This window comes from Hibiscus syriacus, unplaced genomic scaffold (genome assembly GCF_006381635.1).
Source record: "Hibiscus syriacus cultivar Baekdansim isolate YM2019G1 unplaced genomic scaffold, ASM638163v2 tig00117048_pilon, whole genome shotgun sequence".
In the NCBI taxonomy this organism is placed as follows: domain Eukaryota; kingdom Viridiplantae; phylum Streptophyta; class Magnoliopsida; order Malvales; family Malvaceae; genus Hibiscus; species Hibiscus syriacus.
Genome location: NW_024063538.1, coordinates 3,034,885 through 3,106,973, shown reverse-complemented (window position 1 = coordinate 3,106,973; position 72,089 = coordinate 3,034,885). Strand labels below are relative to the sequence as shown.

General features: G+C 34.9%; 1 protein-coding gene and 2 pseudogenes across 1 annotated transcript; 2 read left to right on the top strand and 1 right to left on the bottom strand.

Annotated features, from left to right (window-relative positions):
- Window positions 1-34,503: 34,503 nt before the first annotated feature.
- On the top strand, window positions 34,504-46,089 carry LOC120197257 (annotated as a pseudogene).
- Window positions 46,090-48,910: 2,821 nt separating this feature from the next.
- On the top strand, window positions 48,911-55,864 carry LOC120197710 (annotated as a pseudogene).
- LOC120197709 (protein PHOX1-like) lies at window positions 55,523-59,846 on the bottom strand. Its single transcript, XM_039199132.1, has 4 exons — window positions 58,571-59,846; window positions 57,054-58,439; window positions 56,710-56,970; window positions 55,523-56,202 (listed from the first exon to the last, which is right to left on the bottom strand). The coding sequence occupies exons 1-3, from the start codon at window positions 59,235-59,237 to the stop codon at window positions 56,822-56,824; spliced, it is 2,202 nt and encodes a 733-aa protein (XP_039055063.1). The 5' UTR covers window positions 59,238-59,846; the 3' UTR covers window positions 55,523-56,202; window positions 56,710-56,821.
- Between the last annotated feature and the right edge of the window lie 12,243 nt (window positions 59,847-72,089).

Sequence of the window (72,089 nt, the reverse complement as noted above, 5' to 3'; positions counted from 1 at the left end):
ATAGAACCTCTTTTCTCAAAAGCTTTGTCAATGGAGAATCAATCATCGAAAAGTTCTTTATGAACCTTCGATAGTAACCAGAAAGGCCCAAAAAACTTCGGACCTCTATAACGTTCTTTGGGGCTTTCCACTCTACTATAGCCTTAATTTTCTTGTGATCAACCATTATGCCTTCTACCAAAACCACATGGCCAAGGAAAGTAACTTTTGATAGCCAAAATACACACTTTGACAGTTTGGCATATAATTTTTTTATCTTTAAGGATCTAAAGGATAACCCGAATATAGGCATCGTGCTCCTCCTTTTTCTTTGAGTATACCAGAATATCATCAATAAACACCACAAAATATTGGTCCATGTAGGGATGAAATACTTGGTTTATCAAATCCATGAATGACACAAGAGCATTGGTCAAACCAAAGAACATCACCACGAACTCATAGTGTTCATATCGAGTTCTAAAAGTTGTCTTTGGAATATCTTCCTCTTTAATCTTTAACTGGTGATATCCCAATCAAAGATAAATCTTAGAGAAAACTGCACTTCCCTTTAGTTGATAAAAAAAATCATCAATCCTCGGAAGAAGATACTTGTTCTTGATGGTCGCCTTATTTAACTGTCGATAATCTATGCATAACCGCATAGATCCATCTTTCTTTTTCATGAATAACACCGATGCACCCCAAGGTAAAACACTCATTCTGATGAAATCATTGATCAAGAAGTTCTTGCAATTGAGCCTTTAATTCCCTCAATTCTATCGGGGCCATCCAATAAAGAGCCATCAAAATAGGCGTTGTACCTGGAAATACATCAATACCAAACTCTACCTCTCGATATGAAGGTAATCCAGGTAACTCATCTGGAAACACTTCTGGATACTCTCGAAATATTGGAATATCTTCCAACTTAACTTTGGCTGCTCGTGTATCCACCACATTTGCTAAAATTGTTTGCATCCTTGCAACAACAATTTCTTAGCAAAAAAGGATGAAATCACATTGGATAAGGGATTTACTCTTTCTCCAAAAAATATTACCTCCGAACCTTTCGCATCCTTTAAAAACAATCTCTTCGTGCGATAATCTACCCAACCATAATAGGGAGATATCCAATCCATGCCCAAGATTATTCCAAACTCCTCGAAAGGTAGTTCCATCAGATTTACATGAAATTTTACTCCCTGAATCTTGATTGGATAATTTTTATGTATCCGACCAATCCTTGCACTATGGCCTAAAGGATTGATTGCCACAACATCACTGGAAATAGGTTATAATGGAATTCCCCTATCTGTAACCAGCTTTGCACTAATATAAGAATATGTGGAACCATGGTCTACCAACGCAAAAATAGGTTCATCAAAGAGATAAAAAGTACCTGTTATAATTTCAGGAGCATCTCGATCATCATTAGTCTTGATGTGATGAACTCAAGTAATAGTCTTGCCTTCACGGTCGGATGTAGCTTCGGATGTTCCTGGTTTGCCACCTTTGATGTCTTCACCTTTCTAAGGTGCTACTACTGACTGGTCTGAGTAAAGCTCCGAACATTTATTTCTATAATGACCAACTTGTCCACAATGGAAACATTTTCCTCAAGCAAAACCAACATTAACCAGGATGTCTCTTTCCATAGAGTATACATTTTGGATTACGGAATCCCGAGCCTCGAGTACCCGCAGAAGTCGTCTATGCCCGCTTGGACTTTCCTCCAGAAAATCCCTTCTTGCTTGAAGATGCTAAGGATGCTTGAATTTTATGTGGATATCCCTTATTGCATTTGTAAGATGGCGTAGTAAAAGAATTTTTGAACCTTTTACTTGACAAAGCTTTTTTCTCTTCCACTTCTTAATGGTCAACTATCTTTATAGCCTTAGCCTTATTTACCGCTTCTTGAAAAGTAGTAAAACGATGAGAAACTGAGATCTTTTTATACTAAAGATCTAATCCAGTAATGAACCTGTAAATTCTAGCTTTTTCAATTAGGAGAAACTCTGATGCAAATCAGCTCAGCTTGTTGAACTCACATTCGTATTCATAGATCGTTATGCCAGATTGTTTCAAATTCAAGAATTGTTGCATCATCGCACTAATGAATACGTCCCCAGTATACTTTTCCTTGAATTATCTCATAAAGAATTCCCAAGCAATCTGCTCCGGAGGGACTTGTGCAGTGACATATTCTACCACACACTGGCTTGTTCCATCAGCAAGGACACAACCCCTTATAGCTTTCACTGATTATCACAAAGAATCCTACTCAACATGATCTTAACATTATTTAGCCAATAATCAGCATCCATTGGATTTGCATCAGTGTCTCCTTGAAATTTGAAACAAACATTAGTGCTCAATGATTGATGATATTGTCCAATGCCTGAAGGAACAATCCTTGATCTTGCACAGGCAAATCATCCAACATTAGTAAGGAGTAACTTTACTAAATAATAAGCATTATGGCATATATACAATTATCGGTAAAATTTTGACATCCTAGTGGCATGTATATATTTCAACTTAAATTTTGACTCAATTCATGTCCATAAACGACTAAACCTGTAGATCTGGTACCAATAAATGTAACACCCATTACTCGTATACGTATACAAATACGATTTATATATGTCACATCAATTATATAAAACATTTCTTAAGTCAAATTGGGAAAAATTTTGTTTCGTTTAAACATCACCATTTTATACTGATAATATTTAAAACATATTTTAATATAAAAATGTCCATTCATACTGATAATATTAGCTAGTATTATCCATTGTAAAACAGTTTAGTTTAATTACTATAAACCAATTCCAAAATACTTTAATAGAGCAACTAAGACATTCATAAGGTATTGTTGTGTGTTGTGAGTACTAAAATTATACGCAAATAATATGCAAGTATACACAATCACTCAAGTAATAAAGTGATGAGTGAGTATCGTCTCCACAGGGATTGGTGGAAATTACAAAGTTTAACTAAAGAAAAGTACTACTCTATCTAAGTATAGTTTGTGAAGATATGTACCAATGGAGAATGTCACAACAATGAAAAATATATATTGGTGGATATGGATTGATAGTATGATGTGGTAGCAGATGAAAATGTAGTGGCAAGAACATATTATAATGTTGAAAATAATAGAAATGTCAAGACAATGAAAAATTATATGAACAATATATAAATGATAGTTTGATAATCCTCACACAACAAACTGCCTAGGGAATGAATGGTAGGGATTGATTTAAGGATGCTAAAACTTATCTCTCAAGTAGATTTAATCTATCTAAGCTTCACTCGAAGTTTGCTAAAAATGATCCTGCTATCTCTAGTCAAAGGAACATAATATAATAGAATACCATGGCATCTCCTCTCAGTCTCAACTATGGCAGCCTACGCTATTGAAAAAACTACCCCTCTTAGTCATTGAAATCCTATCTTAGACTCTCTTAAACACTAATGGATTAGGAATAGTACTAATATCCTGAGTTTAAGCTTAAGAAAATACTACATCCCATTGCTTATGTGGATCTTACTTGTGTTTCTCTCGAATACTACAAGTATTAATGACCAAGTTTCTCTCGAACACCTAGCCTTCATCTAAGTAATGGACACTCTCTCCTTCTATAAACTTATAAGATGAAGCATTAATAAACAAAACAATTAAATGCAAAAGATAAATTTAAATATACCATTAAAACAAAATCAAGCATCCATTAAATCAACCCCACCAAATAAGGTTAGTTCATGATGGGGTTCGAATCATCCATGAAATAAAACATGAAATTCATTCGTTCCAACAACCCAATATCAAATTAAAAATAATAGCAAAGGAAAAGGGAGAAGAAGCCTTCGACACACGCAACCGGAGCTCTCCTCGACCACCACGACTCGCCTTAGCTTGCTAGCTCCTCTTGGACACCTAGCTCATCACTCCTTGGAGTTCGTTAATGGAGGAACACCACTAAGAGAATGGAAAGAAGGATACGATGGAGAAGGTGAAGAAAATCTAGCTGAAGATGGTGAGTGTATACCCTCCTTTCTCTCTAATGTGAGGTATATTAAATAAAAAAAATAAGCAGTAGTATTAATAGGATTTAACACTCCAAATACCCATCATACCCCTAGAGTCACTCCTTGGACGTGTGTTTTATCCTCCCAGGTGGCAATGGTCCCCAACAGGTGGTTATAACCAGTAGACACGTGCCTTGCCAGCTGTCATTTTATAAAAATATTTATTTGTCTTTTTCTACGCCAGAAATGCCAATGCATTTCTATTTACTTTAGCAACGTGTGATGTCGTAGCATTCCTTCTCAGTTCAACATTTTGCTTGTTATTTCCTATACAACATAAACAACCACATCTTTCCCTCATACAACACATTTAAAAGGTAATATAGCACAACCACCACTAAGATAATATAGCACAACCATTAATGGGATGTAACTATATGTTATAAGATAATATAACACATCTTTGTGCACCCCTTGTTGGCAGAAAGAATCGCATACCTCCAAGAAGTTACGAATATACTGCCTGACATTTTCATTTGGCATGCCCCCAAATTTTCCTATAGAGTTTAACATATTGAACATGACGGGTTTGAGTTCAAAGTGGGCTGCCTGAAACTCTGGTGTCACTATTCCAGGATTTAAGTCATCTAAGGTCGGGTTTAAGTGATCACGAATGGAACGAGGTCTGGCTGTATTCCTAGCATTTAAATTTGCCCCGACATTCTGATCATCCTCATGAACAATACCTAGATTTCTGATTTGGTACATGTTCATACGTTGAGCGCATCTTCTTTGTCTAAAAAGCCTCTCGATTTTAGGATCAGTCGGTTCTAATGGCTCTTCAGGGTTGTTTCGGGTCATGTACCTAGAAAAATAAATGATGAAGAATTAAGGAAAGTAACCAGTAAAGCTAACTAAAAAGAAAATATGAACAAGTAAAATAAAAATGCTATGACAAATCAATTTAACTTCCAGTTGCCAACACCTCGGCAACGGCGCCAGAAACTTGTCCGTTCGGTATGAGCACTATAAATGAGTGTGGATATATATGCAAGTATACACAATCAAACAAGTAATAAAGTGATAAGTAGAGTATCATCTTCACAGGGAATTAGAGAAGTCAAATAGGTTTGTCAAGGAACTTTACTTTGTCACCTAAGTAAAGTTAGTAATGGTATCTACAAATAAGAATGTTGTGGCAATATGGAATGACTGATGTGGAAATGGATGATGGCAGTGAGACAACAATTGATTATGTTGTGGCAAATTAAATTGTGATGCATGCAAACAAATGGAATTGTCAAGGCAAAATGAAATGCAATTACTAGATTTAATATATATATGACTTTAGTTTTCTTACACGACAAGCTGTTATGGGAATGAGTGGTAGGAGTCACTAGGAAAATCTAAGTCTATTTCTCTGAATGGTATTTCTTCTATGCCTAACCTGCCTGACAGAGTCTACAGAGGTGCCCTATGCTATCTCTAGTAAGGGACTCGACAGATTAAAGATGTCTTGGCAAATCCGATTGGCGTAAACCCCTGCAGTGATCATATTAGTTCAGATAACAGGATATGTCTCGACAATACCTTTTTACGACAGCATTAACATCTAACCTATAATTTTTGTACAGCTCCTTTTGGTCGAATGAAATCCTAGCCTTATCTCTAAGGTGGATTAGGCCTAGTTACTACCTAGAACCCCTTGTTTATGTAGTTCTTCCCTAGCTTCTCTCGAAGACTAAAGATATTTTGCCAAGGTATTCTCTCGAACCCTAAGAACCTCCTAAGGAAAGGCTACTCTCGTAGCTCCTACAACCTTAAGGCATTAAGTTTCATAAACAAAACAGATTAAAGCATATAAAAACAACCATTCATTGAAATAAACTTAAATATCCAAGTGAACTCCCACCAAATAGGATTAGTTCATGGTGGGGTTCGAAATAAATAAGCACAAAGCAAGTTTCATTCGTTCCTTACAACCCTTTAACAAAATATGAAAGCAAAGAACTAAGGAGATGAGAGAAAGCCTTCGACGTACACTGCCCAATGCTTCCCTCGGCCACCAAGAACTGCACCCAGCGGACTGGCTCCTCTCGGACGCTCAGTAAGGATAAATGCCACGGCAAATAGGATTGATGGAGAATCATGAGACATTCTCTCTCTAACTAAAGTCTTAAACTAAGAGTTGACTTTCCCAAACCATGGTTAAATTGCCTGGGAGTCAGGCAATACAGGTGATGATATAGTCTGGGTAGCTGGCATGAGTGACCGACATAATCCAGTTGCAGGCGCCCAAGGACAAACAAGATCTACAGGGTCAGGCGGTGTCATCAGCAGAATCGACGGTTGTAGTGCCGGTCCCTCCATGCGGATCTTCGAGGTGGATTTATCGGCGTCATCAGCAGAATTAACGGTTGTAGTGCCGATCCCTCCAGGCGGATCTTCGAGGTGGATTTATCAGGTAGAGCTCTTGGACAGTTAGATACAGCTGGCTTCAAAAATATCTTCTCGCACTTTAAGCACTTTCGAAATACCGGCTGAACTTGGCAAATTCATTTTGCTCAGCAATCTCCTTATGTCACGGCATTTTGTTTCCGCTTTTTCTTGCTCTCAATACATGCACATCATCAAACAAGTACCTTTCCCATAAAACAACACCACTGTAAAAATAAAATGCCATGACAAACCGAAATCCACCACATGCAACTAAATGCTTCTAAATGCCTCTACATGGTCCTAAATGAGCCTTTAGACATTCAATAACTTAAGTTAAAAGGTCCCAAAATGTGGCCTTTTACGGAGTTATCACACCCCCAAACTTAAGCTATTGCTTGTCCTCAAGCAATGGATAGTGATAAGTAAAACAAAAATATCATGACAAGTTCAGAAGTTAAATAGTTTGATGGAATAAAATTTCAGCTCTCAGCACATATGGCTTTAACATGCTAGACTAGGTCGAGAAATCTAGTATTGTCCCCTAGGGTAAGATTCTTTGTGTGGGTATGTGTGTTTTTGTATCCAGTCCATGCTTAGTAAACTTAAAAAAATTTTAAGCAAACTTTCTTACTTTGCCATGACATTTTCAAAATCTACTCCCGCCTTGCCTTTCTTTTCTTTTATTAGTTCTGCTACGAGGGGAGTCAGCCCATCACTCTATCATCCCACACTCTAGGTGAAAGGGAGTATACCTTCCACCCCTGAGCTAGTCAGGTAGAGTCATCCAGTGACATCTTTCATTCACTCATATGCCATGGCATAGCAGAGTGTCCCTGTACAGATATGCCTAAGCATTTATTCATAACTTCAAACTTTCGTTTTTTTAAAGCAAAGAAATTGGGATTTCAACAGTCAAAGTTTTATGCCACGACATTTTAAGAATTCTCTTATAAAAAATTTCTAAGTTTCTCAAGCATGGAAAACATACAATCATGTAATCAAGGGTTTCAAAGAAACAAGTCCTAGAGTTGGTTCTATCATCCTCAACCAGTCATGTACATTCTATCATAGCCATCAAATTCATCATCATCGGGCATCCTTAACTAATTCCAGAAAACTATTCAAACAATTATTAATGTCATGGCATTTTTAATTTACTACTACTACTATTGTGCAGTGATGTGAGAACCCTACTTTTCCCAAAATTGAGAGAAGCATTGTCCCCAATGCTTACTAAAACTAAGGAAAATGAAACTACATGTTATGAATGCAATGCAAATGCAAGGTACCTTGGCTTAAGCGGGTGGTGGTGCAACGGCTGCGCGGCGAGTGCACTTTCTCAACTTGGTGGGACTGGAATGTTTGGAGTCATACGTGGGTGTGGCTGGAGGAGTGCTAGGTCCTTCTGGAACGGGTGGGAGCGGGGGCTCCTGATGCTGAGATGCCTTCCTAAGGCGACGTCGGCTCCTACATAAATGATCTTGCCGTGGTATCTCAAATTGTGACTCATCAGTTGACTCCGTGGGCTGTGGTACCTCAGGGTGTTCTTCTTCCATTGGTGTAGCAGGTTGCGGTATATCAGGGTGTTTAACCGCCAAGGGTTCAACATGTTGGGGAGATTCCAGACGATGAGCGAGTTGGAGGATGCCTCGGCATCCTCATTCGGTGGCAGGAGTATGTCAGGGAAGACAGGAATGGTGAAGTTTGTGTGTGAGAGGAATTCCATCAAGGCAATGGTGAGAAATTTATCTCGTCGTTTGGCATAGGCAAAATATGTCATCAGTTTTTCAGACAGCTGCCCGATATGCTCTTGAGTGCGCTGGACTGCCTGCTCCAGGGCATTTGAAGTTGCCCTGGCATGTGGAAATGATGTAGCGCGAGATGTGGTTACCTCTTTTTCCTTCCCTTTGGCTTCCTTGTAACCCAAAAACAGAGGGATTTTTGCTTTGGTGACTCCAGCAATACCCGGTAAAATCTCATCAAATATTTCTTTAGGGACCTTTTTTTTACGGTACAAGGCGGTGATGAGATTTGGAAATACCAGGGCACTTGCAGGTTGCTTTAAGAACAAATGAGCATGTTCCACTATAATCTTCCCTACATCAATGGCTCGCCCAAATATGATCGAGTGAAGCAAAAGCATTCGATGGCAGGACACGGTAGTGTTGTGGGAAGTGGGAAAAGTTTGTGCTTCATGAAATGATTCCACAACTTCACCTGTGGAAGTAGCCTCTCCTGGTCCACGGTCTTGCGGCTCATTTGTTGACCATTCCATTGCGTGTCGGGAAGACATAGGTCTTCCAGGATGCCTTGGTAAGTTTTGTTGTCAGCTTCTTGAGCGAAACGAGTATGGTGGTCTTCAGCAACCTGCAGTTTAAAATAACGATTAATGGCAGAAGGAGTAAAACGAATAGAAATGCCATGAACCGTCACGACATGCTGGTTTAGCTCGGCGATGTTGGAGTAAAACTCCTTCACTAAAGTGGCGTTGACGGCAGTGGAATGCTTGGAAAATTTCTGCCACTTATGCTTGGAGACAACATCGAGAACCTCACTCCCTAAGGCATCATCTTTCTTTTCAGAGAAGATAAACCCTAACTCAAAAAAGACGCATCATTTTTTAATTGTTTGGAAGTGTTCGCGGGCGAAATCATCCACAAATCGTGGTGGCGAAGATGGCACAGGGGGACGTGATCATACCATGATGAGAACACACAAATGAACTAAGAAGAAAAACTTTGGTTTGGCCGGCTATGGAGGTTCGGTCAAAAGGAAGGAATGAAGAAGATGAAAGAAAGTTAAAGTAAAAAGATAAAGTAAAAAATGAAATGAAGATACAAACAAAATGAAGATTTTTGGGGAAATGTTAAATAAAAAGATGGGGTCTAGGCGGGAAAGAAACAAAATAAAAATAAATAAAAAACTAATCCCCAAGTCAAAAAGTTAAAAATTTCCCTCATTTCACTATTCACTCTTGCCACCCAAATTTCACAAGCTTCCTCCATACTCTGCACGTGCTAATCATGTGGGAAGTCCCTTGCAACAAAAATAAAATAAACATAATTAATTTAAAATAATAAAGACTAAAATAATAGTAAAATAAAAATTATTTATGCACAGGAGTAAATTTAAAATGTCAGGGCATCCTTAAGATTCCGGACCAGTGTCGACGTCATGCAAGAGCAGCGCCGACTTATTACGCGCAAGTGGGATTCCCTGTTAGGCCTTTAAGTGTTGGCCATTAACTTTAAAGATGGATCCATCGTCCATGTTCTTGATATCAATAGTGCCATATGGGTAAACATGGTAAACTTCAAACGGTCCCGACCAACGTGACTTTAGTTTACCAGGGAAGAGTTTGAGCCGTGAGTTGAAAAGCAGCACTTTCTGGCCCACATGAAAATGACTTGGCAAAATATTTTTTTCATGCCACTTCTTAGTCTTTTTCTTGTAGAGCTTGGCATTTTCATATGCTTGTGCTCGAAACTCCTCCATTTCATTCAAATCGAGCAATCGTTTCTCCTCAGCAAGTTATACGTCAAAATTAAATTTCTTGATTGCCCAGTATACCTTGTGTTCTAACTCAACTGTGAGGTGGCAGGCTTTTCCATATACCATCTTGAAAGGCGACATTCCCAGAGGCATTTTGAATGCCGTCCTATAGGACTATAATGCTTCATCGAGCTTGGGGGACCAGTCTTTCCTTCGAGGGTTCACCACCTTCTCAAGGATTTGCTTGACTTCCCGATTGGACACTTCAGCTTACCCATTTGTCTGCGGGTGATATGCCATGGAAATCTTATGTCGCACTCCATATTTATGTAATGCCTTGGCAATTAATCTGTTATCGAAGTGGGTGCCCTCATCGCTGATGATGGCTCTCGGTACTCCAAATCGAGTGAATATGTTCTTGTGAAGGAACTTGAGCACCGTCTTCAATTTGTTCCTCGGCGTAGCAATTGCTTCAACCCACTTCGAGATGAAATTCACCGCAAGCAAAATGTATAAGTCTCCAAAGGAAGATGGGAATAGTCCCATGAAATCAATTCCCCAAACATCGAAAAGTTCTATCTCCAGAATATTTTATAGCGGCATTTCGTGTCGTCTGGAAATGTTTCCAGTTCGCTAGTATCTGTCGCATGCCTTGCAAAATTTGTGGACATCTTTAAATAACGATGGCCAATAGAAGCCCGATTGGAGGACCTTTGCAGCAGTCCTCGAGCCTCCAAAATGCCCTCCACAGGTTGTTGTGTGGCAATGGTATAAGATATCACTTTGCTCTTCTTCGGGGACGCACCGTCGGATCATTTGATCAGTACATTGCTTGAACAAGTACGGTTCGTCCCAAAAATAGAACTTGGCATCATGTAGAAACCTCTTTTTACCCTGTTTATTTAGTTCATAAGGAAAAACACCACTAACAAGAAAATTAACAAGGTCAGCGTACCACGGAATTACCGTGGCATATAAAATTTTCTTGTCAGGGAATTCTTCTTTAATATCAAAAATGTCATGGCATTCTGAAATGTTCTCTAGCCTAGATAAGTGGTCTGCCACTTGATATTTAGTACCCTTCCTATCGATTACCTTTAAGTCGAATTCTTGCAAGAGTAATATCCATCTAATCAGTCTAGGCTTGGCATCTTTCTTGTTTATTAAATATTTTATAGTTGAATGATTAGTGTGAACTATAACTTTGGTGCTAAGTATGGCCTAAACTTGTCAAATGCAAATACCACGGCAAGTAATTATTTCTCAGTGGTCGTGTAATTCAACTGTGCATCATTTAAGGTACGACAAGCATAATAAGTTAAATGAAAAATTTTACCTCTACGTTTCCCAAGCACAGCTCCCATGGCAAAATCACTTGCATCGCACATTAATTCGAACGAGGTCGACCAATCTGGGGAACTATGATCGGTGCAGAGATAAGTCTTTGCTTAAACTCTTTGAATGCGCCATGGCATTTTTGGTCGAACACGAACGGTTGGTTCTGTTGCAGCAGGGTGTACAAGGGCTTGGATATTATGGAGAAGTCCTTGATGAATCTTCGATAAAATCCAGCATGTCAAAGGAAACTCTGAATGCCCTTGAAAAAATTTGGCGGGGGAGCTTCTCGATCACCTCGATCTTGGCCTTATCTACCTCAATGCCCTTTGCAGAAATCTTGTGGCCTAAAACAATGCCTTCTATTACCATTAAGTGGAATTTTTCCCAATTCAGCACGAGGTCAGCCTCCTCACATCGCTTCAGTACCTTTGCCAAATTGCCGAGGCATTTTTGAAAGTTGTCCCCAAAAACAGAAAAATCATCCATGAAAATTTCAAGATAATCCTCAACCATGTCAGACAATATGGCTTGCATGCAGTGCTAAAAAGTTACCGGGGCATTACAGAGTCCAAAAGGCATTCTTTGGAAAGCATAAGTGCCATAGGGTCACGTGAATGTGGTCTTCTCTTGGTCCTCTGGTACGATGGCAATCTGGTTATACCCCGAGTAACCGTCTAAGAAACAATAAAATGCCTTGCTAGCAAGTCGATCTAGCATTTGATCGATAAACGGAAAAGGGAAGTAATCCTTCTTGGTGGCCTTGTTAAGCTTGCGGTAGTCCATGAAGATTCACCACCCGGTGACCGTGCGAGTATGTATCAATTTGTTATCTTCACTCGTCACCACGGTCATGCCTCCCTTATTGGGCATGCATTGAACTGGACTCACCCATGAACTATCTGAAATGGGGTAAATTACTCCAGCATCAAGCCATTTGAGAATCTCCTTCATCACAACTTGCTTCATGATTGGGTTCAATCTTCGCTGTGGCTCTGTGGATTTGCCGTGGCATTCTTCCAGCAGGATTTTGTGCATGTAGATTGTTGGACTTATTCCCTTCAGATCTGCCATCGTCAATCCTAACGCTTTCTTATGCTCTGACAAAACACTTAGCAAACTAGATTCTTGGTTAGGAGTGAGGGCAGAGGAAATAATCACAGGCAAAGTTTTATCACTACCCAGATAAGCATATTTAAGATGTTGTGGCAAATTCTTAAGTTCTAGGGTAGGAACAAATTCTTCAAACTTTAAAGGTTCGAAACACGTACCTAGGCTAGCTTTAAGGAAGCTAGCCTGATGTTCCTCGAATGAAAAATCATTAGGCACTCTGACCTTTAAGTCTTCCAATAGCCCCTCATCAGGTCCTAGCTGAATGAAATTGTCTTGGCAAAATTGATCTGCTTCTTTTGTTATTACCGTATCTACTTCTAAAATGCTCTGGCATTCTTCAGAATTATCAATGTACTTGAGAGATCAGAAGACATTCACAGTGACTTATTGATCGGCCACTCGTATGGTAAGCTCGCCCCTCTCACAGTCAATAATACGATCGGTAGCTAGAAAGGGTATCCCCAAGATGATGGGCACTGTGGCGTCAACCTCACATTCCAGAATCAAAAAATCGACAGGAAAAATGAACTTGTAGACCCGGATGATGACATCTTCAATTCACCCCACTGGTCGAATGTGTGAACAATCGGCTAATTACAAGATGACCAAGGTGGGTCTCGCATGTCCTATCCCAAGCTTTACGAATATTGACTTAGGCATCAAGTTCACACTTGAGCCAAGGTCACATAATGCTTTTCCAACAAATTTGTCTCCTATTGAACATGGGCTAATAAAGCTGCCCGGATCATGTCTCTTTGGTGGCAGCTTACTTAAGGAATAGCAAAATTCTTTTGCCGTGGCCATTGTTTCATACTGCTCAACATTTCTCTTCTTGGTAACAATTTCCTCAAGAAACTTGGCATAGGTGGGCATTTGTTCCATCGCCTCTAAAAAAGGAACTTTGATTTGCCGTTGACTCAGAATGTCAACGAACTTCTTAAACTGGATATCTTCATTATGCTTATTTAGTCTTTGCAGAAAAGGAGGTGGGGGTCTGGCTTCCTGTATTGACGGGGTGCAAACAGAAGTTGCATTGGCATTTTTATTTTCCCCCTCAGTTTCTTTACTTGACGAACCCTCATCCTTATCCTCTTATATTGGTGCTTCTTCCAGTACTACTCAATCAACTCGCATAGTTATAGGGGGTGAATCATCCTTCGGTCTTCCCCTAAACTTATCTTCAACATTAATTTGTGTACCACTTCAGAGAGTTAGCACACTGCATCTCTCCTTGCCATGAGGTTTGGTGACTTCAATGTCACTCGAAAAATGTCATGGTTCGTGTTCTTGTAATGCCACGACAATTTGACCAACTTAACTCTCCAACGCCCTTAGCGATGAACTATGGCTTTTAAGCAGGGCTCCTTGATTTTTGATGGAGGTTGCATGGTCTTGCAGCATTGCTTTTGTTGTTGCAATAAACTCTTGCATTGTGGCTTCCAAAGAACTAGTGTTTGATGAAGATGACCCTCCCTTGTTAGAATTATGCCATGGCATATTCGATTGATAACCCTGGGAGTCATTCTAATTCTGTTGCCGAGCTAGTTGATGTACATTGTTGGATCCTTGATTTCCCTACGAAAAGTTTGGATACTGATGCCATCCAGGATTATACATGTTGAAATAGGGTTTATTATTGCCTCGATTAAAGTTGCCTACGAAGTTGATGGATTCTTGATTGGTCGGGCAGTCAATCTCGTTGTGATTGTCGTGGCATAATAAACAAGTTGAATGGGTTGCCTTCACTTCTCTCACCTCACTTGGCCTTTGCAAATTCTTCAGCATGTTGGTGTTAGTAGCAAGTTGGGCGGACACGTTATCTTTAGAATCTAGCTCAAAAGCTCTGTGTGACTTGCGCCCAACTCCAAGCCGTGTGGATGGAAACTATAATCATTAATGGCAATCTTATCCAGAATGTCAAATGCCTCTGCTGGTGATTTGTCAAGCAGCGTCTCATTTGCCGAGGCATCTAGCATCATCCTCATGGGCACGTTAACTCCATTGTAGAACATCACCACTTGTGTCAAATCTTGAAAACCATGGTTTAAGCACTTGCGAAGCAATGCCTTGTATCGATCCTAGCATTCATACATCGACTAGTCATCAGCCTGACGGAAGGAAGCAATGTCGTTCCTCAGTTGGGTGTTCATTTGGAGGATTATACCGCAGCAAATTTTTTTTTGCACAAATTAGTCCACGACTCCATTGAACCCGCTGGAACGCCACTCAACCATGCCCTTGCTCGGTCGCGCGGGGAATACGGAAACAACTTTAATTTCATAACATCTTCATGCACCCTTTGTTGGCAGAAAGAATCGCATACCTCCAAGAAGTTACGAATATGCTGCCTGACATCTTCATTTTGCATGCCCCCAAATTATCTTATGGTGTTCAACATATTGAACATGACGGGTTTGAGTTCGAAGTGGGCTGCCTGAATCTCTGGTGTCACTATTCCAGGATTTAAGTCATCTAAGATCGGGTTTAAGTGATCACGAATAGCACGTGGTCTGGCTGCATTCCCAACATTTAAATTTGCCCCGGCATTCTGATCCTCCTCATGAACAATACCTAGATTTATGATTTGGTACATGTTCACACGTTGAGCGCATCTTCTTTGTCTAAAAAGCCTCTCGATTTTAGGATCAATCGGTTCTAATGGCTCTTCAGGGTTGCTTCGGGTCATGTACCTAGAAAAATAAATGAATAAGAATTAAGGAAAGTAACAAGTAAAGCTAACTAAAAAGAAAATATGAACAAGTAAAATAAAAATGCTATGACAAATCAATTTAACTTCCAATTGCCAACTTCCTGGCAACGACGCCAGAAACTTGTCCGCTCGATATGATTACTATAAATGAGTGTGGATATATGTGCAATTATACACAATCGAACAAGTAATAAAGTGATAAGTAGAGTATCGTCTCCACAGGGAATTGAGAAGTCAAATAGGTTTCTCAAGGCACTTTACTTTGTCACCTAAGTAAAGTTAGTAATGTTATCTACAATAAGAATGTTGTGGCAATATGGAATGACTAATGTGGAAATAGATGATGGAAATGAGGCAACAATTGATTATGTTGTGGCAAATTAAATTATGATGCATGCAAACAAATGGAATTGTCAAGGCAAAATGAAATGCAATTACTAGATTTAATATATATAGGATTTTAGCTTTCTCACACGACAAGCTGTTATGGGAATGAGTGGTAGGAGTCACTAGGAAAATCTAAGTCTATCTCTCTGAATAGTATTTCTTCTATGCCCAACCTTCCTGACAGAGTCTACAGAGGTGCCCTATGCTATCTCTAGTAAGGGACTCGACAGATTAAAGATGCCCTGGCAAATCCGATTGGCATAAACCCCTACAGTGATCATATTGGTTCAGATAACAGGATATGTCTCGTCAATACCTTTTTACGGCAGCATTAACATCTAACCTATCGTTTTTGTACAGCTCCTTTTAGTCGAATGAATTCCTAGCCTTATCTCTAAGGTGGATTAGGCCTAGTTACTACCTAGAAACCCTTGTTTATGTAGTTCCTCCCTAGCTTCTCTCGAAGACTAAAGATATTTTGCCAAGGTATTCTCTCGAACCCTAAGAACCTCCTAAGGAAAGGCTACTCTCGTAGCTCCTACAACCTTAAGGCATTAAGTTTCATAAACAAAACAAATTAAAGCATATTAAACAACCATTCATTGAAATAAAACTTAAATATCCAAGTGAACTCCTACCAAATAGGATTAGTTCATGGTGGGGTTCGAAATAAACAAGCACAAAGCAAGTTTCATTCGTTCCTTACAACCCTTTAACAAAATATAAAAGCAAAGAACTAAGGGGATGAGAGAAAGCCTTCGACGTGCACTGCCCAATGCTTCCCTCGGCCACCAAGAACTGCTCCCAGCGGACTAGCTCCTCTAGGACGCTCATAACGCCACTCCCTCAGGCTTGTCAAGGAGAAATGCCACGACAAGTAGGATTGACGGAGAAATATGAGACCTTCTCTCTCTAACTTTTTAAGCTCAAATTTGGGTGGAACTAAAGTCTTCAACAATGTGGCTTTATCCTTTATTTATAGGGGAAAATTAACCCTTGAATTAAGAGTTGACTTTCCCAAACCATGGTTAAATTGCTTGGGAGTCGGGCAAGACAAGTGATGATACAGCCTGGTAGCTGGCATGAGTCACCGGCATAATCTCGTTGCAGGCGCCCAAGGACAGACAAGATCTGCAGGGTCAAGCGGCGTCATCAGCAGAACCGGCGGTTGCAGTGCCGGTCCCTCCAGGTGGATCTTCGAGGTGGATTTCTCGGGCAGAGCTCTCGGACAGTTTGATACAACTGGCTTCAAAAATATCTTCTCGTACTTTAAGCACTTTCGAAATGCCGGTTGAACTTGGCAAATTCATTTTGCTCGGCAATCTCCTTATGTCACGACATTTTCTTTCCCCTTTTCCTTGCTCTCAATACTTGCACATCATCTGACAAGTACCTTTCCCATAAAGCAGCACCGCTGTAAAAATAAAATGTCACGGCAAACCGAAATCCACCATGCAACTAAATGCTTCTAAATGCCTCTACATGGTCCTAAATGAGCCTTTAGACATTCAATAACTTAAGTTAAAAGGTCCCAAAATGTGGCCTTTTACGGAGTTATCACACTCACCTTGACACTTTATATATTTCAAAAGATTAGCCTCACTAAGCTTCGCACTTGCTCCTTTTTATACTAGATTCACTTCGATCATGAAGTCAATCACGATTTGTACGAAGTCACGATTAGATATTGAAACATATTCTAGTATTGTACTAACATATTAAATTCCAATAAAAACAATCCATAAAATATATTCGAAACTTATTTGATATCAAAATACTTCAATATTTAGAAACTCTTTTAATACTGGCATCAACATTTCCAATCGATGTAAAATGGTCATTCACCATTTTACTCACTTGGATTTCAATACTAAAATCCCAGCATTGAAATAATTACCAAACAAGTACATTTACAAAGGTATAATTACACTTAAACACCCCAACTATTTGAATAATGCATATTAATCACTAAACTTTCCAAGCTTCCAAATTGATCAAATTTCACATTCTAACATCAAACTCAACTCTCAAATAGTGATTTCAATCATAGTACAACAACTCTTGAACAATTACACATCAACCCATAACTTTTTCATAATTACCGATTAGGTCCCCTAAATTTTAGAAAATTACATAATGTTAGGCTTGTAGAATACTTCTACATCATTTCCAGCCTCTATATAAAGTTTTTATAATTTTTCTCATCTTCAAAAGACAGCTGAATAGTACAAGTCTAGGGTTCCATGATTTCACTTGGTTTTAATTCGATTCGAGCATGAAATCAACCTATAATCAACATTTAAAAACCTCAACAATCAAACCCCTAATCAAATTTCATCAAAGACTAACTTTCCCTAATTTTAGGGTTAGGTTGAAACATAATGAAGCATTTCTAGGAGGTTTGATCATGTTTTAATCATCAAACAAGCTTGGAAATGATTCTATAACCTTAAAACCTCAAAATTCATCATTAATTCCATAAACCCTAATATGAACATAAACCCTATAATTTGGTATCTTTAAAATCCAGCAAGATTAGCATGCATAAATGGTAACAAATGGTAGCATTCTTCGAATAGAATAATTTTCTATTTCACGTCTTAATCCAAAATCCAAAGGAAAATGCTCAAAAATGAAAAATAAATTTTATCTTACCTAGGGTTGAGGTACACGGCTTGGAGAGAAAAGATGAAGAAGCTTACATGAAATTTTAGCTTAATTTCATGTTAATTTGTCATTTATTCAGCTTAAATGAATTTAAAATTCATTTATTTAGGAAATGACAATTTTACCATTAATGAAACATGATAATTACCTTTATACCAAGCCACATAACCTTTATCATCTTCCAAAAGTCAAAGATGAAAAAAATAATTCACCCTTTACCATTTTATCTATGCAACTTCCCAAGAATTCCAATAATGCTATTTTAATCCAACTGTCGAAATTAAACATGGACATAAGTTCTCAAATCCAATTATTCATATTATTTTCCATCATTTTGAAATGTAGAAAGAATATTTTTAATATTTTTATCATCCTTCAAATTTTCTCAGAATTTCTATTAGATTCGATTTTCTGAATTTTTACTGAACTTTAACACTTTCTAGCTTTTAACACAAATTCCCGATCAAGAATCTATTTTCCATAAAGCCCCACTCTTAAGAGTAAACTATCCATTTATGGAATATTTTTAGTAAAATTACCATTTTGGTCCCTAAACTTTTCCCAAATTTAGATTTTGCCATTAAACTTTCAAAACTTATGTTTTGGTCACTAACCAAAATTTGGGGTATTACACAACTACTTTCATTGAAACTCATTTTAAATCATTTCGAAAAATAAGATAATTATCATCTGAATCATTAAGAACTTAACTTTCTTTAAACTTTTAGCAGACAATTTACTTACCTGTAAAAATCCCAAAATCATCGGTAAATTCAATAATCTATTTATCCTCATCAGTCTCAACTTCTCTTATAATACTTTAAAACCTTATGATAGATTCCTCCAATTAAGTTACCTCATTAAACTATGGGGTATTTCTTCCATAGAATGGAGGAAAATCTCTTACAGTTCCAACCCTTCTAGGGCGAGATATTAAAGTCCTCTCGGGTCCCTTTGGATCGATTTTAGTCTCGATCCTCTTTTAAGCATTATCTATTTTCTCACCTTTATACATAGTTTTTGAAATCTAACATATATACATTTCAAAATTACGTTAGTAAGGAACAACATCATCAATAAAAATTACCTTACCATACTAGATCAATAATATCGACATCCTAGTGGTATTTACATATTTCTGACATAAAATAAGCTTGGTTTAGGCCAAGAATCGCTAAACCTGCAACTCTAATACCAATAAATGTAACACTCATAACACTTATATGTCTCGAAATACGAGTTAAAGATGTTACATCAACATTACAAACATTCATTGATCATAGACACTTAAAATTTATTTCATTTTAAAATATTCCTCTATTATCTTTAAACTATTTTAATAATTGTGTAAAATCATAAAATACCATTGGAATGTTCAAAACAAATCAAAATTTTTGAGTAATTAGGTAGTTTAGTGTTGGTTAATAAATTATATAAAACTGCCTAAACACTACTTAATTAGGAAGACATTTTAAAACATAATTATAATTAAACTATTCATTCATAAATACAGACATAACTAGACTAGCCAAAATAAAATGGTTATAGTTTACTATTACAGACCATTTAAAAAAATATGATAAAGCAACGTACAAATCTAATATACATGGCACTAATAAGTGAAAGATAAGATGTCTTACTGATTCAAGTTGTGATTTAAACAAAAACATAAAGTTGTAATTTAAACAAAAACATAAAGTTGTAATTTAAACAAAAACATTAAAACTTTCAAACTGAGCTATTCAAGCTGTTTTTCCTCTTGACAACTTGAAAATCAGAATCTCATGATTTTATCAAAATTCATGTGAATCAAAATCGAATATAACAAACATTTCATATTCTTTTCATTCGTATATATTTTATAACTTTCATTTCATTTCCATATCCTTTTCTTTCATATACTTGTCATAACTTCACATTTACTTTTATAGCTCAATGCATATGTAAGAGAATGCAAGGTAAGTGAGTCAGACGAGTGTGTGCAATAAGCACTTCAGTGCTTTCATCGAAATCAGACTACGCACTCCAAGTGCATTCATATCATTTGCACCAACGGTGCTACTCAAAATGTAGAAAAATGTATCAGATCATAATCAGAATCACTCCACCTCATGGCATGCCAATTGTACCTATGACTCTAAAACATACAATGGGCTTTCTAATTATATCATATTCGCTTAACAATTAATCTTTTAAATTCAAAAGCATTTTTACTTCACCATTGTCAAAATAGAACATGGGCAGTCCATACCCTAAATCATCCATAAAACTTTATACAGCATTATGGAAATAATCCATATTTAAAATAGAAAACACACTTTAAATAATATGAGGATGACTTATCACAAGGCTTCCTCAATCAGAATAGTTAAATAAATAAAATGAATTTACTTTAAAACTTTATTTATAAGTAAAAATATAAGCCTTACTAAGCTTTAGATTTAATCCTTTACTTTCAAATACTTCAACTACATAATTTATTGAAATTTCATATTCTAACAGTTTACACCACCTTCAAAGAAATATTATTCTGTATTAATATACACATTTAAAAATTATTTTATACAACTGTAAACTAGAATCAAATAAAAATCTAACCATATAAGATACTTCTTCTAGTTCAATTTGTACAATTTATAGTAAATTTTCAAAGTCGACTTATAGAAGCTGTTTTGAGCAGAATTTGTTGCCTTGTTTTCTGACCTATCATCGATTAAAAATTTGTATCTTTTTGTATACTCCTCGAAATTAGTATACATTTGTTTAAAAAAAACTAGACTGTATACGAATCCAACATTATAGATATCATACTTTAATCACTTCTGTATAGTTTTTGGTGATTTTCTAAACTTATTATTCAAATCATAATTTCTAGGCAGCCATCCTTAATTAGCATCCTTAGCTTATTCCATAATTCTATTAGCTTACCAAATGAACATATATGCATGAATCACAAATCACAAAATATTTGATTGTCACCTCTTACAATAGTAACTTTGTCATAACTTCAAAAGAATTTTTACTTCACCATTTTCAAAATAGAACATGGGCAGTTCATACCCTAAATTATCCAAAATTTTTAAAACATTATTGAAATAATCCATATTTAAAATAGAAAGCATACTTCAAATAATACGAGGTTGACTTATTACAAGTCGTCTTCAGTCAAAATAATTAAATAAATAAAATGCATTCACTTTAACACTTTAGTTATAAGTAAAAATATAAGTCTCGCTAAGCTTTTGATTTAATTCTTTACTTTCAAGTACTTCAATTACATAATTTATTGAAATTTCATATTTTAACAGTTTACACTACCTTCAAAGAAATATTATTTTGTATTAATCTACACATTTAAAAATTATTCAGTTTATACAACTGGAAACTAGACTCGAACAAAAATCTAACCATATAAGACACTTCCTGTAGTTTAATGTTTACAATTTATAGTGAATTTTCAAAATCGGCTTACAGAAGTTGTTTTGAGCATAATATGATGCCTTGTTTTTTTACCTATCATCGATTAAAAATTCTTATCTTTTTGTATACTTATTGGAATCAGTAAACGTTTGTTTTAAACAAAACTAGACTGATATACAAATCAAACAACATATATATCATACTCTAATCACTTCTGTATAATTTTTGGTGATTTTCTAAACTTACTATTCAAATCATAATTTCTAGGCAGCCTTTCTTAATTAGCATCCTTAGCTTATTCCATAATTCTATTAGCTTACCAATGAACATATATGCATGAATCACAAACAACATAATATTTGGGAGTCACTTCTTACCATAGTAACTCTGTCACTGGCTCATCGTAGCTAATAATAGTTCGATATAGGGGTGGCAAAGGGTTGGGCGGGGACGATTTTACATTACCCAATCCATCCCCAACACTTGCAAGTACAATTTTTGGAAATCCCCATTATATGTTTCGAGGATTTTTTGTCCCCATACCTATCCCTTACGGATCCTGCAGATTTTGGTTAATCCTCTTTCCCAAAAAATAAACAAACATTTTTAAAATCAATGCAACACCTAAAACTTGTAAGATATATTAGATTGTCTAAAATTGGTCTCTATCTATAATGTGAAAGTTCAAACGTCAATATTCATCTAACACAATGTATCTGTATAATCTTAATCATTTTCAATCTCAATAAATCAATGTATATTAAATGAGAAAAGATCTAAACTTCAATTTTAGTTTCTTTGAGATGTATAGTTGCAACATGGAATCTCAAAATCTTATCATATATAATTTTTTATTAAAATATATATTAAGGGTATATAGGTAAATGATTATAAATATATTTTTAAAATTTTTAAAATATATGGGATTCATTCGGATATTTTTGGGGGATCCACACGGTTATTCACACGGGTACGGTTCGGTTATCCCCACGATTCGGATATAGCAATCCCTGTCCCCATTCTTCGGGATAAGACTTTCCCCATCCCCATCCCTGTGGGTGAAGATTTGGTTATTCCCATCCCCGTCGGTTCGGTTCCCCACGGTTTTCGATTTTCCCCCACCTGATTGCCACCCCTAGTTCGATAACATAAGTACAATGAAATATGCACTTACCTTTGTCACACTATTGAATCTTCTCTAAGTTAACCTTCTCAATCCTGTACTTTTTCCTTCTCTTTCGAGTTACTTGAATCACTAGATTTATCGTGGTCTGATAAAGTCATATAATACCATAAAATATTTAAACTATATGTTAGTATCGAACTAACATAATCTAAGCTTTAATGTAAAATTCGATAGAAATAAAATCAGTATAAAACTAAATCATATTTTCCATAAAAATTTCAAACTTCTCAAAATACTCGTTCAATTCCATAAATATTTATTTCCATCATCAACCCTTTAACTTTTGCCAATTACACAATTAAACCATTAATTATGAATTCACCATAACTTTTCCATTAAATTCATAATGATCATTTATCATTATGATCATTGCATATTAATTATTAAATTTCCAGCACTTTGATAAAATACACAAATTAATACTTTAACATTAAAAACTTGCAATTTCATCCTAAACTTTCTTAGACTTTTCGAATTTAACCATCCATCTTTATAAACTTGAAATTTGATCTCACACAATATTTAAACTAAAAAATGAGCATACTAATGAAATTTCCAGCATTGCAATTTTTGTTCAAAATAATACCAATTCATTTTCAAATTCACCAACAAGTCCTTATAATATCAAGACTTTTCGAATTCCACCACTAAAATTTACCAAAATTGTAATTTGGTTCCAACCAACTTCCTAAATTAAAATTTCCAGCATACAATTATTATAAATCAACATTAAGCCCCTGAATTAGCACATTTACACGTCAAAATCCAACAATTCCCAAAATTTGCCAAATGACCCTTTTACTATTTCAAGCTTCCAAATTAATCTCCAAATCACATAGAACTTCTAATATCAATATACCATAGGAAATTTTACAATATTTCCCCCAATTTATTCCCTTATGGCGAACAATATAAGTACTTTAGTGCTTGATTTCCTTTCAATTTCAAGCATAAATTCAACTTCCTTATATAAAATTCATGATATTCTACCATTACAACACCAAATTATATCAAAATCTATCAATTTTTCATAAACCCTAAGTTGACCGAATGGTGTATAAACTTCTACACATAATTTTAATCATCACCCATGCCTTAAAATTAATCTCAACAGCAATAACATAAAAATCTTACATCAACTCTTCAAAATCCATAAATTCTAAATAAACTCTAATCTCCAATCTCATAAAATAGACATGTCTATCATGTAATTTTTATATCAAATGATAGAGAATTTCATGTAGATTAATTCTCTATTTCACAACTTAGCCGAAAAAATCAATCATGTAAGCTTAAAAATCAAAACAAAAAATATTACCTTGTAACTATGGAACCCATGGCCAAGAGAGCTTGAAGATGAGAAATTCTTGAGTTTTCTACACTTAATTTTCATAATACACATGGCTTAATAATATAAATGAATTTAAAATTCATTTAATTCTAGTTTACAATTTTACCATTAATAAATTATGATAATTACCAAATATCATTACATACCAAATGTCATTGCATTATCTTCCATGAAAATATTCCTTAGTCAAATATGAATCAATTTTCTTTGACTTTATACTTTGGACATGAAATTTTTTAAAATTGCATTTTACTCACTAAATTTTCCACTGTTCAGCCAATTCTAAAAACTTACACTGATCTATGCTAAATTCCTATAATCTAAAATATGGATATAATATTTCCAACCCTTATCTATCATCCTCCAAATTTTCATAAAATTCTGACTAGATTCGATTATCCGATTTCTATACCGAACTTCACTTTATAGCTTTTAACACAAATCTCGTACTAAAATCTGATTACCATGAAAATTCTTGTTTTAGGACAAATTGTTCATTTACGGGTTAAAATATATAACTTTTAAAAATTACATTTTTAGTCCCTAATTTTTTTAAAGTTTATACTTTAACCACCAAACTTTTAAAACTTATATTTTAGTCAATATCCAAAATTTGGGGTATTACATTGGAGAAATCGTTCTTAATGAGAAACTTGTTAGGAAGATGATCTATAATCTTCCCAAGACATGACAATCCAAAAATACCGCCATTGTTGAAGCATAGAATCTAAAGATTTTTAATCTAGATGAGCTCATTAGATCTTTACTCACTCATGAGATGATGGTGAAGGAAGAAGAACAAGAGAAGAAAGATTAGGAAAAAAAGGAATTAGAAAAGAAAAAGTTAGTGTTGTTCTCAAGTCTACAAAAGAATTGAATGACTCAAATGAAGATGAAGAAATGACAATGTTTGGTAAAAGATTCAAGAGATTCATGAAGTCCAACAAAGGAAATATATTCCAAAAGAATGAGAGCTTCAAAATGAATCCAATGAGAAGAATCTTATTATTTGCTATGAGTGCAAAAACCCCGGGCATGTCAAGTTTGAATGCCAACAATTGAAGAAGAAGGATCATCTAAGAAGAAACACAAGGCACACGTAGCTACATAGAGTAATGATGATTCCTCCAATGATGAAGAGGAAGAAGTAGCCAACTTGTATCTCATGGCCATAGAGGATGATTATAAGGTAACCTCTAATTCATCTATTTCAAATGATTATTCCTTGATGAATTACAATAGGCTTATGATGAATTAGCCTTAGAATTTGAGAACATGATTTCAAAGAATAAGAAAAATATTTCAAAATTGAAAGATGAAAATGTTCTTCTTTCTAATACTAATCTTGAACTTGAAAGTCAAGTCAAAGATATGCAAGTCAAACTTGAAGAATTTGAAAAGAAAAATCAATACATGCATAACTTACTTTCAAAGGTTCATGATGATCATCAAAGAAGCTTGGTGATCTTAAAGCTTCTTTTAACCATGTTGGGACAAAAATTTGAAAAAGGTGAAAATTCAAAGCCCAACTAAATTAAAAATAGCTTTAATTATTACAAGCATTGAGGTCCCTAAAGAACCACATTTAGAAAAATTATTAAAAGCATATGGATTCCCAAAGGTCTTATTGCTACTAATGATAAGGATATCCTTGAAAAACGGATACCAAAGGGAACAAGATTATTGAGAACTAATGTCAATGGACCAAAATAATTTAGGTACCAAAAATCAAAACTTAATCTATGTTGTATGTAGAGCATTGCTGCAAGGCAAAAATAAAAAGTTCAAATTCATGATACCTTGATAGTGGATGCTCAAGACACATAACCGGTGATAAGAGCTGGTTCTTGGAGCTCAAAGCTAAAAGTGGAGGAGTAGTAACCTTTGGTGACAACTCAAAAGGTCACATTAAAGGAATTGATTCTACTGGTAACAACTTCCATACTTATTGAAAATGTTTTTATGTTAATGGGTTAAAGCATAATCTACTTAGTATTAGTCAATTATGTGATAAGGAATACAATGTCTTATTTGAGTCTAATGGTTGCAAAATTATTGGCAATGCATCTAATAAGATTATGCTTGTTGGTCATAGGATAGGAAATATCTACATGGTGCATTTAGATAATATTGATATTTCAAATGTCTGTTTGGTTGCTAAGGATGAGCATGATTGTTGGTAATGGTATAGGAAACTTGGACATGCTAGCATGAGTGTTTTACAAAAACTTGTTCAAGGTAATCTAGTAAGAGGTTTGCCTAAGATAAAATTTGATCTTGATAAAATTTGTTATGCATGTGCTAAGGGCAAACACAAAAGATCTTCTTTTAAACCTATTAATGATGTATCATCTAGTAGAGTATTAAAATTGATCCATATAGATCTTTTTGGGCCCATTAGAACTACTAGCTTGGGTAGAAAATAATATGCATTTGTTTTGGTAGATGATTATTCTAGATACACATGGGTTCTTTTCTCAAGTACAAAAGATGAAGATTTGGAAAATTTAAACACTTTCTAAAAAAACCAAAATGAAAAAGGTTAATCAATTTCAAGTGTTATGAGTGACCATGGAACCGAATTTGAAAATTCTGGTTTTGGTGAATTTTGTAATTCTAATGGAATTAGCCATAATTTTTCAGCCCTTAAAACCCCTCAACAAAATGGAGTTGTTGAGAGGAAAAATACAACTTTAGAAGAAATGTTTAGGAACATGCTTTGTGAAAAAATTTGCCAAAGTATTTTTGGACGGAAGCCATAAATACCGCTTTTTATGTGATTAATAGAGTAATGATTAGGCCTATTTTAAAGAAAAATCCACATGAACATTTCAAAATTAAAAAGCCTAACATTAGTTATTTTCATCCTTTTGGATGCAAGTGTTTTGTTTTAAATAATGGAAAATATAATCTTGGAAAATTTGATGCAAAAAGTGATGAAGGAATTTTTCCTCAATATTCTTCAAATTCTAAAGCTTGTCGAGTCTTTAATAAAATAACTCTATTGGTATAAGAGTCAATACATGTTGTTTTCGATGATAATCCCCTTCTCAAAAAGAATACTTTTGTTGATGATGATGTAGGTATCTTAAATTCAAATGAAGTTGGTGAATCATCATTAAAAAATAAAGAATGAGGAAACTCAAGATGCCCTCAAGAATCTAACTCTAGAGGAAAGTAAGGTATCATACCCAAGGGAGTATAACTATGTCAAAGGTGGAGAAATTTTGGGTGATCCATCCAAAGGGTAACCACTAGATATTCTCTTAAGAATATTTGTCATCATGTTGCATTTATCTTATGCATAGAGCCTAAGAATGTTAAAAAAGTATTAAATGATGAACATAGGATTATGGCTATGCAAGAAGAGTTAAATCAATTTGAGAGAAGTAAATAGAAATTAGTTGAAAAGTCTAGTAATAAGTCTACTATAGGTACTAAATGGGTTTATAGAAACAAACTAGATGAGAGTGGTAACATAGTGAGAAATGAAGCTAGACTAGTTGCTCAAAGTTACACTCAAGAAGAGGGAATTGATTTTGATGAGACATAAGCTCCCGTAGTTAGAATGGAAGCCATTAGATTATTACTAACCTTTGCATATTTAATGATTTTAAGCTTTATCAAATGGATGTCAAAAGTTCTTTTCTAAATGGCTTTATTAATGAATAAGTGAATGTTGATCAACCTCCAAGTTTTGAAGATTCAAAATTTTCAAACCATGTTTTCAAACTTTCAAAAGCTTTATATGGTTTGAAACAAGCTCCTAGAGCTTGGTATGAAAAATTATCAAATTTTTTAATTGAAAAAAGGTTTTTCTAAAGGGAAGGTTGATATTACACTTTTCATTAAAAGAAAAGAGAATGACATGTTTGTACAAATTTATGTTGATGATATTATATTCAGTGCTACTAATGATTTTCTTTGCCAAGAATTCTCTAAGTTGATGCAATGGGGGAGCTCTCATTTTTCTTGGGACTCTAAATCAAGCAAATAAAGGATAGAATCTTCATTAATCAAGCTAAGTACATAAGGGAAGTGCTCAAGAAGTATGGCTTGGAGAATGTGAAACCTTAAGCCACTCCCATGAGCACTTCAACAAAGCTTGAAAAAGATGAGGAAGGTAAATGTGTGTAGATGTTAAATTATATAGGTCAATGATTACTTCTTTGCTTTATCTTACCATAAGTAGATCGGATATCATGTTTAGTGTTTGCTTATGTGCTAGATATCAATCTTGTCATAAAGAATCTCATTTACACGCCATTAAAAAAATCTTTAGATACCTTAGAGATACTCCTAGTTTAGAACTTTGGTATCCTATAGACTTAAACTTTAGCCTGCATGCCTTCTCGGATGCAAATTTTAGAGGTTTCAAATTGGATAGAAAAAGCTCCTATGGTACATGTCAATTCCTAGGAAATATGCTTATTTCATGGTTTTCTAAGAAACAAAATAGTGTTGCATTATCAACTACCGAGGTAGAATACATTTCGACCGATAGTTTTTGTGCACAAGTTTTATGGATAAAACAAAAACTTTTAGACATAGAATTAATGTTGGTACCATTCCAATTAAGTGTGACAATGCAATTTGTCTCACAAAGAATCTCATCCAACAATTTAGAACTAAACATATTGAAATTAGGCATCATTTCATTAGAGATCATGTCCTTAAGGAAGATGTAGTTCTAGAATATGTTGATACTCTGTATCAAATAGATGATATTTTTATCAAGCCTTAAGATAAAGAAAGATTTTGGACAATTAGGAGAGAACCAGGAGTTTCTAGCATTCCTTAGGCCTTAGTCCAATTTTTTTTGAGTTTTTATTATTTTAATTAAGTTTTTGGCTTAAAATTGCTTTTTATACATACCTGAGTAATTCTCTTAAGTTTGACTATGCATGCAAAAATATGATTTTATGTGTTCATGCATATGAAGATAATGGTTAATTTATGACATATAACTTTAATTGTGGTTTTATATGTTTTTTAACTTTTCAATTTCCATATATGTTAGAACTATATTTTGGGTGATTTTAGGACTTTAAATTAGTAAAATTGCATCTTCTGCATCAATAGTTTCGAAACTATCTATAAAGTTTCAAACTTTGCTTGAAGTATCGAAACTCATAAGAGTATCGGAACTGACCCAAATAGATTGCTAAAAAGTATCAAAACTTTCCAAAAGTTTCGAAACTATGCCCAAAGTTTTGAAACTCCTAGACAAGTTTCGAAACATGTCACGCGTCCCAGACTCTAAATAGGTTTTTAATCATATTTTTCTTAAAACCCTCCTCATTTTTTAAAACCCATTTGAACTCTCTCTCAAATATACCTTCACCCCAATCATTCATCCACCGTTCGGAGGAGTCTCCACCCGTTCACCTCTATGTCGTGCTCTGTTCGATTCTCTGGAGGCCGTTTTTCACTCCATTAATCACCCATTATTCTCCTTTTATTTTATTTACCCTTAGAATCTTATTTTTCATATGAACCCATTTAGTCCCAAAATCTTTCAAATATTTTGATTTTAATTGTTATTTAACTCAAAATCAAGTTAATTTCTATTGATTAAAGTGCTTTGCCCATAGATTATCTTGATTATTTCATAGTTGTCTTAATTTTTTTTTGAAAAATAGTTTAACTTAGGGTTTTGAATTTTTTTAATCTTGCAAAAAATACATGGTTTTTTTTCCTGAAACTGGGTTGATTATTGCAATTATTTATGTCTTTTTGTTGCAGGTGGTCTACATATTCCTTTGTTTTTCTCTCAGAACCCCATTTTAGGTCTGTTCATCACCTGTTCGACGAAATTTCTGAACTAAAACTCTACCTCCTTTACCCATTATTTTTTTCTCCCAAAAATGGTTCCCAAAACTTCTCATAAATGTCCTAGAGGCAGTACTTCATCCTCCTCATCCAACTCCTTTAAGTCCCTCTGTTTTGAATCCAACGAGGATTCGTAAGTTCGCCAACATTTTCGTAATAGACGAATTCGTCCGGAACGTAAATTTGATGAAGAATTTATGTTTTCAAACATTTATAACTTTAGTTTTCTTCAGCTTTTTACCACTTGGGAGTGGCTCGATTTTATGTGAATTCCAAATGTTGTCTATCCTATATCATTCGAGCCTTCTTTTCAAATGTCGTCTTATTCATGAAGCACCTAATCCAAATCTTCCTTCTCGATGTCAAACAAAAAATGTCATAGCTATCAAATCCTATATCATGGGTCAAATCATCGAGCTTACCATTCAATCCATAGCCAATGATTTAGGAATTCCTTGTGACGATCCTTATGATGAGGATGCTCCCGTTGCCATTGCTCCTTTTCAAGGTGACAATCCTACTCTTTTAACCTTTGAAGAATGTCTCTTGCACCTCCTTGTCACTTGGTTTCTCTGCCCTTCGGGTGGAAAAACCACTCGTATGATAGACTTATATTATTGATGGATTTATTATTTTCTCTCTCAAACTCGTCCTCACCTGCTCATATCATCTTTATCAAGCTTATTAATACTGTCTCCAAAGGTCTAGGATTTAAACGTTCATTACCTTACGCTTATGTGCTTAGTCACATCATCACCAAGCATTGGGTTAACCTTTCCTATAACACCTTTTTCGAGCACTATCGACCTTACATCAACTCACAAAATTGGGAATGATTTCATTAGAGGTGAATGGGTTCAAATTTGTTAATCAGCCGGAGAAGCTCCCAATGTTGATGTCGCACTTGGGATCGCTGCTCTTCCTCCAATCGCTATGGAGATGCTTTATGATTATATGGTCAATCAATTCGGTGATATCTGTCACTACCTTGATGAAATGTCTGCTCGTCTTAGCGCCATGGACGCTCGTTACCGGATCTTCATCCCCCTGGTTCTTCTTCACATCCGGAGGATGATGATGTGATGATAGTGATGATGATGATGAAAAATGACTATTTTACTTCATATTGCATTTAGGATTGTTGAATGTCTCTATTATTGCATTTGGGTTTATTTTATCTTGGATTTTCTTTTGGATTTCATATTTTGGGATGATTTGATTATGTCGGATATTTTGCTTTTGTTTGATATTTTGGATTTCATATCTATGCTTATATTGGATATTTTTGGTATTTTTTTTATGGATATAATTTGAACTATTTTGTTGGATCATTATTTCTCTTATCTTGGCTTATTATGCTCTAGTATTCTATTCTCTTTTGTAGCTAAATGATTTTGATCTAACAAAAAGGGGGAGAATAATACCAAAAACAACTTTTACTTAAAACTTGTCATTTTTATTTTTTATATAAATTTTTGGTTAGAAATTTTATAACCTTAAATTGTTTTTCAAATAGGGAGTTAAATGAAAATTTGAATGATATATAATTTGAAAATTTTATGACAAATTTGGAATTAAGAAAATTTTTACAAAAATGTTTTGTTATATCAAAAAGGGGGGAGATTGATAAACATAAATGATTTTGATATAACATTAGATATAATATTTTTTGTAAAATTAATTTTAGTGCCTAAAATTTTTCAAAATCTTTAAAATGAGCCTTTGAAGTTCAAATTATATTAAAAATATCATTCAAATACTTTAGAATAATTTTCAAAGTTTTATATTACTAAAAAATGTCAAAACCTATATTTTTTAAGCAAGGATTGACCAGAAGTTCTGAAACTTCTACAAGATTTTTGAAACTTTCCAAGACAGTAGCCCAAAATGTTTTGAAACTTTCCTATAGTTTCGAAACTATCTCAAGAGTTTCGAAAACTTTCCTTAAAGTTTCGATACTTTGGGTTCAACGGTCATATTTTTTCAATTGCTCTTTCGAAGTGTTTCGAAACTTTCCCTAGAGTTTCGAAACATTGTGTGCATATAGCCTTTAAATGCATAAAATCAATGCTTCAAATGGCTCTAAACTCTTTCCAACAACCACAAATGGGTATAAATCAATGAGAACATATAAAAGGGGTCTTCAAACAACCAAAAAAAGATAAGAAAGTTATTCCAACAATAAAAAAACATTTAGAGCTAAATTTGCATTCAACTTTGTCTTTCTTACATAGAACACTATTCCATTCTTTGTAATTTTCATTCTAGTGTTCTTGCGTATGTGACAACTTCAATTTGTGAACATCTTATCTTGTGAGGATATTCAAAAGTTTGTTTCTTTGTAATTTCTTCTTAGGAAGACTTGTACACTTGAGACTTTGGGGTATAAGTCTAAGTGTGTTGTAAGGTTACACCTTGTCCTAAAAGGTTAGAACAAATTAGTGAATTTGTTGAAATCCTTAGTGAGAAAGCTAAGGTAGTGGGTGGAAACTTCATTGAAGAAGTTGAACCACTCTAAAATTATTTGTGTCAATTTTTTATTTTCTTGCAAAAAGCTTCCATCATTTTTCTAATGGTTAATTCACCCCTTCTTGGTCATTCCATTGATTTAATTGACTCAACAAAAACAAGGATAAAAAATCCCAAAGATCAAGATTTCACCTGAGTTGAAGCAAAGAATCGGGAAACCTTATAGAAGGGCTTTAATAATAAAAAATCTTGGAAAAGACTATATCTTATAATGTTTTGATCAAACAGGGTGACTAACTTATGGAAACTTGATAGCGAGTTCAAATCCATTGATTTGAGAAATGGTTTCGATGCTGTTAAATTCCAAAGCATGAAAGACATTATAAAGGTACTAACGGAGGGCCCTTGGAAGATAATGGATCATTACATCATGGTCAGAAATGACGTCCCAACTTCGCGATAGCAAGCGCTAACATTCCATTCATGTCAGTTTGGATTCATATCTCAGACCTTTCTATAGAGTACTTCGATGAGATGGTGTTGAAAAACATTGGAAAATTGGTGGGAAAACCTTTAAAAATCAAGTACCATACTACATGGTCAATAAAAGGATGATTTGTGAGAATATGTGTTAAAACCAAATTGAATAAGCCCCTGATATCAAAAATTCATGTTGAAAACATGATCTTAAACATCGAGTACTAGGGGCTGCACTCAATCTACTTCCATTGTGGGGTGGTAGGCTACAGAGCATTAGCATACCTCATGAACCAAAAAGAAAACCTTACACAAAGGGAGGTTAAATAGGGATATCATCAAACTATGAAACACAAGAACCAAGAAAAAAGAAGAAGAATAAGAAAAAGAACATAAAAACGTGCAAGGGGAGCAACATAATAAAAACATAAAAGGTACGGTCCTTAGATATTGGTCCAAAATGAAGTAAAGAGGGTCAAGGAAAAATAACCAGTCCTAGGGAATGAGTTAGAAATATGTTACCTTGAATCCTAAGCTGTTGAAGAACACTTAATACTCAACCAAGTGCTAGCTTTTTCTTTCCCTTGCTTTTGGAGCTTTCTCCAACTTCTCTCATTAAACAAGGATAAAAAAACGTGAGTTACTAGTTTTATTAGGAATTAAGAAGATGTTAATGAAGATTCTTAAAGCCTAAATCCCCAAAAATGAGCTGGTTCTCAAGAGTTTCTAAAACCTCTATAAATCCTTACCTATGACCACCTTGACCAAAACTTGATTTTATGGGTTCAAAGTGAAGCTCTCTAGATGCAGATTACAACTTTTACTTTATGAATTCCGACCTAAGCTTGTAAGGTGCCAAAGTTACCATATTTGTTAGTTCAAACTTGAAGAAGAGATTAAGAGAAGAGAGGTAAAAGACAAAGAATAGTGAGAAAAAAGAGGGCTTTTGACGTGATATCATTCCCAATTTATTAGATTCAACCTTTTAATGTAAAAATGGTATAATTACTTCCTTGGTCCTTCTAACTTTAGTTTCAACTTAAAAATACTTTTTTTTACCTCCGGTTGGGCCCAATCCAAGCCCAATCCTACTCAAATTTGAGTTAAGGTTTCCCACAAGGCTAATGAACTTATTTTAATCACTCTCAGTTTAGCCTGAAACTACTAACCTAAGGTTGAAACGTTACATTATATTTTGATCTCGTTTTGGTCTCTCAATATTAAAAAAATAACGGTGATATTGACATGTCATCATCAAAGACGAAGCTATATAGGAACTAGAAGGGGATGTTACCCCTCCAAGAGGCCAAAACTTTAGGTATAATGACGTTTTAGATTTTTTTAGTTTAAATATTAGTCAAATAAGGCCTTTTCCCAATTTTTAGATTTAAATACTTAATAGATTCTTGTTTTTTGGATATAACATAATCTTGCCCCTAACATTTTATCCTAGCTTCATCCCTGATCACCATGATGTAATGCTATGTCATCATTGAACAAAATTATCATGTCAAGGTTTTATTTGTTTTTTAATAATGAATGACCAAACCGAAACTAAAATGTAATATTAGATATGATTTTAAAATAAGTAACAATGGGCAATGGATTTCTGTGTTTTTGTGTGAAATCGAGTTTTAATTAATTCCTACGAATAATCGCTTTGGCTTTCGATTTGGTGTCGGCCTTTCAGTCAAAACGGAAAGGACGCCAAAGCGAGACGACCCCCTTCGCCCTGCTTTCCTCGAGAAACCCTAAACGGCCCCAAATTTCTTTTATATTCCCAATTTTTTTTTTAATTTTTTTTATTCAGATACTAAGTCAACCGGAGATAAATTGAAAGAAATATAGGAGATTTCGTTTTTTAGGCCTCTTTTTTTTGTGCATTTTGATTGTTGGGTTTTTGAGAGATGTCGTCGGAGATCGAGGTTGTTGAAGAGGCTCAACCCTTGAAGCAATTGGATGGCGTTATAGCTAATGGAAATGGATATAACGGGGGAGGGAACAACAATGGTGGAGTTGGTGGTTCCGTTGATGATGAGAGCCTGAGGAACGATGTTTACACGGCTGCTGCTTATGGGGATTTGGAGAAGCTCCGAAAGCTGGTTGAGTATGAGGGTCGCTCCTTTTCCGAGCCCGATGGCCTTGGGTACTACGCCGTCCAATGGGCTGCTTTGAATAATAGAACTGCCGTTGCACAGTACATCATCGAGGTTTTTTTCTAATCGTTTCCTTTTGTGGCTATTTTGATGTAATTTCGAAATTGCCTTAATTGCCAGAATTAGCAGATTTCAGAACTGGCTTTATTTGGTATCTGATTTTATGGGATTCCTTATCTTTTAAAAGTTTGCTTAATGGGGTTTTAACTTGATTTTGGGAATACATGCTTGGAGTTTTGGAAATGATTCTTGAAAGTGCTTGAATTTTAAGATTTAGTCGTGTCATGTTGGTGTTGAACTATGACTCCATGAAATTCGGATGAAGTGACTAGTATTTGGATTGTATTTATTAGCATGGTGGAGATATACATGCCGCAGATCACAATGGGCAGACAGCCTTGCACTGGAGTGCGGTTCGAGGTGCGATACAAGTTGCTGATATTTTACTCCAAGAGGGTGCTCGGGTGCATGCTGCTGATATCTATGGCTACCAGGTGAAATTATATGGTTCCCAACAATATGGATTTGCGAATGCGACCAGTGACGCAAATAAATGTTTAAACAAGCAAGCTCTTTTAGACTATCTTCTCTGCCTGAAGTTGGTTTTATTTAAGTGATATCTGCATAAGCATCATTCATTTATGAGCATTAGAAACTCTGCAATATATGGTTTCCTTTGTATCATATTGATATTTGAGGCCTTAAGAAGTTATATCCTTGCAATGTATTTAAGACTATGTTTGCTGCAGATGATACCCCTTCCCATCCTCTCCTACTTGGTTAGGACCTCAAAGACAGTTGAAATCATATGCTTTCATTTTTACTCTGCCCTGTTAACCTATTAACTACCCCTTCCCTAATTTTTCTCCTAGTATCATCTCAATCAGATGTAATTTTATGCAGTTGTTATTCACTATTTTAGCTGATACATTTCTTTTTCCCTTTGGATTTTTTCTGTCTTGAAGTCTAGAACACAAGTGTGAGTTTCTACTACATAATTTGATGCTCCAACTTATGCTTACACTTAGTGTTTCTACAAGTTCATTGCTGTATAATAATTGACCGGATGTACTTTTTTGATGTGGGTAAGAAGAAAAACAACAATAATCAAAAGAAACAAGGTTGGACAAACAAGTACAGAAGAAGATGGAACTCAAAAAAAAAAAAAACTTGCGGTTAAAGGAAACCTCCTGTTTTCTTTTAATTCAAATAAAATAATAATTGATAAGTTGTGGCTGTAATATTTTTACAGCTTTTTTATACTAGGGTTACAAAGATAATTTAATCCTAGCCCTAGATCTAAAACATAAGGGAAACATATAATCTTAGTCATCCAAAGTATCTTTAATATTTAATGACTTTGATGAGAAAACTGTCACAATTTCAACATAAATTTCGGGGTCAACTCGTTGTGGCCCTTCTGCAATTGAAGTACTTTCAATAGCTGGTTTGCCCAACTATTTCAACAAAAATCTCCTCTATTGATTACCTTTTCTAGCCCTCACATCTTTAACTTCCAATACATCTTCAATAACCTTAGTTTTCACTTTAGAAGTTGTTTCACTTGATCTAAAAATTCAGAAACATCCCAATCGAAACCCTTAAAATGATACAAGATTGAAACATTAAAAATTTGGTCGATATGCAAATCTTTTATGCAATTCCATCACAAGCACTAGAGCTTATTTTCTTCGACACCTTACACCTCCCGAACTTGTCGCAAGTGAGATAAGTGTTCCTCATTGCTTTTATTGTAAACCAATGTCGTTAAAATAAACAATAAAAGAATTCAAAAACAGCTTAAGTACCTCAATTTGAAAGGCCAAATGACATCACTAACCACTCATAAAGACCATCAAGAGTCTTGAATGTTGTCCTCAATTCATCTCTACCTCTCAACTTGATTTTGTGGTATTCATCTTTCAAGTTAATCTTTGAAAATGCCTTAGAACCAGCCAATTGGTCAAACATATCATTCAATTGTGGGATGGGAAACCTATATTTGATGGTGATTTGTTAATCACACAACTATACACACTCATCCTCCAACACGAGTTTAAACTTTCATGAACCAAACCCTTAACCAACAATTCTTCTACTTGCCTTTTCATTTCAGTACACTGAACTTGTGGCTTCTGATAAGTTAGCAAATTTGGTAAAGAGGCACTCTATACCAAATCAATACTTCTCATGGGTGGCAAGCCTTAGGGCATATCACTGCTAACTAACTCAACAAATACATAATTTTTGGTAGTTGTTTAGATCTTTCAATCTTTTATTAACATTTTGTAAAAGACCTTTATGTACGTAGTTTTAGCTTCTCGATTGCCTCTTTTGAAATAACATGTTCCATCCTACCACCATCAATAACAAAGTCACAAACCTTCTCACCACAATGCACTTTGGTAAGGAAAATGCTACGTTGCCTCTAATCCTCTTGTTCACCTTCAGTTGATGTTTTTAACGCTCTACTACAATAATATTTTCTTGCTCTTCCATATTGATCAAAGTTGCCCTTTGTTTAGGACATGAACAAGAACTATGGTTTTTTTAACCACAAGTAAAATTCGAGAGTTGCTACCAGCCTCATCATTGCTTTTGAAGGTTGTTTGATCTGTTTTAGCACCTCGAACAACTCCAACCCCTCTTTGTACTACAATTCTTCCTAACACAGGCTTTCTTGCACCATATCGTCAAATATGCCATTAAGCCATTAAGCCATGTTGTCGTGCATCCTTTAGGTTGAATAATGAAACCACACCCATCTCATCTCTGATAGAATGATTTAATCCTACTAGATAACGAGATGTCATTTGTTCGTTATTCATTCAACCCAAATCGAATAGAAAGATTGTTAAATTCAAAGGTGTACTCTTCCACCTACAATCCTTTTTTCCTTAATGAGAGGAATTTCTCATATAACTCCACTGTATAATCAACGGGTAGGAATTGTTTATGCAATTTTGCCTTGATGTGTTTCCATGTGCTAATTTTTTACTTATCATGGTGTGCACGTTTTTCAACCCTTTTCTACCGTTGAAATGCAATATCTTTCAATTTTAGCTTCACAAACAACACCTTCCTAGCCTCTACCATAGGCTTCCACTCAATATTATTCTTCAAACTAGCTTAACAATCCAAATAATCTTCCGCATGCATCCTAATGTGAAATAAGGATTAATTCATGTCTTGTGCCAACCACTACTCTAGATCGCCACTTGTCACATGATTTACGGGTTCAACATCATGGAAGGGGTTTACTTTGTCTCATGATCTACCGTTTGACAACCTTTTGAGATTTCAAACTGATTGTGGACACCTTTCGGAATCTCCATCCGAGCTTTCACCGCATCTATCGCGGCCTATCATGAATTGCATGTGATAGTTCTTCTATCACACATTGAATTGCAGCCAAATCCGTCTTTTGACCTTGATTTCCTCTTGGCCGACCTCTACCGTGTCCAATCATGGCTTCAAAGTGAATCTTAATTTAAACCTTAGATCTAACAAGGCTCGAATTACCCATATTGATGTAGGTAAGAAGGAAAACAACAATAATCAAAAGAAATAATGCTGAACATAAGAGTAGGAAAGGTGGAACTAAAAAAAATAGGGTTAAATGAAACCTTTAGTTTTGTTTTAATTCAAAGAAAATAATAATGATAAGTTGTGGTCGTAATATTTGTACAACTGATTTATACTAGAGTTAAGAACTTAATTTTATCTTAGCCTTAGAAATAAAATATAAAGGAAACTTATAATCCTAGCCACCCAAATTATCTCTAATATTTAGTAAAACTAAAATAAATAAATAAATATTATAATAATATAAGCTTCTGCGTCAATTTAAGCTTTTATTTAAATCCTCAGATGTATGCATAATTATTTTTTGTATTTGATTCAGGTAACACATGTTGCTACACAATATGGTCAGACTGCCTTTCTTTATCATATTGTTTGTAAATGGAACGCTGACCCTGATGTTCCTGATTATAGTGGGAGAAGTCCTTTGCACTGGTATGTAAGAATTTCATGTACCTTACTCTTATTCACTTGAATGGTCCAAGATAAGTCTGCATTTTGTTTTTGTTTATTTTTTGAGGTTTTAGCATTAGCTTCACATTTTTACCTTCAACTATTTGCCACTTCAAATTATTTTAGAACCAAATGATAATTTTTTTAGTAAAATGTTGTCTGATGCATATTGTTGTACCACTATTTTTTAAGGAAACCCCATATTTCTGATAGTTTATTCGCGTTCTTTTTAGTGAAAAAAGATTTAAGATTTTTGTTCAAGTTTTTAAGTGAAATCTCTTCTTGAGACTCTTACATTCAACTAGTTTGCTTAAATATTTTAATTATTTTATTCATTTGTTTCCTAAAGATTGCTTGATTGTAAAATGAAGTTAATAAGAATCAGGTTTGTTATTTTTATTCTAATTTCCTTGCAATGTGGATAATATTAGGGCCGCTTACAAAGGTTTTTGCTGATTGCATACGTCTTCTTTTATTTCTTGATGCTGATAGAGGGCGCCAAGACAAAGAGGGTAATTTTATTTTCTTAGATTTAAAGTGTCATTTCTAGGGAATTTCATCTAATTTTTTTTTATAAGAAATGAAGGCCTCGTTAAAAAACCCCTTCATAATTTCTAGAACACCATAGGGTATTCCAATAAACAGAGGAAGGAGGAAAAGAGTGCCTCAAATTTTATTAATTAAAAGAACAATACAAAGCATATGAGTACAACCAAACTTTTAACACAGTACAATAAACATAAAACAAAAGACGAGAAAAAACAAAACCCAACCAAAACTCCCTATTCCTGTCTTAGCTAAAACGTCTGCCTCTAAGTTTGCTGGCCTAGCTATCCAACGTAGAATACCCTCCCTGTTTCTGATCTTATCCGTAATTTCTTTAGAAATTGAAACATACATACTTGGGCATTTATCCAAGTTCTTAATCCACTCCACACACAACTTGCTATTGCTCTCGATAATCAGCCGCCCTTTAGAGCACCAGCTAGAAGATTCAAAAAATTAAGCCAGATTTAATGGCCTTCAATTCCATTAAAGGTGGAGGACCCCCGACCAGCAGCTTCTTGAAAGGATCCTAGCACTGTGCTGGATCTATCTCTTAGAATCCCACCTATACCACTTGCCTTCCAATCACCTTTGACAGCAGCGTCCACGTTTAATTTTAGAAACCCCACAGGGGGAGGGGACCAAGAAATCTGATTTGCTGGCTGACTTTTTAAGACAAAACACAGATCTCCAAGAGAGGGGACACCAATGAGGGAATCCATCGAAATGGGAATATTAGTGAATTTTGCTAGGAACCAAGCTGCTAATCTGAACCTTGCTGTGAAAAACAACTGAACCGGATCGAACACACCCTTCTCGAAAACAATGGCATTCCTACATTTCCAAATCGTCCACATAACTACAGGAATAAATCCCCAAATAGTTGAATGAGGCACCAACTCCTCCCAAGCTGAAAGAAAGCAATATGTATTTTCATGTATAACAGCTGAAATCTTCCACAAATGCAAAAACCTATTCCACAATCTCCACGCAGCAGTGCAGGAGAAGAATAAATGCGAAGAGGTCTCTATTTCCAGCTTGCATAGAGGGCATAGTGGATCCAATATCCCAAGAACACCTCTCTTTATTAATTCAGCCCTTACGTCCAATTTTTGATGAACTACTTGCCACATGAAGGTCTCCACCCTTGGAGGCACCAAACCCTTCCAAAGATAACTTTTCCAAAACTGATCTGGATCCGATTCGATAGAGCAAGTTTTTATACAAGATCTAACTGAGTAAACACCATCCCCATTTCCTCTCCAAATTAGACCATCTCTCGAATTTTCCACAAGACTTATTTTATTAATTGTTACCAACAATTTGACCCACTGATCTATAAGTCTCAATCACTCAAATTCTTTCTCATCTCTACAAGCCAAAACTAGCCTGAAGCTCCAAATTCACCAGACTCCAATAACCTTCCATTTTGATTAGTAGAGAGGGCAAATAGCCTAGGGAAATTTCTTTGAGGGGGGCTTCCATAACCCACATGTCATGCCAAAAACGAATATTCTCGCCATTTCCCACCCTGATTTGAAAATGGTTCCGAAATCTGGAGCCAAAAGAATCATTTTTAAAATGATTATTCACCACAGATCTCCATGGTATTCGATTGAGTAGCAACGAACTTTTACCTAAATTGTATTTACTACAAATGAGCTTCCTCCACTTAGAGTCCTTTTCATTTGCAAACTTCAAAGACCATTTCCCTAATAGGCTCTATTCATTAAATTGATATCCATCACTCCTAGACCTCCATTGGCTTTAGATTTGCATACAGTCATCCAATTTTCCCAATGTATCTTATTCCTTTATGACCCTCCCCCCATAAGAATCTTGCCATTATGGAATTAAGCTTCCTGTTCACACTTGATGGAATTTCATCTAATTCATCTAGTATAGACGATATTTACCTGTGAAATGTTTAATTACATGCATAATTTTGCTTGTCTAACCATGTTTCATTTTTTTACATCAGGTTGCACTCCTCTCCATTGGGCGGCTATTAAGGGTAATCTGGAAGCTTGCACAGTCTTTGTACAGGCTGGCAAGATGGAGGACTTGATGGTCACTGATAATTCTGGCCTTACACCTGCTCAACTTGCTTCTGAAAAAAACCACAGACAAGTTGCTTTTTTCCTTGTAGGTTCAATAGCATTTAACTTGGTCAATGATTATTCTTTGGTGAATAATTTTTTATATATATATATTTTTTTCATTATTATACAGTTCAAGCTCTTTATTTTAGAGATAGCCGATGAATGCCTTAGGCTAAATGGAAATGTTTTTTGCTTCTTATTCTGTCCTGCATTAAGATTGTTAACTACTGATAACAATACAAATAAAAAGCACGTGGATTCAAACAGTAAATAAAAGGCTAAAAATGTATTTTTTTTATTTATTGGAAACATATTGAAATAGTTAAAGCCTGATGTATTTGCAAGTTTATGAACCGGGGGGGGGTTAAATAAATGGTATTTTTGTTGGTGGATAGATCAACCTTTTATCTTTCCTTTCATAAGTTTAGTGTGTTCTCAAAATTTGTGACTTTTCTATGAGAAATATTTAGGATAACAGTATAATTGATTTTTGCTTGTCTAGTTAGCTTCTGCTTGGTAGCTGGAAAATTTTCACAAGTGTCATATTTATCTCCAGATTTTATTCTATTTTAATAGTTAAGGTGATGTAATATTCTTATTATAACATCAGCTGAGTTATCTCCCCACCTATTTTATGCACCTGTTTCTCAGGGTAATGCTAGAAGGCTGCTTGAAAAGAGATGTGATAGGAACAGCCGCCTTGGACGCCTTTCAAAATTAAGCCTTGCACCAGTTCTTTGGTTTATTATCTTGGTAATGCTGGTGACCTATACTCAATCTGTCATAACGGGTGTGTCTCTTGATCTCTTCATGAAAGTTAATTGTGTGATACCCTTGTGAAGTACTATATCTGTATCTTTATTATGAATTTATTTGGACATTCTTTACCGCAGCGTCAAATCTGCCAAGGCTGACAGCTGGTTTTGGCCTTCTGGCATGGATGGGTGTTTTCCTATCATCTGCTGGTTTGGTTTTGTTTTATAGGTGTAGCAGGTATATATTTTGTCATGGATTTATTATTATTCAGATATTCGGTCAGGTCTGTGCCACTGAATACATCTGTATGGACAATTGCAAGTGTCTATTTATCAAGTTTGTTAGCCCCATTTTCCCTTTTCGGGAAAATTCAAGAGTATAGCAGCTATTAACAATTTTATTGGAATCATAATGAACGGATTTTCTGTAACATTTGATTAGTTTTCTTTCTTGTTTGCAGAAACAATTTTAAGGACAGAAATATGGCTTTGATACCTTCAATGTTTGTTTGTTTGTTTTTTGCGGTAGTTTCAACACTCTAGCAAATAGATCTTTGATGTTTACTCATGTTTATTTATGTTAGAAGGTGGGGAATCTTCTTTTGAAGGAGTTGGAAAGGGGTGCTTTACAGTGGTAGTGAGAGAGCACACTGAAATGTACTCAAATATTTACAATGACAGTGTCTATGAATATTTAACTTAATACAAGACACATAATCAAAATTGAAGTATATTTTGTCGTTTTTTTTTTCAGTTCAAATCGGGTAGTTCTCTATATGAGAAGTGGGATGAGTGTATATCACCCCTAGTTGTGCTCTAGGCAGGATATAAACTTCTGTTGAATTTATTTGCTAGTAATAAGATTTGTTGAAGAGTGTACTTATTCATAACCTTTTCAAATTTCTTTGCAGCAAGGATCCAGGTTATATCAAGATGAATGCTCTTGATCCTCAAAATATGAAAGATAATGTATGTTGTTTTTCCTTATAAAGCCTAACTGATTTTTGTTTGATTTGTATTAGTTTTCCTGAAGTGTTATTGCTGTCGATCCCTTATCTCCCCTCCCCCTGTCAATTGCTAATGATTGGTGTAGTTACTCACCATATAGCATATTCCTATATGTTCTGCCAGGAACCCTTATTGAAGACTGAAATAAATAATCCTATTTTGCTAGCTGGAAATTGGTCTCAGCTTTGTGCAACATGCAAGGTGCTCACCTAATCTAGCTGTTATTGCCTGTATGTTGCTCATTTTATAATTTGTTTATTCTTATTGTTTTGCCATTTTATTTTATATCATCAGATCGTCAGGCCTCTTCGTGCAAAACACTGCTCCACTTGTGATCGCTGTATTGAACAATTTGACCATCATTGCCCTTGGGTATCAAATTGTATTGGCAAGGTGCTTTATTTCTGAGGGTGTCATGTTTTCTTTTTTTTTTTTTTATGCTATTATTTAAATGTTTCGTTTGTTACATTACATGTTTATCATCATGTACTCCGAATATACAATCAAATTAAGGGACTTGAATGCTTTTAAACATGACTTTGCTTTTTGAAAATATAGACAAATATTGATGATGTGTATTTATTTGTTGGTTACAGTTATATTGATAAGTCAATTTCCTATGTGGAAAGAGAATAATATTGAATTATTTGATGAGTAGGTGTGGTATCTGTTGATTAACTAAATATGTGTATCTTTTCATGCAGAGAAACAAATGGGATTTTTTTCTTTTCCTCGTTTTAGAAGTTTCAGCAATGTTGATTACTGGTGGAGTGGCTATTACAAGTATGTGGTTTAATCAGTTCCAAGTTCAAACTATATTCCAATGTTAGCAAACTTATTTCCACCCTGAATGTCCTGCAAATGTGTTTCGTAATATACAGGAATCGTAACAGATCCTCTGGCTCCTCCTCAATTTTTTCCATGGGTTAACCATGCTTGTACTCGTCACATTGGTGCTATATCATTTTTGATGGTCGATTTTTTCCTCTTCTTTGGTGTGGCAGCTTTAACTGTTGTACAAGCTTCTCAGGTACGACTTTAGATTTTTTGTAATCTGGAGTTGTATTTGTTCTTTTCGGGTCACTCTTTTATCGTTCTGATCCAGGCCATAACAGAAAATTTTGTGTGCTTCATCAATGCACTTGCCGTCTTGGCTACCTTGATACACTGTTAAGTTTTTGTGGGTATATTTGTTGCCCTAAAACAGATTAGGGCTGATGATTTCATACGTACAATTTTTTTTTTGATAAAAATGGGAGGCCTCATTAAAAACCCCCTTCATAACCATCAAGCTGCGAATAGCTTGACGGACATTAGAAGGAGGAAAAGAGTACCTCAAAATTTTATTCCTGAAATACCAAGTACATCTATAGTTCATTACAACCATACACCACCAAAATACAACCACAAAAATAACCCACTCTAAACTGCCAACTTATCTAAGACCTCCCTAATTAGAACTAGTTTTCCACCTTATTACAACGAACACTTCCTCTACATACCAAAACAGTATGAATAACTACATATAATTACCCAATACCCGAATTTGCAAGGTCATCAGCCTTCCAATTACAACATCTCTGATATTACTGCAATGATTTGCACATTGTAACACTAGAGGTATTGTTTAAATTGATTTACTTTTGCCATGTTAACCGTATGAATTTAACCACCACCGCATATTATTACTGCAATGATTTGCACAGTTTCGGGATAGCCTTCATGTGATATTTTTCTTGACACATTTTACGGGACTTGATCTGGACTTTTGTCTTTAGCCCGGATTTGCACAGTTTCATATGCATGTTTTTATGGTTTTCTCATGTCACCGCAAGCTTCTCTCTCTTTTGGGACAATTTTAATGTTTGTAGTACCTGGTATGGTGCATATGGTTAATGTTTGCACATATAGCTCATATGCATGGAACATGAATGATTTCAAAAACCAGAGAGTAAGAAGTACCGGTTTTTGGTCGGATACTCGTTTCTTTCTTTTCTTGCTACAGATAGCTCGCAATATAACAACAAATGAAATGGCGAATGTGATGCGCTATAGCTACCTCAGGGGTGCTACTGGTCGTTTTAGAAACTCGTATGATCACGGATGCCGTAAGAACTGCTCAGATTTCCTGATCAATGGCTACAATGAAGATATGCAGATTAGTGAGGAACCAACACAATCTGAAGCTATTGGGATGGTACAGATGGGGAGGGATTTGAGTTTGGAAAATGGTGATATGCAAATACCGGCGAATGTAAACAGCCATATCGCTATAAATGTGAGCTCTAGTGATGCCAATGCACATCATCATGGGCACAGCCACAGCCACAGCCACAGCCACGGCCACGGCAATGTTCAGTCTTCTCAGTGCAACCATAGTAAGCCTAGCAGCAAACCGAAAAACGAGAGTGTGCCATTGGGGTTGGGACTTGGACTTGGACTTGGACGTGGACGTAGAAGTAGCCGTTTAGTGGCATCATGATATCCATATATTGACCCGTTCAAATAACACTGACATGCATTGTATTATAAGTATACGCCTTAAGAGCTCAACAATTTTTTTTATCGAATGGCTGTTCCTGTTTATTAATTAATTTATTTGTCTGATTTTCTATCTTTTTTAGTTCCTTTTTATGCTGGAAAGAAGGAATCTGTAATTAATATGGGGGATTAAATAAATACAAGGTTTTCGAAATGGCAGACCATTGGTAGAAGTGAGATTGCATTGCCATCTATGAATAACATATATTATACTTGAAATGAACAAGAAAATCACAATTTTCATCTTGTCAGGCATTTAATAAGGCATTAAAATAAAGAATTTCATTTATTTGTTACTTGTCTTACTTTCATTATCATATTTCTATTAAATTATATTTACCAACAACTACATAATAATAAAACTATAGTGTTTTCTTCTTTTTTTAAAAAAAATTAGTGTATTGTTTGATGATGGTCACCGTCAAGGATGGATCGAAGGTGGTTTTGAGTCGGTTACATTACTTTAGGCTCATCACTATCACAATGTGAATGAAAATAAAAGGTTAAAGAAAATTATTCAATGTGTTGTAGATGAAGTATAAAATTTTCATTGGATTTAAAATGAAATAGGTTTCTTGGTGTAAAAGCTATCAATATTCTTTATTGATGATCGGGACAGTGTTATATTAAAGAAAATATTGATCTAAATAATGACTATATTAAAAAGATCAACATGAAATAAACAAATTTCTTTAAAACTAATTGCATGATCTTTAGAAAGGAAACTAAAACAAATAATCATAAAAAATTGGCAAAATGACATCATACTATTAAAATTATTTTAATCATTTTATATTATTATTTAATTGAATTAATAATCAATTTTTTATTTCAAAAATTAAGCATAATTATAAAATAATATTTTGTAATACAAAATATATGAAGTGTGAGGTTAGGTTTCTCAAATTAAAATTCAATTTTAAATAGAACTAATAATGTTTTAAGTCCTTTAAATTATATATATATAATATGAGAGTAAACTACGTATCTAGTCACTCCACTACTACTTTAATCTCGTTTTGGTCATCAAATTATTATTTTTCTCAAAATCATACCTAAAGTTATATTTTGATTCCATTTTGTTCAAATGATGTTAAAAATTTAACGGTAATACTAATGTGTCGTCATAATATAATGACATATCATCATTGAAATTTTTTCCAAGTCATTAGTTCTTTTTAGTTTTTTTAACAGTTGGTGATTAAAATAAGACAAAAATATTATCTTCAATATAATTTTAGAAAGAATAATTAAGTGACCAAAATTAAATCAAAGTGATAATTGGATAATTATATATATAATTTATCAAAAAAAATAATGATACATATTGACGTGTAATACTAATAATGCATATCAATATATGTTATTTGTTATAGATTATTTTATTTTTAGTGATAATCTTATATTTTTTTGAATTAGATGAACTCTTAAATCTTAATTTCTTTTATGGGGACATGCATAGTAATATAAATCCATCTAAATCTAACAAGCAAACTAAGGAAGAAGACAATAATGGCGACTAAGTACAGATTATTATCCAAAAATTTAAGAATAATGGTTCAAAATTTTTATTTTTTTAAGAAATAATGATTATACAAAAAAATTTTATTTTTATTTTTTTAATATAATATAATAAAATTTAATTTAATTATTTTTTAAAAATAACGAGATGAACTTCGCTCGTACAGGCATCATGTATCCGCCCCTTGATGAGTAGCTTTTTAATTATATGAAAATTTGGAATTCTCATAGATAGATGATAGTCTCTACTAACCTCGCTCTGTTCATCCATGTTCGATGCTGTGATTTTAATTTCTTAGAATCTCCCCCTTCTCTGTTTGATTCCTTTGGGGGAAAAAAGTGAGAATTTATGTTATTTTATTTTCTAGAAACACCATTATTCAATTATCCTAACGATTTTTGTTTTTTCAGGATGCTTTTTGTTTATTGACGTATTACGTTGATCAACTTAATTTTTACATACCGTTTTTGTTGATGATAGAGTGGACAGGTAAATGTAGTGTAAAATGTAAAATCACTTTGTGATAATTGTTGTATGTGATCGTTTCAGTGGTTAAAGGGAGTTTGTCTTTTTCAATGGATAACAAAGATTCTAACTAAACAGATACTTCTTTGTAATCACTTACACTATATATATGCTTAGTTGCATTTATTCCTTTTTTATGGTTTAACGAGGGAGGTTTATGCGTTATCCTTTACGTGAGGTTTTGAATATTTCTTATTGGGGTTTACAAGTTATGAATGTTTGCTGTTTTTGGCATGCAAATTAAGAATCTAAATCCTATACATTTTTGTTTCTCAAGCTCTGCTTTTCTCCCTTAAGTACTAGATTTATTTTAATCAATGAACAAAGTGAAATGTTTCCTGAATGATTATATGTTTGATTTCAGGAGATTCTCTGTAACTGTTGCTTTCATTTGCTCTTGTTTGATTGTGATGGATCTATGATGGTTTTTGTTTTTACCTAATGGAATGTTTAGAAGCCAATGGAAGTTTTGGCATTTACTATGCTTGGGATGAATACTGCTATCCTTTAATTTATATATAACAGCTCAGTTGGTAGAGCACAAGGCTCTTAACCTTGTGGTTGTGGGATCGAGTCTCATGGTGGGCAATTCATAATTTGGAGGTCTCCCACGGAAGCTGCTTTCAACCTGGTGTTGGGGGCAGCCTACTATCCTACCTCCCCTTACCCCATTACATATGGGAATAAGGGTCATAAATGCTACATAACCCTAGTGAAACTGTGAGAGAATGATAGATGGTGACTTTTTTGTTAACGTTATGGTTTTGTATTTGTAGTCCGGTTTGAAAAGTTGACTCTGTAATGCTGTTGCTTCTTGTCCAGCTGTTGGAAGGTTAAGCAGTATCTAGACTTCAGAGTTCGGATCATGTCTGATGGTTTTGAAATGGGGAGTAAATTGATTTTTCTTCTTCTTTCTTGACGATTATTGATAATTTATCAGACTATTAGTCTAATGGGGGGAGTGTGTTCAAGGAAGAGAGACCAACAGGTCGTTGAAGATGGAATGAGACGAGGAGTGTCTGAAGGTATAGCAAAAGTGGTAGCTCAAAGTGGCTTCTAACCTCCTTTTCGCGACCCAAGGCAGTGCATCAGCCTGGAGTGGTCATTTGTCCATCCCTCATGGAATTATGCATTGATAAAATATGCAAAGTATGTCTATCACATTTATATTTGGCATGGGAATTCTGGGTTTTTCTTTCTCCTCTCTCTGAAATTGTATACTTTTTCTATCATAGGACGTCAACCAATATAGTTCATTTACAATGCTGCCAAAGGATATAAGTCAACAAATTTTCAACAAGTCGGTTTTATCCCATCTTCTTACTGATGTTATACTTCGAAAGTTTTGTGATTGTGCTCTAGAGGTAAATTTTCCCTAGCTGGTTTAAAAACGGACCACCTTTAAATTAATTGTTTCTTTTAATTACTGTCTTCATAGAGAATTGTATTTACTTGGTTTTCAACTTTTGAAAGGATGTTTGGTTGGGTGAATATCCTGGAGTACAGGATAGTTGGATGGATGTCATCTCTTCGCAAAGGACATCGTTACTTTCGGTTGATCTTTCTGATTCTGATGTGACAGATATTGGCTTGGGTCTCCTAAAAGAGTGCTCGAGTCTCCAAGCCTTAACTTTTAACAACTGTGAAAATATATCAGAAATTGGACTGAAGCACCTCATTTGTATTATGGTCATGTTGTATTTTCGAGGGTTAGAGTGTTATGTGTATCATGTGTTTCTCAGGATCAGGATGTATTGTGTATCTTATGTAATTCTGGTTTATCAATAAAATGAGGTGCTCTTTTCCTCCCTCAATTAGTTTACATCAAATGTAAACTATGAGGGAGGTTCCTAAGGAGTCCTCCTATTCCTATCAAAAAAAAAATGTTACCATAGGGCAGTTCCTGGCATTTTGCCGTATTACCTTGATATGATACTTATAAGGAATTACAAATCTTCTGTAAGTAAATATCAAATGTTTTTTTCTCTTTTCATCTATTCTGTAGTGGATCAGTTATACTGAAAAGTTGCGGTAGTTTCTTTTTTCAAGCTTTTGTTTTTGGGATTTTGTGCAGGTTCTTATTTAATAAATTCTTATTTCATGGGAAGGAAAAAAAAAGGAAAAAGCCTGGAATCAAAAGATGGCATGTTTTGAAACCTTTAATTATGAAGTATCTATTAAATGTCTTAACATTAGAAGAAATTACATAAAACTGTTAAGTGACCCTCATTACAGACATGTTATTTCTATATAATCTATGTTATGAATATTATAATCAAATTTTATATAGTGGTGCTTTTCTGTGGTTATGATATCCATTCTTTAGTTCTTTGGATTGGCTTCTTATTTGACATTATTTCTGTGCTGGTCTTAGGCATTATGTCCCTTGACCTTTTAGGTCTAACAAATTTGACATCCTTGAGCTTTAAAAAAAGTGCGGCAATTACGGCTGAAGGGATGCGTGTCTTTTCCAACTTAATTAACTTGGAAAAGCTGGACCTGGAGAGGTGCACAGGGATTCATGGTGGATTTGTACATATTAAAGGTCTGTTGAGAATGAATCCTTATGAGACCTTAGAATGCTTGGGTTCTATGCAACTGTAGAACTAGCACCTTCAAAAGGAAAACTGTTTCATGTATATTTGAATTGATATTTTTACATTACGGAGAACTTGAGAAAATTGAAATACACCCTTATGATGTTTATATGTCATATATTGGGAAGAATGAGGGGTGAACTGGTAGATAAACTAAACCAGGATCCAGTCTCATGTTGCATTAAAATATGACCATTATGTCTAAAAGATGTGGAGAGTCAACTAGTTTTATGAATTACAGAAGTTTTAGTGTGAGTTCCTATGTCAGCCAGTTATTGCAACTTCTTCTCCAGAAATTATTTTCTCAGAAGCTGTCATTTTTACCCTTTTTTCAGGTTTACCAAACTTGAGTCTCTTAATATCAGATGCTGTAAATGTATTACTGATTTGGACTTGAAGGCTATATCGGGTAATTTTGGACATTTTTCAAGCTAACAAAGAGTGGTAAAATTTTGGTTATGGATTTATGTTTTTCTTATTTGGGAGGTATTTATCTACCTTCTCTTTTGCATGGTGGAAACAACTGTTGTCAATTGTGCTATATAAAAGGGATATGACTTCTCTTCGTTTATATTCATTGTTCTTGGTTTCAGTTCCTAACACACTGAATGTCGCATGATTCATACATCTTACCTTTTAGGTCATCATCTTCAGGGTCTCCTAGTGATGGCATTTTAATCTTCTTTCCCATTGTGCCATGTTACTTGTTATTACTAATAATCTATTATCTTAATAAGATCAGATGACATAAAGAAATAAACATATTATGTTATGTACTTTCCACGGCAGGTTTGCACAAGCTTAATATGTTGAATCTGGAGGGATGTAATGTTACTGCTGCATGCTTGGATTCCATCTCAGGTATGTTCTCCTTACTTATCTCCATTGATAATATAATTGTACATTTGTAGATGTTATACATTGAACATGGTTGTGCCTTCAGATGTAGTGATATGTAGTTCACAGGGGAAACTAGTATTGTGGGCGTAATGTCTTAAGCTTCTTCCCCATGTGAAGGGGGGATTGGAATTGTAATATGTTATTTAACTAGATATCAGAGAACATATATCATGTATCATGTTCGGTTTATACTAAAAATTATTTATTCTATGTGCAGCTCTTGTCGCTTTGGCATACTTAAATCTTGGAAGATGTGGCCTAACTGATGATGGATGCGACAAGTTTTCTGGTTAGTTGTGTTTGAATTCTTTTAATCCTTTGATTCCTGAAACATAGTGTAGAACTACTACATTGCTAAGTATAGTTGGAATGTTTACAATATAAGTATTTACTACCATTTGCAGGACTTAAGAATTTGAAGGTATTGAACCTGGCATTTAACGATATAACAGATGCATGCTTAGTGCACCTAAAAGGTTCTCTCTCTCTCTCTCTTCCCCCCCCAACAACAGTTGCCACTGCGTTGTGGTCCTTTTGTTCGACTTGTATTGGCAGGGGACAATCTGCATTCTCTCTCCGTTTTTTTTTTTGTGCCTTGAGCAACCATTAGAGTTTGTGTGAGTTAATGAAATTTTCTAGTTTGTCTTATTGAATTGCACTGTGACTTCACATAAAATATGGTGATTGAGACTTTCCTATTGTTAGAGCTTGTTGCTGTTGATTTGGTACCTGGTTCATTATGGTAAAACTATCCTATGAAACTGTAATGATGGTATTTGCAAATTTTATATTATGCTTTTGATTTTGAAAATTACTATGCCATTGACTTGAGATCACTATCTGATAGTTAATAATAGTGGTAGTGAGGTGATATATATTTCTTTGAAAGCATCGTTGGTAAAGTTTAAAAAATCTGAAAATAATCGCCAACTGATTTCTGGTTTATTTTATGTATGTGATTTTGGTGACTTTGAAGCAGTGTAAAATTTGTTGATCTGGTATATCTTTTCTTGCCAGGTTTAACAAATTTGGAGAGCCTAAATTTAGATTCATGTAAAGTTGGGGATGAAGGCCTTGCTCATTTGACAGGTTTACATATCATGTTTCATTTCACACTAGTTAAACTATTGGAGGATCTCCCTTTGCTTTGAAAATTTTCATGACCGAGTTTTATATTGTGATTTTATTTTCAGGCCTGTCACTCCTCAAAAGTCTAGAGTTGTTCACACTGAAGTCGGAAGCAATGGGCTACGACACCTCTCTGGTTAATAATCTCTCTTATCATTTGAGTTCAATGATATCTTCCTGTTAGATGTGCTTCATAAGGAACACTGTTTGCAGGTTCCTTTAAGATGCTTTCTTAATTGTCAAGTCCTTTTTATGAGTAACAAGTTCCTAATGTCATGTGTTGCATGTGATTTTACGTGTTCCCTTTTTTAATTCATTAAATAATGTATTTTATTTCATGTAATTAATGGAAAGTAATACTATTCCGATTGTTGCACATAATTGAAATATATATTAACTATTTCGATAGTTAAAGTATGACAACAATAAAATACTTCAAAGTATAGCTAAATTTTGAATGAAAATAACAGTGGAATTCGATTTTTTATCAATTTTTTTTGGTTACTAATTGAATGAAAATTCCTAAATGGTGAATGTTAGAGCATCTATTTTATATGGTCAGAGTTATATTTTCATATATGTGTGTGCGCACTTTAACACACTTGAAATGTTTATTTTATCTGGATTTCTTTGAGTATATTGCTCTGCTCCATTACTATTGCCTTCTGCATATGATGATAATTTGAAGGAGAAATGAAAACTTTTTCCTACTTTCATTTGTTCATTGAAGTGAATCTATGGCTTACACGATGACACTGAAAGCAGGTTGAATACTTGAATTTATATCAGTGGATAGAATTCATTACAGATTTTGGGGCAGCCATGTCTTTGTAGTGGTTGATTCGTGAATGATACTAAAAAATACCTATTTTCTGAAATATTCACTGCATTAGAATGTGAATACATGATGCTGACTTGTTTCTTCATTTATTAGGTTTGACTCATCTGGAGACCTTGAATCTGTCATTCACTTTAGTGACTGATAGTGGTCTAAAAAAGTTGTCTGGATTGACAGCTCTTAAGTCACTTAATTTGGATGCTCGCCAAATTACAGATGTGGGGCTTTCGGCTTTGATAAGTTAGTATTTTCACTTTTCTTTTGTACCATCCTTATTTATGTGTCCAAGTATGAAGTAGGTGTCATTTCTTGTGTGCTCCTATTCATGAGTTTTGGAACTAGATTTTGTATCTTCTGTTGAAGCAGAAATCTTTTTGCTGGTCTTTATGTTGTAAACGGATGAGTTTTTTCTCTCTTGATTTTTACGTTTACTAGGATGTCTACCCCTGTTTCTTGCCTTGTACTATTACAAGATAGCCATGTTTGGAATCATAGAGCTTTCACCTATGATCGTATCCGTATATGCGAAAATATCTCCACTTTAGATAAATAGATTATAATAAAATAATAAAACTTCAAAGGTTTTTAAACAGATCCTTCGTTATAACTTTACTTGGAAAGAATAACAAGTGACTTTAAAATTCCCATGGTTTCAATCCGTTCTTTTTTTTTTTTAAGAATTGGAGGTCTCGTTAAAAACCCCCTTCATGCTTCTCGGTATACTGCAAAGTCTACAGTTCTTTTTAGTTTTAAGATGGCATATTTCTTATACCAAGTTATCTATGTCTATGGGACCAATTTTGTAGTGTTATTCACCAGTTAGGATGGTGTATCTTTCTGTGTTCATTAAGAATGTCATACCAATTATTGCTGCACAAAGATGTCTTATTGACTTGATTTATTTTCCCAAAGCAAAGTCAAAGTGGCTCCAAATTGCTGATCTCAATCTCTAGCTATTGCTTTTCTCTCTCTATCTCTTCCCATCGTGTGATGTTTTAAGGATGCATATAAATCCTCACTTTTCATTTTAACTTTGCCGATGCAGGTTTGACTGGACTGGTGCATCTAGATCTCTTTGGGGCTAGGATTTCAGACATTGGAACAAATTATTTGCGATGTACGTTAAAAGTATTGCCATGGCTTAAGTAATTAATAATGTAAAGTTGCATGATCATTGTAGCCCTTAACCTATGTTTTCCTAGATGTTCTTATTTTGCTTACGTCGAAAACTTTATTGTTTTGTTTTGCTCATTGGCTCATGAGGATTGAATATAATTTGGATATACATATATAATTTAGAGAGTTCAGGGTAAATGAGAAATAGAAATTCCTTCAGTGAATGTATTGTGCTGTATATCTTCAATGGTAGAGTTCTTATCATCTCTCAATTTCATTGTAGACTTTTCACACAGTTTTAATGTGTTAAAAATATTCTTACACCTTCCATTTTCATGCTAAAACAGGCTTCAAGAACCTCCAATCCCTCGAAATATGCGGAGGGGGTTTAACTGACGTCGGTGTGAAAAATATCAAAGATCTCCGCTCCTTAACGCTACCGAACCTTTCACAAAACTGCAACCTCAAACAAATCCTTGGAGTTGATTTCAGGTATATTTTGCTTCTACTTTGGATTTTGCGGTGTTGTTTAGTGTTGGTCTTCTTTGCCCCGTTTCTAGAACGAACATTATCGTGTTCGTACGGAAACTGATACAGAGATGTATACTAGGAGAGTCGCCCGGCATTCTGCAAGAGGATCAGTAATTTGCAGCATTTTCATTGCAGTCTAGTGGATTATAATAAGCGGGCTTGTAATAACTAAATATGTCTAAGTCTTTATATAGAATGGTAGGACTGAAAATTGATTAACTGAGAGCTGACTTGGGTACTGCTATTAGTGGCTACTGAATATGAAAATATTCTAGTCGTTTTCCGTGTTCTCTGATGAAATCACCGCGTCCTGATGATGATGAATCTTGGATTGTTTTCTGAATGCAGGACTGACCGCATTGGTGTCGTTAAATGTTTCGAATTCCAACATAAGTAATGATGGTTTGCCGTATTTAAAGCCTCTAAAGAATTTACTGTCATTATCTTTGGAGTCGCCGAAATTAAGAAGCTTCAGTCAACCGCCCTCCACAACCTTGTGAGCTTCCGACCGGAATAAAAGCCTGGGGAGGAAAAGTGCAACGTATGCTGTAATTGTATAGCTGCTATCAGATGGGGTTAGCTGTCTCAACTACTAAATAAGTGTGTATATTGAAACGTAAAAAGCTGCTTTTGTAATACAAGAAGAAAAACTAGGATCATCATCAACCGAATACAGAATTGTCTTCTTAAAGTTCTTAATAAAACTACCGAGTTTTTAAAAACAGAAGAAACTTAAAAAATAAATCTGGAAAACAAACTATAAATTACTGCAATTTAATAATGAATCCAGCATATATTTTATACTTCTCTGAGGTTGGGGGGAACTGAAGAAGGCCAAAGCAGAAACCAACAAAAAAACATTAGATCCCTGCTGATGCTGCTTCAAGTCATTCCCAAACATGTATTGATAACCTAATTTCTTGAAAGGGAATCACAACTTTCATGAATCCAGTAGTTTCCTTTGAATCTGAAAGGTTGATGTTTGATGTAAAAGGCAATAGCAGAAAAAACGACCCTGCACAAGGGATGATCCTATGTTATTCCTGGAAATAACTGCATACAATTTTCTGAAAACATGGTAAGGGAGGTGAATAAACATGTAACTGAATGTCACAAACTGTTTAGCAAAGGCATAATGATGAAAAAGTCTGTAATGTTTGATCAAATAATTATTTTGATTTTTATTCTTTTATGTGGAGAATTTTGGCCTATGATGTTTTATTTTAGAGGAAAAAGCCCCTATGTGGAATCTATAGAGGGAAACGTTAACTAACAAACTGTTAACGCTCTAAAATAAAGAGTTTTTTTGCCTTAAAATGAAATATCGAGGACCAAAATGTCTGGAAAAAAGAATAAAGGCTAAAGTAACTATCTAGTCAAACGTTAGGCGCATTTTTGTCTTAAAATGAAATATTAAGGGTCAAAATGTTAGAGAGAAAAAAGAATAGAAGCTAAAACATCTATTTGATTAACTTGAAAATTTCATCAGTCTTTTTTCTTTAACTAAAGAAAGAACCAACTTACCTAACTATAATGCAATACTGCATATCTCACTTCAAATAACATGAAGTTAGATATGTCTTTTGACAAACTGGTATCCTGGAAGATGCCACTCAAACAACATGCAACTCATGCATGCTCCAATGCATGATAAATTTTCGAAACACGCCGTCTAAGTAATGGTTCTAGTCGACACGACCGAATCTTGTTCTTCCACTTTTTAGCTTCATACATCTCATTCCATGCCTGTGTTATCTCGTCAATCTTAAACCCTAAGCCTGCAAGTGACAAAAGATATGCTTTAAAGGTTTATGCAGATGTCAGCTGATGACACAAAGTTGTGAATTTCTAACTATATTACCTTCCGGTGCGATGTTATTCGAACAATGGTTCTTTACCATAACAGTTATATCTGTTGGAGAAACTCCAGCATGCTCAAATTTCTCAATAGCAACCTCCAGACATTCATGCCAGATAGGGAGCCCTAGTTTGAATTCCATGATTGAACGTTCATAAAGAATGGTACCCCATAACAGGTTTATCTGAGCACTCAAGTTGATTGCCTGCTCTGCAGCTTCATCTGTTGATATATCTTGGAATAAACCGTGCGATCCGGTTTTCTTCAACTGATTTTGTTCGTTCTTCGAGTCGGGAAGTTCACGCAGGCGCTGCCTTTGCGACTCCTCCCACATCTGCATACCCGTCTCCATATTTTCCTCGGCGTTGTTATAGAGGTGCAGGACCTTCTCAGAAGGCCATGTTTCCGGCTCAATGTTGTTTGTGATCGCTAAATGCCAATAAAGTTTCGCCTGCTCAAACTGTTGTTGCCCGAGAGCCAGATGTGCTTCATAGAAATCTGGTTTTACTCTCAGTGCTTCCTCATATCTCTTACCAGCTTTGATGTATTCTAATTGTGCATAATTGTAGGCCGTTTTGATCTGCTCGAGTATGGATTCTCTGGAACCATCTTCGGCGACGTGGACCCTCTTCGTAGCTCGGGACATGTGAATGTTCCCCCAGTTGAACAACGCTAATGCTGTCATCTCTTGGAATTTCTCAGCTGCCATGTTGAAAAGGTTCTGGGCCTCTTCACTTGTAACTGTGTCCTCCATGGCCTCGGAATATTGCTTTATACCAAGCTCATGAAGATTCAAGTATGCATCTAAATCAAAGCCAACATGGTTCTTGAATAGTTGAGCAAACTCGATTATCCAGTCATCGATGAAACATGAGTCTTTTCCGTTTTCCATGACCTTTCTAGCATCACCATTTTCAGCAGCCTTACCTTGTTTAATCTCAACATTCTGAACTCCGTTGCGATTAAATCTCTCGAAGAACGGATCCTGCTTGGAATCGACTTCCACAACATACAGCCTCACAGAACCCTGTGATCCAGCTGCTATTTCAGCCAATCTCAACTCTTCATCACTGGTGATTGTGACTAAATCACCTTCTTCATCTCTGTATTTGACAAGTACCGCTCTCGAGCTAGGAAATCGATCGCGAATGACTTCCCTTAGTTGCACAAGGCTGCAATTAAGTGGCAACTGAGCCCATCTTATATCTTCACCCAAAATCAACTTCACACTCTTCTTTGGTACTTCCACTTTACTGCTGATTTTCTCCTCAACAACCTGTTTATCCTCAGCCTTCTTTTCCTCTACGTTTTCATCAACCTTCTTCTCCTCGATTCGATCCACAACCTTGTCATCTTGAGCTTCATTGATCTTCTTCTTCTTGGTTTTCTCTTCTACAACTTTTGAAGTTTGTGATGCGTTGGTGGTTCAACATATTTATCCTCAGCCTTCTTTTCCTCCACATGCTCATCAACCTTCTTCACCTCGATTTGATCCATAACCATGTCATCTTGTGCTTCACTGATCATCTTCTCGGTTTTGACAACTTTTGAAGCCTGCAAAGCACTTGGCGGTTCAACGTATTCTTCAACCTCGCTGATCTTCTTCTTCGTTTCGTCTTTGACGAGAACTTTTGAAGAACTATGAGGCTCGATGGATTCAAGATGTAATTCAACCGGTACGCCTTGTTTCTCAAGTGAACTTCTTACTCTTTCTGAAATCTCTAATGCCATAGTATTACTAGGCTCCATGTTAAGAATTGCATTAACATCTCTGAAAGCCAAATCCAGCCGATCCAGAGACTCAAAACACCTCGATCGTTTTACGAGTGCTTTACTATACTTTGGTGTTACCTCTAGGGCCAAATTACACTCATGGATTGCCTTGTGGTACTCACTCAACCCCATCTGCATATAACATGCAGCAATATTGGTCCTAAGATGGCATATATCTATGTGATTCTTGGGAAGCAATTTGAGGGCCTTCTCATATATCATGATTGCTCCTTCAAGGTCCCTTTTCTGAAACAGTATTTTCCCCTCTTCCTTCAGTTCTCGAGACATGGTGATGAAAACCGCCGTGTCGGAATCATACGATTTTAACCGATTGTCTCCGACCTTGTTTTGCTTCATATTATTATCACCAGTTTGTCCTGTCAGCTTTTTGTTCTTTCCTCCGTGCTTCCCCATTGCAAATCCAACAAAAAGAAAATAACTCGAACTAGAACTAGAAACCTCGCAAACAAATCAAATGAAACAACAAGAAGAAATCACAAACTTTTGACAACTTTCAGTACGAAGAAAGATTCAAAAAACCAGTTCGAACACACCAGATATGAAATAACTTGTTATACAAGATAAAAGTTCAGCCCCAGAAGCTAAAACCACAAACAACCTCCCACCAAGGATGAATCTAATTACTAAAGAGACCTTTAACTTTCGACAATTTTCACTATGAAGAAAGATTGGAAAAAACCAGTTCAAATGCAGCAGATATGAAATAAAAAGATCTTAGGCACCTAAAACCATTAAAACCCAGATACCAAATGGAAATAGAAAAGAGAAAGTATTAAGAAATCCCAGTTGAGAGAGAAACAAAACAATCCCCGAGCACTCAGCTTCAGCTAAAAAGGGAAGAACTTTCATGCACAAACAAAACTAGAGGAGAAAACTTGAAAGCAGGGGACTTATCAAGGGAAATGAATTCAAGGTGCAGGAATTTTCCTGGAAAATTCAAAAGGATAATGTATTTTTTTTAAAATGAGAAAATGGAATATGTGCGTTGCAGGGAGAATAGGGAAGAAAAAAAAGAGAGATGAAATTTGTTTTTTATTAGAATTATATCGTGTTTTTTGAGAATATAAGCTTGAGTCCAATCCCATTTTCCAAGGGGTTCCTTCCAGGTTTCTTGTATCTGATAAAATGCCAAAGGCAGAGATTTGTCTTGACTACTGCCACCTTCGTTCCCTCATTCATTACAACACCTTCTTTAAGTTCTCATTATAAACATGAAAAATATTTGAAAGGTGAATTAATTACAACAAATATGCTTAAAATTATATTTAATTAATATTGATTCATATTTGATATGAAAAGAATATATATTTATATATATAGGATGCCTTGAAATTTGAACCACATAAAATAAAGAATATTTGGGGGGGGGGGGGGGAAGCAACTTCCAAGCAAACGGTAAGACAGGTGTTATTGGAAACTCAGTTCCCTTTTCCTTTTGGTATTGTCGAAAAGGTGGAGGAAAGATTCCCACAGAAACGTGACATTCACTATTTACTTTTGGACTCCACATCCCAATGTCTCTCTTCCTTTTTTAACCGTCCAAATTTATAATCATACCTATAAATGAATATAATGTTCGATAAATTTTCGTATAATATATATATTATATATATATATATATATATATATATATATGTATGAGTGTAATTAAATTTTTATGTTTATTGAGAAAATTTTTACAATATTCGACGTGTATTAATGAATATCATTAATTTAATTTATAAAATTTAAAATTTTAAAGACTTAAATAATTATAAATTAGTTAAAATTAAAGGTAAATTATTTAATATAAAGGGTAAACTATAACCGTATCAACTAATTATTGTCTCTTTTTATTTTGATCACTATTTTTAAATTTTTGTCAATCATGTCACTCAACTATTTTAATGCATTTAATTAAATCACTTACAGTTAATATTTCACGGAGAAGCTGATGTAACAGTTAAAATATTTGGTATAATTACATATTTGATCACTTTTATTTATATATTCTATCAATTTAGTCCTAATTTTAATAAATTAAAATAAATTTAACACCCAAAGCTAGTAATAACAATAAACAAATTACAAGTCAATTTGACTATGCAAAACGTGACCTTTTCACTCACCATTTAGTTCAACCCAATGCCAACAACCAGCTCCCATTAATTTAAATGAACAAAAAACTAACTATATATTTGAATTTCAAAAGTGTCTTGAGATAGCATTTGGGAATTCAGATTTCAAATTTTGGATTACGAATTTAAAAAACTGCACATTTTTTGATAAAAAAAATTCAATTATAATATTCAAGATTATTTCTCAAATTCATGGATTTGTTAAATAAATATTAAGTATAGAAATTGAAACTCTTATACTAATTATGAATTTGACAATATCTATATATGTTTGAGTCTTAACTAATTCATTCATAATTTATGCATATCCAAGTACCCAAACATAACATAAAGTGAAAACAGAAAATCAACGAGTTCAAAGAAAGCAAAGTGAAAAAGAACAACTAAAACACTTACCTGGCTCGAATTGATTGCATGCTAGTTGGTTTATATCCCGTATATGATAGTGTATGCTCAAAATCTGAGTCCGGTCCATCTGTGCAATAAACACAAATATTCCCCGTAGTTGCAATATGCGTGCACTGATGCGCTTTCGACATTACCGCCACGACCGTGATTCCGGAGGCGGTTCAGACCGATTTGGCTCGGAGCTTAGGAAGCAAGGACTCCCGACCAACTCGGGAAGTGCAGCGATCATCTCCACCAGATTAGGGGCACGTGCTAGTTCAAATTTCTACACGTGGCGGGTTTGATAGCGTTTATGGAATCCCTAGTCCCAGTCGGAGGTTATGCCCAAATCTAGACAGCTATATATCTTATTCAAAAATTTCTTTTTATATTTAAAACAAAGTTAAAATCCATATAACAGTATAATATGAAATCAGTTATAAAAAATTGTATAAAACATATACAGAACAAAATACCGGTAATACAAATATATCGAGACGGTAGCAAAAACAAGTGTCACCACAGTATAACAAAAAGGCATATAGAGATATACAATGGTACAAAAATATGAGTATTCGATTCTCTTGATGCCAAGTCTGCTAGCCTACAGTTTGCTACTGTCTGAAAATGTTAAGATTTATAATGAGCTAAAAAGCCTATTGTGCTCCTTACGGTGTATAAAAACATATAGATAAAATACTTCAGTAAAATCAGTTTATCAAACATATTTTAAAAATATGAACACTACCCCCATCTGATCACCAGAATGTATAGGTTCCTGAGAACCATGCACTCACATGTACACCCGATAAGGGCCTTATACACATAATATAAGGACTTGCGGTAAGGACTTACCCTAAGCACAAAGCCGAGGAGCCTACGGTAAGGGCTTACAAGTCATAGACTAGGCTTGAGATACTTCCTCCAGTAATACCCCAAATGACAGTAATAAACATGTATGTATTTGAGTGAAAACCATAGTTTAATTTAGTAAAACATGAAAATATTCCAGACTCAGAAATTAAAATCAGATACAGAAATACAAAATTCATAAATCATATAAAAATGTATAGTAAATCATATATAAGATAAACAATATTAAAAAAATCAGGTATCATGTCGTAAAAATATTCAGTATTATCAGAAATATAAAACAATTCATATGAACAGTTTAAAATAGTAATGTAACACCATCTGGAAACACACCTGTACATGTCTGAGTAGTTTGAGAAAGTCAGCTACTGACTCTACCGATCACGATCAGTGGCAGGGTAGATCCTACGAATCAGAAAATCCATATTGGAATCCTAATATGAATAATAATAAACCTATTTAAACAATTAAAAGATACCTATGAGTAATTCTCAAAGAATGCTGATCGTGAGGATCTGTGTAACATCCGTAATACCGGGTTAGTGACTAAATTGAAAGACTTCAAAATTTGTTAGCCAAAGTAGATAAATTGAATAGTTCAGGGACTTATATTATAAATTTTATGTAGGATTAAATATTAAAGAATGAATAATGGAAGGGCAAAAATGATCATTTGATAGCAAGATAATTATTTTGAGAGGGTTATATTATCCTCACGTGGGATGTGTAGAAGAGGAAAAAAAGGTTTCCAGAGTTCTCTTCTTCTTCTTCCTTCATTCATGCAAGCCAAAGCAGAGGTGAGTTTCCTTGTTAGTTAATTTCTTGTTGAATTTTAGAGTTGGTTATGATCCTTGGATGATACTTAAGTTTAAGGAAAGCTTAAGTTAACTTTAGATCAAAGAATAAAGGAGTTAGGAGAGATTAAAGATAAGGAATTTTTAAATGAAATTGGAAAAGAGTTGATAAGTAGGATTGAAAGCTAAATTTGACTTGTCAATAGTTGAACTAAGAGATATGAAGTGCTAGAATTGAAATTATAACATATAGAAAATTTTGTATGATTCTTTATTTTCATTTTGATGATGAGATTTTGAAGATAAAGAGGTATTAAAGGCATAAGAATTGGTTTGGGTATGTATATTTGAGTTAAGAGTATTAAAGGGGTTAAGATATGAAGAATTTGAGTCAGAATGAGTGAATGTTCGGGTTCTAAAAGTGAAATATGGGCTTTGGGTATCGGTACTGCTTCAACAAATATCGATACTTCAAGTCTGGAATTAACAAAGGCATTCATGGGGTATCGATACCTGGAAGGTGGTATCGATACCAAGGGTACCGATACCATAAGGACAATATCAGTACCATGTTTAAAAACAAAAACATCGAACCTAATTTTGGTGTCGATACCTAGGGTAGGTATCGGTACCATAATATAGTAGTATCGATACCAGGTTGAGGGTATCAATACCGAGAAAATATCGAATCTAATTTTTGTATTGGTACCTTGGGGGTATCGGTACCCTATAACTGAAGTATCGGTATTGTGCCTGTAGTACTGATATTACTTAAGTTGGGAAAGTTGATATTAGTATTTTGGTTAGTTAAGTTAGTATGAATCCTTTTTGAATATTTCAAATCCCAATATTCATTAGATTATATTCATGTAGATATTGAGCACAAACAAGTTCCGGAACAACCACAGAGTCAGATCGATCCTAAGAGATAGAATTATAGAAGTGAATTTGGGATTAACAAAGCCAAGGTGAGTGCATACCCTAGATAGAGTTATATGAAAATAAGACTTGTGATAAGTTTATTTCCTATAGTTGAATTCATGATTTCATATTCATGTACATGCATATATATTATGGTTATAGTAATTAAATGCATAATTCATACATGCTTCAATATGATACAATATGTGATGAATGTAATCATCAGAGGATAATTCTAAGATATATATGAAAAGATAAAGGATCATATATATGAATGTGATGTGTTTATATGAGAATGATAGAAGTGATTTGAAAATGTGACATGTACTTATAATTAGGCCCATGTTATATGATATGAGAGATGTAGGTATAATTGGCATGCCAAGAGTCGAGGGACATAGTGGTCATTCGGGATAAAGTGGTCATTCGAGACAAATTTTAAATGCCCCTAGTGGGAATTTATTCGGGCTTTGGTGACAGTATTTGTGCACAACCTCAGTGTACTCACGTACCACCTGTTCTCAATAATGTACATAAGCATCTAAAGATAAATTGAATTAAACTCTCATAAGAAGAATTTCATATGTGCTTGTCATGATCATATATATTATGGTTTATTTGATACATACAAATTGAAATGTCATGATGTACTAATAGTAGTGTATATTTCATGATTTCATGGTTACATATTTGATTATGCCTCACTAAGTCTGTGACTTAGAGTGTAAGTGGTTTACATAGGTACCAAGAAACAGAAGGACCAGAATTAGGAGTTACAAGGACAACATACCTCTACTAGCAGATCAGATCATAAGTAACCTGTAAAGTATGTATTTGTTGTATTAAGTGTGTTGGCATGTAAAAAGTTATGAGTTACACATGCTCTGATCGATTTTGTATTATTTTGGTTCAACTTATGTAAATTACCGAATTTTATTTTAATGAAAGTTTAGATTTTCATGATTTTTATAAGAGTCAAGTTTTGAAAAGTCAAATGTGACACCTCAGTTTTGTATCCGGGTCGGGTATGGGTTGGGGGTGTTATATTTAATGGTATCAGAGCTATGATTTAGCTGGTTCTAGGCGTAACTAAGGTTATAATAATGATTCTAAATGCATATATGCCAACAAAATAGTGAGAACTTCTAATCTGATAGAATAGTGAATATGTTGTTTTGCTGATAGAATGCTATGTTTGTGTCTTATTAGATGTCCAGATATGATAGTTCTCAAAGTGTAGCTGGAGACAATAGGCCAGCTGAAAGTAGTAATTCACCTACCCAAGCCAGGCAATGTGAAGAACAAGCACCTTCTGGAGTGCATGTGGATGATCAAGATGTTTTCTTCAGAACGTTGGATGCTGTTTTGGCTCAATGATAGTTCTAGATTTTAGAGGTGAAGCTGAAGAAGGTCATGTTGCTGCGGACCTTTGGCTCAATGACGTGAAAATTATGCTTAAGGGACTTCATTGTTCCAATTCGGAGAAGTTAGATAGAGTGATTTCCTTACTTAGAGGGCAAGCAAGGATTTGGTGGACCAATATTACACTGAGGATGACTAGTGATAAGGTAACTTGGTATTTGTTTAGAGGAATTCAAGTATAAATATATAGGAGATCAGTTCATCTGACAGATGAAGCAATAATTTATGAATTTGAAGTAATGGAATCTCACAGTGTATGAATATGAGTGTTTGTTCAACAAGTTGAGCCATTTTGTTGCCGAGCTTATTCCAACAGAGAATGATGCTTGTGAATGGTTCGTGGAAGGTTTACATCCTCGATTGAAGGAGATGCTAATTGTGTTGAATATTTATTTATTTCAAGAAGTAGTGAACCGTGCCAAAGCCCTGGAAAGAATTTTGAATGAAAGGCTTAGAGATTAAAGTTCTCAAACATCTAAAAGAATGGGTGTTTCTTTGAGTTCTGCACCACCAAAAAGGGGCAGAGATGCTGGCTCCCGACCTCAGGCGAGATCGGAGTCAGTTGCATCATCCGCCTGAGGATCGAATCCAATGAGAGTTAGACAAACTCAGTCAGTGGGATCTGGAGCTGTGATATCTAATCAGGGCCAAGTCAGACAATGTACTCATTGTGGAAGAATCATCTAGGAATTTGTAGAATGATTTCTAGAGCTTGTTTCAAATGTGGGGACACCGAAAATTTTATCCAAGATTATCCCGTGATAGTTGATGAGCCTGTGCAGCTAGAGAGGTCTGCTTCTACGACTCAGAGGGGAAGGAGTAAAGGTAGAGAAAGAAGTTAGCCATAGTCCTCTACTCAACAAGAAATACGTTCCACTGCTCGAGTATAAAATCTCAAGACTAATGAAGATAAAGATAACACGAAGATTATTGCAGGTATTTTTCAATTGCATGATAAGAATGTTTTAGTACTGATTGATTCGGGTTATACCTATTCCTATATTAGTAATAAGTTAGTGAGGGAATTAAACATTCAGTTTGAAGCTACTAGCAATGATGTGATAGTAACGAATCCATTAGGACATAGTGCTTGAGTAAATATGGTGTGTCGGGGTGTCCCATACAGGTTCAGGGAATTGAATTCCAAGCTAATGATGGAATTACTTTTGATGAATTTAAAATGATATTAGGAATGGACTGGATTTTTCAATTGCATGATAAGAATGTTTTAGTACTGATTGATTCGGGTTATACCTATTCCTATATTAGTAATAAGTTAGTGAGGGAATTAAACATTCAGTTTGAAGCTACTAGCAATGATGTGATAGTAACGAATCCATTAGGACATAGTGCTTGAGTAAATATGGTGTGTCGGGGGTGTCCCATACAGGTTCAGAGAATTGAATTCCAAGCTAATATGATGGAATTACCTTTTGATGAATTTGAAGTGATATTAGGAATGGACTGGTTATATCGCTATCATGCTAATGTGGATTGTAGACTGAAAATGGTAACATTGCTAAGTTCGGAAGGTGTGGAAGTTATTGTATTTAGTGAATGATGGAATCCATTGGCAAATATGATATCAGTGATGTCAGCAAAAAAGTTACTACTTTAGGGATGTCAAGGGTTCATTGCTAATGTGCTGGAGAGCCAAGGAGAAATGGATTGAAGAAATTCTCATAGTTAGAGAGTTCCCAGATGTTTTTCCGGAGGAGTTGCCATGTTTACCTCCGAACAGAGAGGTGAAATTTCAGATTGAGGTAGTGCCAGGAACAGTTCCCATTGCAATGCCACCATACAAAATGGCCCCAAAAGAGTTGTAGGAATTAAAGGTTCAATTACATGAACTGTTGGACAAAGGGTTTATTAGACCAAGTGTATCACCTTGGGGAGCTCCAGTTTTGTTTGTCAAGAAGAAAGATGGTTCAATGTGTCTCTGCCTTGACTATAGGTAGCTCAATAAGGTGACTATCAAGAATAAGTATCCCCTCCCTAGAATTGACGATTTGTTTAATCAGTTAAAGAGAGCTTCAGTATTCTCCAAGATTGATTTGCAGTCGGGATATCATCAATTGAAGATTCAAGAGAAAGATATTCCAAAACCGATATTTAGAATGAGGTATGGTCACTATGAGTTTATTGTGATGTCGTTTAGAGTTATGAATGCACCAGCTATTTTCATGGACCTGATGAACAAAATATTTCAACCCTATTTTGACCAGTTCGTAGTGGTATTCATTGACGATATATTGGTGTATTCGAAGTCAGAAGAAGAGCATGATATGTATTTGAAGAAAGTTTTGCAGATTTTATGAGATAAGAAACTATATGCTAAATTATCTAAATGTGAATTTTGGTTGAAAGAAGTGACATTCCTTGGACATGTAATTTCTATAGAAGGAATTCGAGTGGATCTTCAAAAGATTAAAGCCAATCTGGAGTGGGAAGTTTCTAAGAACGTGTCAGAGGTTGGAAGTTTTCTGGGGTTAGCGAGTTATTATCGAAGGTTTGTTAAGAACTTTTCAATGATAACTTTACCCTTAACTAGACTGATGAGGAAAGATGTAAAATTTGATTGGACTTCAGAATGCCAAGAGAGTTTTGAAAGGTTAAAGAAAATTTTTACAGAAGCTCTAGTATTGGTTCAACATGAGTCTGGCAAGAATTTTGTGTTTTATAGTGATGTGTCCCATAATGGTTTGGGATGTGTGTTGATGCAAGAAGGCAAAGTGGCCTATGCTTCGAGACAACTAAAAACATGAGAAGAATTACCCAAAGCATGATCTGAAATGGTTTGCAGTAGTGTTTACTCTTAAGATTTGGTGTCACTACTTGTATGGTGAACGTTTCTACTTATATACTGACCATAAGAGCTTGAAATATTTGATGACTCATAAGAGTGATTTAAGACAGAGGAGATGGGTGGAATTTCTAAAAGATTATGATATGGTGATTGATTTCCATCCGGGAAAAGCAAATGTAGTAGCGGATGCCTTAAGTTAGAAGACATTTGTAGCCTTACAAGCTTTAGATGCTAGACTATCACTAAATGGAGAAAGTGCGTTATGTGCATAATTGACTCTTAAGCCATCATGGCTAAATCGAATTAAGAAATTGTAAGAAAGATGAAAATGTTTAAAGAAGTTGCAACAAGTAAAGAATGAGGAGATAAAAGATTTGAGATCAAATCTGATGGGAACTTGTATTACGATGCATCCTGGAGGAAACAAAATGTATGGACCTCAAGAGTTGATATTGGTGGTCGGGAATAAGAGGAATATTACGGAATTCGTGTTTAAGTTTAACTTGCCAGCAAGTCAAAGATGAGCATCAGGTTTCGTCAGGACTGTTGTAACCTATGTCTATTCCCAGTGGAAATGAGAGAATGTAACGATGGATTTTGTGATGAAATTACCTTTAACTCTGAACAAAATAGATTCAATCTGGGTGATTGTAGATAATGTTGGGACCGTCGGCGCACCCCATGGCGCAGCGGAAACAAAGCTCGATGGTCTCACCAGCGATCCAAGTACGAAAAACTGAAATCGGGAGAAAGAGATGTAAATACTTACAGCGGGTTCCTTGAAAAAATGCAAGGACAACAGTGAAAACTGGTGGTGTATATCGGTTCGAATCGTAAGTCTCCACGAAATCACGCCTCGGCCTCTACTCAGTTCACCCGATTGAGAGCAATTTTGTTTTTCCCCAAAACTGTTTTGAGAGAAAATGGCTGAAGGTTTTCGTGTGTGTTCTCTAAAACGACTGCTAGACCTAACACACCTTTTTATAGCCAAGTTACCCTAATCATATTAGGGTTTTTATTATTTCAAATTAATTAAATCTATATTTAATTAATTAGAATTTAATAATCATTTTATATCCAAGTTACCATAATCATATTAGGGATTTTATTATTTCAAATTAATTAAATCTATATTTAATTAATTGAAATTAAATATTCGGGATTATTAAAACATATACTTAATTAACTCTATATATATTTTAGTATCGTACAACAAATTGTACATCTTTGCTTGTTTCAATCCTAGGGTGTGACCCTGTAGGTTCTTGTAACGTTAGCAGTAATTATTAGAACAATTCTAATATTACATACAATGAGTGACATTTAGCAATATATCATTGTCACCTAAGTTATAAGAAAATATGATTCGACATATCATCTTAGTGATGAACTCTTTTATGTATTACATCCTTATGTCCTTTATATCTAGAATAGGTACAAGTCTTGAAATAGTCACACTTGTATATAACCTATCTATTGTTTCTTGATATCTATAGTAGACTTTAATTAAAGAATAGTTTATGATATCTCATATCAACTTATTCAAGCATGGCCATGCGTTTCTAGTCTTACTCAATCAAGTGGCATGTGATATATTTCCTATTATGTAGGAATGACAAATCCTATCTTAATCATATATACCAACTACATATATTGGGATATATTCAATAACAGTCTTTATAGAGAAACCAGTTACGGAGCTTGTTTAGATGCATCAAAACATACAACAATATATGTTGGGATAATATTGATCTCAAGTCTGAGGATTATACATATAGTCATCACCATGAGCAATGTTATGATTGTCACATAATAATCCAAGAAATATGCTCATGGTGGGTAAATCCAATACATTGTTCTCTAACAATATAATCATGTATCAATTCTGACATCTCTATGTAAATGACAACTCGTTGTCATCAATCAATAACATGTTAGTCTTAAGCGTATTATTATTGTCCATGCTCATAATAATACTTGACTATGGATCTATTAATAATAACAATTATGTCATTTTATTATCTTCCAGTTTATGTTAAACACATATATATGACTGAAAATAATAGCGGCAATGCCTTTATTCAATAAAATTGGTCAATAAAAGTATTATTACAATCATCATATGATTGGTCTTTGGGCATACTCTAACAATCTCCCACTAGCACCAAGACCAATCACTCACATATCTAATTCCAAGTGACTCAGTGTGACGATCATGCCTCTGCTGTGTAAGAAGCTTCGTCAAGGGATCAAAAATATTTGTCATCCGTGTGTACTCTATATATTTCCACATCTCCTCGATCAATGATCTTTCGAATGAGATGAAAGCGCCTAAGAATATGTTTGGATCGTTGATGAGATATGGGTTCCTTTGCTTGTGCAATGGCTCCATTATTGTCACAACGGAGTTCTACAACATCTGATATGCTGGGAACAACCCCTAATTCCATTATAAACTTCTTGATCTAAACAACCTCTTTTACTGCTTCACTGGCTACAATGTATTCATCCTCTGTTGTAGAATCAGCTACCGTGTCTTGCTTCGAACTTTTCCAGCTCACAGCACCTACATTAAGACAAAACACAAAACCCGATTGCGATCGTGAGTCATCCTTGTTAGTTTGGAAGGTAGCATCAGTATAACCTTTTATACAAAGCTCTTACTCCCCTCCATAGACAAGAAATTTATCCTTAGTTCTTCTTAAGTACTTAAGGATATTTTTAACCGCAACTCAATGATTTTCACCAGGGTTCGCTTGATACTACTCGTCATGCTTAAAGCATACGATACATCTGGTCGAGTGCATATCATGGCATATATGATAGAACCAATAGCCGAAGCATATGGAATCTTATTCATCCGTTGTCTTTCTTGTGGAGTTTAAGGACACATTTCCTTCGAAAGAGAAATGCCATGTCTCATAGGCAAAAATCCTTTCTTGGATTCTTTAATACTGAACATTTTCAACACTTTGTCTATATATGTACTTTGACTTAGACCTAGAAGTAGTCTTGATGTATCTCTATAGATCTTAACTCCTAAGATATACGCTACCTCACCCAAATCTTTCATAGAAAAACAACTACTTAACCAAGTCTTAACAGACTGTAAAGTGGGTATATCATTTCCTATGATGAGTATGTCGTCTACATACAAGATTAGGAAAGAAACAATGCTCCCACTAGCCTTCTTATATACACAAGGCTCATTTTCATTTCTGATAAAACCAAACTCTTTGATTACATCATTGAAACAAAGATTCCAGCTTCAAGAACCTTGCTTTAGTCCATAAATAGACCTCTGTTTCTTACAAACATTTCCAGTATTTCCTGGAAAGACAAAACCTTCTGGTTGTGTCATATACACATCCTCTTCAAGTTTTTCATTAAGGAATGCAGTTTTAACATCCATTTGCTAGATTTCACAATCATGGAATACAACTATTGCGAGCAGGATCCGGATGGACTTAAATATAGCTACATGGGAGAATGTTTCGTCATAGTCTGCACCATGAACTTGTTGAAAACCTTTAGCGACTAATCGCCCCTTGTATGTTTGTACATTACCATCTATGTCATTTTTCTTCTTGAAACCCCATTTACACCCTATAGGTTTGACCCCTTCAGGTGGTTCAACCAAAGTCCATACTTGGTTTACTGACATGGAATCCATCTAAGATCTCATGGCTTCAAGCCATTTCTCAGAGTTTGGGCTAGACACTGCCTCTTGATAAGTCCTAGGCTCATCTTGATCTATAAGAAGAACATCTCCATGTGTCGTAACGAGAAATCCAAATCTCTCAGGTGCACGATGTTCTCTTATGGATCTACGCATTGATTGTGTTTCTAAATCTGTTGAATACTCCTCAACAACTTGTGAAACATGCTCAACTTCAGGTTTATTTATCTGTTGCTCTTGAACTTC

Coding starts and splice junctions, on each gene's coding strand:
- LOC120197709 (XM_039199132.1), bottom strand. CDS start 59,237: ATGGGGAAGCACGGAGGAAAGAACAAAAAGCTGACAGGACAAACTGGT. Junction 58,440..58,570: donor CAAAACCGAGAAGATGATCA/GTGAAGCACAAG, acceptor AAGTTGTAGAAG/AGAAAACCAAGAAGAAGAAG. Junction 56,971..57,053: donor GAATAACATCGCACCGGAAG/GTAATATAGTTA, acceptor TGTCACTTGCAG/GCTTAGGGTTTAAGATTGAC.